Source organism: Dermacentor variabilis, chromosome 7 (assembly GCF_050947875.1).
Source record: "Dermacentor variabilis isolate Ectoservices chromosome 7, ASM5094787v1, whole genome shotgun sequence".
NCBI lineage: Eukaryota > Metazoa > Arthropoda > Arachnida > Ixodida > Ixodidae > Dermacentor > Dermacentor variabilis.
The window spans coordinates 7,207,981-7,280,069 of record NC_134574.1 but is presented as its reverse complement, the minus strand read 5'-3'; positions in this window follow the sequence as shown (position 1 = coordinate 7,280,069).

Below are 72,089 nucleotides of genomic sequence, written 5' to 3'. Positions count from 1 at the left end.
CACCTGCGAGGGAGCCGTCAGGTGTCACCTGATGGTGGCGAAACCATGATGGTGTGCCTAGCCAGGTGACGTTGAGTTTACTCGCGTTTATCGGGGGCAGAATAAAACTGTTACACTCTCTCACTCACTCACTCCCTCACTCACTCCCTGATTGGCTACTTAGCGCACAAAAATCACGTCGCTGAAGGAATAAACGTGGTTGCCTTCCTGGCGCTGCGTGGGTAGTTTTTTCCTTTTGCCGGTCGTCCTGTCGCCCTCGGCGTCCAGGCGCCGAATATGTAACAGTTGGTGGCAGCGGATGGAGCTGGAGCGCACGTGGGCGGGGGCCAATTGGCGTCCGGTTTGGTGGGAGCAGGGCTTACGTGACTTCAGTGAGAGCGTTAGCAACATTTACATGGTAGTAGAGGTATTTTGACTTTGCTAAGTAGTACGTGTAAGAGAGGCACTTGTTATCAGCAGTCATGAACCTCACTTCGTTAACGAAGCCCAACCTAAAGTTTCTAGCTGGAGAGTTTGGTATCGCAGTACTGAAGTCGGTACGCAAGCCCGCAATTATTAAGGCAATATCCACATGCGGAGCAAACGACAAGGAAGTCGAGTAATGTTGGAAGGCAATTTCCCAACAGCTAAAAGAACGAGAGGTAGAACAGAAGTTAAAAGAGATGCAGCTGCATAGCCTTGAATGAACTGACAGTTTCGACATGCGCGGATACATGCTACTTTTTAAGGCAGGTAGTGACATCACTTTGTACCTCGTCAACTTTGAGAGGAACTGTATTAGAGCAGCATTCGCACAAGAGACCAGGTCGTAACGCCTACTGACATTGCTTCCAAACTAACCAGCGGACGTAATCGCGAGAATGTAAAATAAAGATGCGCGTCTCTACACTAAAGTAAAGCTTCAGCTGAGTGAAGGTACAGCTGAAGTCTTAATGAGGTACAGAAGCCTTAATGATGAAATTTCGTACCGCGAGGCGTAGTCAGTGGAAGTCGTTCTCGGAATTTGCCTATAAATCCATGAGCTTCTTGGAATAATGGCTTAAAGCTGCCAAAGCCCACGAGAAAAAGCAACGTCTGATTGAAGTATTTGCGCTAGAGCAATTCTATGGGCTTATTATGGAGCAAATGCGCCTGTGGATTCAGGACAAGTCAAACGTGGGTACCTTGTGAACGGCAGCTAGTTTGGCTGACAAGTACTATTCCCGCAGAATGGAAAGTTCGGAAGAACTGCGAAAGAAACCATCGGCAGCATTCAAAAAGTTTCAGAAAGAACAAGAGAAACGAACCAAGGGAAACCCGACAACGTTCCCGCCCAAGTGCATGTGGTCAACTCGAGTGAAGCAAAAAGTTGCAAGTTTGAAGAAAAACGGCCGTTAGTCTGTTACACATGCCAACAAGGAAAACTCTTGCTTGGCCTACTTGGTTCATGTTTCAATGAAAAGAGCAAGCAAGGCACGATAGACCGAAGAAGAACAGGACGGGCGCCCGTTCTGCCGTTCGTGTGGTTCTTCTGTCCTGGTCTATTGCGTCTTGCTCTTTTCATTAAAACACGACAACAACCAGGACATATCGCACCAGGGTGCCGACAAGCGAATGCGTTGGTTAATTTGCTAATTGGAGAGAGCGATTTACTCTTTACTTACACCTTTGACATAACGGTGAACGGCATCACTTGCGAGGTTCTATGTGAAAAAGGGGCGACATTTCAGATCGTCCACCCGTCGATTGTTAAGCACGAGCACTTTACGAGATCGTGTGTACGCGTGCGGGGCACTAGAGGCCGACACGAAGTGCTTGCCGGCAGCCAAAGTTGAAATGACGGGCGCCTTCGGCTAATCCCAAACTGAAGCTGCTGTTTGAGACAACCTCCCTTGAAAAATCCCTTATATATTTTTCTAACACATCAATGTCGGATTTGCGAAATGCAGGAATGTAACTTCATGCGAACCCGGCAATGGCCGTCACGAAGTCCCTCACAAAAGCTGAAACTACTAAAGCTACTGGTGCCGTGGAAATGGCAGAGCAAAGTGATCAGGCACAAGTTGCCACAACGAGCGAAACCGTTCCAACCACACAAGCCACTGATAGCGCCCCGGTCGCTTCCGCACCCGCAGACAAAGCGATAAGTCCCGTGAGTAAAAATTTTCATTCGCTTGCAAAGGTAGAGAACGGCGTTCTCAAAACGGATGAGATAAGTTGTAAACGCGCTACTCGGCGTCCTTGCCAGAATCGGATTTCGCAGTGAAATCCAGTGCGACCAAGGTTCTGTGTTTACAAGCGCGCTTACCACGACATTTTCGCAGAAATCTGGCATATCCATTCACCACAGTTCTGTCCACCACCCGCAAAGCAATTCAGTCGAAAAACTTTACTCAGTAATGAAGCGAATCCTGCGCGCGCTCTGCTTCGAGAAGGGCACCGACTGAGAGGCGGTTGTTCCCGCAATGCTCGGTGCTCTGTGCTCCGTCACTCACGAAGCAACTGTATTGACCCCGGCGGGACTTGTTTACGATGTGCGCTTCGCTTCCCGCTCACTTTGCTAAAAGAAAAACGGGAAGACAAATTTGTAGACAAATCCGTTGTCGATTACGTGCTGGCATTATGGAAACGCCTACGTGAATCGCAAGAATAGGTGTAGATCAGCATGGCGGAAACGCAGCAACGCGCAAAAGTGTACCACGACAGATCTGCACGCACACGAACCTTCAATGGAGGCGAGAAACTGATGAGTCTGAAGATGTCGAAGGCCACTGAACTGTAAGTAGCGTGGGATGGCCCAGCCACGGTTAAGCAAAAGCTTTTCGACTGCAATTACTTGGTAACGACGCCCGGTAATTCCATTACGTGACAATCTACCACTGCAATCTAATGAAGTCGTTTATCGAACGCACGGAGACGTTGAGCATCGCCCTAAACAAACCAAAGGAAATAAATGTTCCAGCCCCTCTAGTACCGACCCCTTGCTCCTCCCCGTCCACAGAAGAAATACTCGAATCTGCCGCTAAACAAGCTTATTTACCAATCAAGCAAAGAAATTAGTTAAAAGTGCTTGTACGCAACATCAGTGGTTTGTTCAATCCCGATCCCGGTAGGACAAACCTTGTCAAACATGACATTGAGTTGACATCTGATCAAGCCTTCCGTATAAGGATGCACAGATTTTCGCCGCGTCATGAGAAGCTGTTGAATGATTCCGTTCAGAACATGTTGACACTGGGTCTAATTCTGTCAGGAGAAAGCGAATACGTGTCGCCAATGTTTATCGTAGAAAGTCCTGGCAAGGAACGCCGACCCTGCATTGACTATCGTAAGCTGAACGCGATAACGAAAACGAAGTCGTTTCCCATTCTTAATGTTGAGGCCTTGATCGAGAAAGTGTCCGTGGCAGAGTACATTTCTACCTTAGATATGGTACGCGGCGTCTGGCAAGTGTCACTCAGGGAGAACGCCAGTAAGCTCGCCACTTTCATGATTCGGACAGGCACTAATCGCCCACTGGTGCTAAATTTTGGCCTCACGAATTCACCATTCGTATTTTCAAAACTAATGAATCAAGTGCTCAAGGTCATCGAGTCTATCGCTGTGCTCTACTTCGACGACATCTAGTAAAGCTATGAAGGGGGCTAGTTGGTGAACGTTCATGGTTATGCTGCGCTCAGTTTTGCACAGATGATATAAATTGAAGGACAGGACGTAGACGGACGTAGCGGAAACTACCAACTGTTTAATAGTGTTAAAGAACGCGCTTATATACAAGGAGATATGGCGCAGGGGGAAATATAAAAAGATATGACAAGGTGACGACATGCGATCAGAATTCGGCTCAGGCATACATCGTTCACTTGCACCCGTTCGCCCTGGCAAACTCGACCTCAGCTTCGACAAGCGCGATGGACGGAGTGCTTACGCACATCTCTTTTTGTTTCGCTATCGCAAGCGCCTCCCATATTTCTCGCTCCGTTTTTGTTTTTGATGTTCCAATGACTGTGGTGCTTTCTAGTAGCGGAGAGCATTTGCATTGTTTGCAATGTGGAGCCAAGTTGCTAGGTGCTGTCAGAAGCTGGCAAGTGTATTTGTGCTCCCGTAACCTATCATTTAGACAACGTCCAGTTTGCCCAATGTATACTTTCCCGCAATCTAGTGGGATTTGGCAAACAGCTGAAGTAGCACATTCCACATACTTCTTCACGTGCTTAGTCTAACAGACCGTAGCACTAGGATTGCCCTCTTTGGATCCTGCGTTCACCCTCTTGCACATGCCTTTTTGTTTTTGCGGGGTGGAGAACAGTACTTGAACATCTTGGCGTTGGGCTGTCTTTTTTATCCTATGTGACAAGCCATGAATGTAAGGCAACACCACGCGTTTTTTCAATTTTTCTTTTTTCTGTGTTTTCTGCCTTTTCCTGTTGGTTCTGTTTCGGGCAACAAGTTTTCACAGATTTGCACCCCCATGCTGTTCGGGTACTGTTTGTACATGTTTCTTTAAGCGGCTTACTTGCAAATCGATGCTCTCCCTCACAGCATGGCGGCATGATTTTTCACTTGCTTGACTGATGCAAACCTTATCGATGCCTCTTTTTATGATTTTAGAATGGCAAGAGTCATACCTCCGGATTTCTTTTTCTTTTTCTATCGATGAGATCGTTTTTTTTTCGAGCACTTGTCAACAGCATTTGACTCTCAACTGAGCAAATGTTGTCTGTTAACTGAAGTCCACTATTCGGGGCATGTTATTCGTCAAGGGAAGCGAGGTCCTTCCGAACTAAGAGTTGTGGCAATCACTAGCTTTCTTTTGCCAAAATGAAATACCATCTTGCGCTCCTTTTTGGGTTAAGATGACTACTACAGAAGTTACATTGCAAACTTCGCACATATCGCTAGTCCTCTTACAGACATACTGCGCAAGACCGAGCCTACTATTCTGCGTTGGAATACGGCACGTAAGGAGGGATTTGCTGCGAATATAAAGATTCTTCTCAGCGCACCGGTTCTGCGCTGCTTGGTGTAGGCTCTCGAAAAGCTCTAGCTGTATCTAAAACGCTATTCCTTTGTTTTTGAAACCGATCACAACCCCTTAATGCGGTTGAACCGAATGACGAACATGATTGGTCGCATGGTGAGGTGGAGTCTAGCACTTCAACAGTTTGATTTCCTAGTGCGGCTTAAGAACGGCAAACGCCATGAAAATGCTGACTGCCTTCGCCGCATTCCATAGTCATGTTTTATTTTCGCTCTTGTGCATGCAAGCCGACGCAAGCCTTTCCATTCTCGTCTAAGGTTTTCATGCGTTCTGCTCCCAGTGAATTTAACTGCCTGGCTTTTCTAAGCTTGGGCGCGAGGTTGCATCTTATGTAGTTACTCTGTTTCTGCCGCTCGTTCAGTAAGGAATCCAGATCCTGTACTGCCAGCTGACAGAATGAACCCTGCGCCAGAGGTGCACGGCCGGCTCCCTTTCGCTACGTGCTCGGCACAAATTCGGTACTCGGCGAGCAGTGCTAATTCTGAGCGTCGCCTCCTCCTGGGCGTACCAGCCCCTCTCCACGGGCTTGTTGCTCGATCCTGAAGACACACAGTTCCTTCTTCACCCTTTCTGCGATGTCTAGCTCAACTTGGCCGCCTGTGCCGCCGTGCACCTCGGCGTCTTCACCCATTCCAAGCGCAAGGACGATCATCATCATCATCATCATCATCATCATCATCATCATCATCATCATCATCATCATCATCATCATCATCATCATCATCATCATCATCATCATCATCATCATCAGCCATGTTACGTCTACTGCAAGACGAACGCAATCTCCAATTAACCCTGTCCTGTGCCAACCATTTTGATCTAGCACCCGCAAATTTCCAAATTTCGTCGCATCACCTAGTCTTCTGCCATCCTCTACTGCGATTCCCTTCTCTTGGTACTCAGTCTGACACCCAAATGATCTAACGGTTATCTTATCTGCGCATTACATGACCTGCCCAGCGTCATTATTTCTCTTAATGTCTATTAGAATATTGTCTATACTCATTTGCTCTCTGATCCAAACCGCTCTCTTTCTTTCTCCTAAACTTAGGCCTAGTATTCTTCGTTCCATCGCTATTTGCGCGGTCCGTAACTTGTTCTCAAGCTTCTTTGTCAGTCTCCGAGTCTCTACCCCATATGTCAGCACGATAAAGTGCATTGATTGTATACTTTCTTTTCAATGATAAATGTAAACGCCCAGCAAGGAGCTCACGATGTCTGCCGTATGCGATCCAACCCATTTTTATTCTTCTGTGAATTTCCTTCTAATGGTCAGGGTTCCCTGTGATAAGTTAACGTTGGTAAACGTACTCCTTCACAGACTCTAGAGGCTGACTTGCGATCTTGAACTCTTGTTCTCTTGCCTAGTTATTTATAAATATCTTTGCCTTCTGCATATTAATCTTCAACCCCACTCTTACACTCTCCCTGGTAAGGTCCTCAATCGATTGTTGTAACTTGTCCTCAGTGTTGCTGAATAGAAAATGTCATCGGCAAACAGAAGGTTGCTGAGCTATTTGCCGTCGATCGTCACTTCTAAACCTTCCCAGTTTAATAACTTGCTTACTTCTTCCAAGCACGCAGTGAATATCATGGGAGAGATTGTGTCTCCTTGTCTGACCCCTTCCTTTATACTTTATAAGTATTTTACTGCTTTTGTTTTTAAGAATTAGGGTGCCTGTGGAATCTCTGTAGATATTTTCCAATATATTTATGTAAGCGGTTTGTGCTCCTTGATCTCACATTGCCTCTATGTCTGCTGGTATCTCTACTGAATCAAGTGCTTTTTCGTAATCTATGAAAGCCAATAGAGGCTTATTGTACAATGCGGATTTCTCGATAACCTAAATGATGAAATGGATGTGATCCTTTGTAGAGTGTCCCTTCTTGAAGCTAGCTTTTGTTCCTTGGTTGTTCCTTTGGTTGCCTTAAGTCAAGAGTTGCCCTTATTCTATTGGAGGTTCTTTTGGTAAACATTTTATGTAATATTAGGAATAAGCCAATGGGCATATAATTTTTGAGTTCTGTAACGTGTACCTTATATGGATTAGAATATTGTTTGCATTCTTCCAGTTTTCTGAGGGCCTTGCAGTCGATAGACACTTCATATAGTGAGCCGCCAGTTTTCGTAGTATTACGTATCCTCCATCTTTGATTAAATCTACTGTTATTCCATCCTCTCCTGCTACTTTTCCCCGTTTCATACATTTCAAGGCACTTATTATAACTCATCCCTAGTTATAGGGGGCGCTTCTGCATACTGTTCATATTATACTGTTCTTGTTCCGAATAGTGTTCTCCTGAATCCTCTGGGTACTGTACAGGTCAGTATAGAATTCTTAGAATTATAGAATAGAATTATACTTTCGAGATTGCTGAATATATTACCCTGCTTATCTTTCAGTGGATACATCTTCGTTTGCCCTATGCCAAGTTTCCTTCTCATTGATTTCAGGCTGCGTTCATTTTGCAAAAGGATATAAAGTTGGGCGAGTTGGTACGGTAACATGATCTTGGATTGGGCACAGGGCACAGACTAGAAACAGACGACTAGAAGTACCGCTCGTGCTGTCTGCTTCTAGTCTGTGTTCGTGTCACTTTCCGCTACAATCCAAGATCATGCGTCCATTTTTACGGCTTCTCAGTGTTTTTTACGTTATAATTTTGACTGTCACGTATTTTTGCTTTAATGATCAGTTTTGAGAGTTCCGCGAATTCTATATTATCTTTTGAGTTTGACACTTTCAGTCTTTCTCGTATTTTTGTTAGGTCTAGTGTTACTTGGGAGGGCTTGCCTACTGGTTGCCTTGGTGCTTGCCTCCCACTTCAATTGCTGTGCCTCAAGCCAGCCTCGTTACGCTTTCATTCATTACCTCTATGTCATCATCACCATCTCTCTGCTCTTAAGCTGCATATTTGTTTGGAAGTACCAGGCTAAATTTCTCTGCTTTTACCCTTACGGCCTCTAAGTTGACCTGTTCTTTCTTTTCCAATTTTACTCTTTCTCTGTTGATATTGAGGTGAATCCTAGCCCTCACTAACCTATAATCACTGCACGTTACCCTACTTATCTCTTCTACATCCTGCACTATGCTGGGATCGGCAGAAAGAATGAAATCAATTACATTCCTTGTTTCACCTTTAGATATTTTCAAGGTCCACTTTCTGTTGCTACGTTTCCTGAAATAAGTGTTCATTATTCTATGCTTATTGCTTTCTGCGAATTCTACCAGCATCTCTCCTCTAGCGTTTCTAGAATCGACGCCATAGTTGCCAATTGCCTGTTCACGCGCCTGCTTTCTCCCCACTTTTGCATTGAAGTCACGCATTACTACTGAATTCCGAGTTTGCACTTTTCTCATCGCTAATCAACAACTTCACAAAACTGATCTTCTTCCTCATCGCCGTGACTGGATGTTGGAGCGTAGGCTTGTACTACCTTTAGTCTATACCTCTTATTAAGTTTGATTACGACAACTTCTACACTCTCGTTAATGCTGTAGAATTTGTCAATGTTGCATGCTATGTCCTTATGGATTAGGAGTCCAACCTCGTATCGCTTCTTATCTATAGGAGACGACACAGCCGTTACTTAGCAATGTGTAGGCCTCACCAGTTGTTTTAATCTAACTAAGGCCGATAATATCCTATACAAAGTCTCATCGTTCCTCGAATAGTCCTGCTAACTAGCCTCGTTCGAGAGGGTTCGGGTGTTAAACGTTGCGAGGGTCAGTTTTCATTGGCGGCCTGTACAGACCCAGAGATTCTCAGCGCCCTCTGCTGCGTTACAGATGTGACGACCGCCTTGGTCAGGTGCTCCGCAGCGGGTGGGTTCTGAGGGCCATTGATTAATTGTAGATATCATCAGGGAGGTTGTTGCCAAATACTGCGCCAGGGAGGCCAATTCATGTTCTGTTGAGGGAGTGTCTTTGTTCCTTCCTAATTTGGTTGTACCTGGATTAGTGTAGCCCCAATCGCTCTCGGCACCTTTCGCCGGTGTAAGGCGTCACTCTAACCCTGCAGATGTATTCCAATGGAAAATGTCAAAAAAAAGGTAGGGGGATTTTAACTTCCGACGACCGCAACTGAGTATTCCCATAGCTCAGTACTATAATCCCGCAGGTGCCTAGGCTACGTTGCCACCGAAAAGTACGGCCAGAGGGCACTACATGTCTAAGATATCTGCTGATTTGTCCGCCCTTTGCGAGCTTTGGTGATCGTCATAGGTTGCACAATATAGTGTCAATTCTCGGTGGCCCTAACCTCTATTTCATGGAGTTTCATGCACGAACGCGCTCTTGAGCGCGCCTAGGTACACGATATCTTTTCGCTCAATTTAAACTGCACTTCACACTTGTGTGTAAAAATAAAAAAAAAATGGGATTAGGTTTTAAGCCCTTACCGAGTGACCCCGAGTCGCGTATCGTCTGCTCGTCGCGTCTGCCTGCCTGTCGTCCGAAAACTAGCGCCCCCGGGTAGCTATTCAGAATGGTCAGCACAGCCGCCGTATGAGTACCGCTTTTAGCCTCACACGAACAGTCGACCTCGACAGCTCCCAATCGTGTCTTCAGCTTTTTTACAGCTTTGGACAGCGGTTATACTGTAGCTAATCAGAAGTAGGAAATGGGGCGGCGGGAACTGACCGCGTAGTTATTCTGCGAACGCGGTGGGCCTAAACGCTGAACTGTATGCCTCATTTAACCTACAGGGGTGCCTTATTCGATCAGTCAGACATCATTTGAAAATTTCGCGCTTTTAAGAAATTGACGGCTCTGCTACCACCGCGGTCGCAATTCCATTCTTGGGAATATCAACGAAAACAATCAAGAAAGAATAACTGGAAATATAGACGAAAGCAATGGACGCAGAAACGATCGTTCTGACATGCCTAAAATATGCGTGTTAACTTTACAGTTAAGTGTTGTTTTGGCACCGCGCCTCGTAAGTTTCTGCGATAACTGCTTGGACATTTGTAGTGTTATGCAATGTGTAGTGCCAACACCTATTCCCGTATTAGCATCCCTGAACATGTTTTCAAGATTTGTATAGGCTAGCGTCTATGTATTGTGGACTTATAAAGCGGGAATCACGGCAGGTGCAGTTCGGAATTTGTCTGCGTTATATTTCCTAGTCTTGTTCCTAGAAAGCATGTTCAAGGTATGTCGGTAGTGTATTTCCAAAGCCGTTTTCGTAAATATTTCGTGTTCCACGATATAGTGACAATTCTCGGTGGCCCTTATCTCTTGTTTCCCTAATATCACACATGCACGTGGTCTGGAACGCCCCTATGTACACGATATATTTTCGCTCAAATTTAACAGCACTTAACTCTTGCGTGCAAAAATAAAAAGGGAAAAGTTTTCAGCGCTTACCGAGCGGCCCCGAGTCGCGTATCATCCGCTCGTCGCGGCTGCGTCTCCCTTGGCGTCCGAAAACTTTCGCTCTGGGGTCGAAATGGTCAGTCGCACCGCCGTTTCAATGTCGTTCGGAGCACTGCACAAAGTAGGCGGCCTTGAAAGCTCCCTGTTGTGTCTTCAACGTTTCTGCAGCTTTAGACAACGGTTATACTAGAGGTAATGAGAATGAGGAAATAGGGGGTGGGATAATTGACCGCGTAGTTTCTCTGAGAACACTGCGGCCCTAAACATTGAACTGAATGCCTCATTTACCCTAAAGTGATACCTTCTTTGATCAGTCAGACATAGTTGTAACATTTCGTGCTTGTAATAAATTGACGGCTCTTCTACCACCGCATTCGCAATAACAATGTCGGGAATACAAACGAAAATAAGGAAGAAATAACAACTTCAGATGCAGACGCAAGGAATGGATGCATGTACGATCATTCTGACGTGCTGAAAGTATGTGTGTTAACATTAAATTATAGGGCTTTACGTGGCAAAACCACTTTCTGATTATGAGGCACGCCGTAGTGGAGGGCTCCGGAAATTTCGACCACTTGGGGTTCTTTAACGTGCACCTAAATCTAAGTACACGGGTGTTTTCCCATTTCGCCCCCATCGAAATGCGGCCGCCGTAGCCGGGATACGATCCCGCGACCTCGTGCTCAGCAGCCCAACACCATAGCCACTGAGCAGCCACGGTGGGTATGTGTGTTAACATTACAGCTAGGTGTTGTTGCTCCTTGCTTTCCTCTATTGCTTGCGTGAACACATTAGAGAAAAGCCTTCCCCTCATTTATCTCTGTACCTTTGTTGTGGAAATTTCGCATCTTCAAATAAAGCCCGTTTTGGCAGCGTGCCTCGAAAGTTGCTGCGGATAAGTTCTGGAACATTTCCATTGTTATGGAATGTGCAGTGCTAGCATCTATTCGTGTGTTAGGTTCCCCGAATGGGTTTTTAAGATCTCAATAAGTTAGCTTCTATGTATTGGGGGCCTGTAATGAGGGAATCGTGGCAGGTGCAGATGTTCGGAATTTGTCTGCGTTATATTTTCAAATGTTGTCCCTAGAAAGCATATGCAAGGTGTCAGTAGTGTATTTGCAAAACCTTTTTCGTAAACATTTCCGGCTGCACGATGTAGTGTCAGTTCTCGGAGGCCCTAACCTCTTGTTTCCGGAATCTCACGGGGACGCTAGGGTGTGCGACGTAGAGAAGTCGCCTTCACACCGAGTCCCTACGTAAATGTCCATATCTTCGGAAGTTTAAGCCCTAAAGTGAAAATTAAAGAACGAGAAGAACCGCGAACACCAGGGGCGTACGGAACTATCGCCACCACCACGGTAGGACAACTTCTCTACTCTCTGCAAGAGTTTGAATTTTCGAGGCGGCGACGCCACCAGCTAAACCTAGCGCCTAAGGAACGCAACGGCGCAGCAACTCGCATAGCTGCTGCGCCGGCCCAAGCACGATGCAACCACGGACAGCGGCTGCAGCGTCAGTGGAGACACCGGCAGAAGAGAGATACGCTGAGGGAACGCAACGGCGTAGCAGCTCGCACAGCTGCTGCTCCAGCCCAAGCATGACGCAGCCACGTGTAGCGGTTGCAGCGTCGGCGGAGACGCCGGCAGAAGAGCGAAGAAGTGGAATCGCAACAGCTGCGGAAACTGCCGGAAAGGGCATCCAGCGAACGTCCTTGGATGAAAATCGTGCAGAAAGAAGACCTCTCCACGCAGGAGAGGAGAAAGTCTAAAAGATAGACGTCGGCGCTTTCGCCGATAAAGGAGAAACCCAAGAGTGCTGGTGCCGCTCTATAGGCTGCAGATACGTCTCGCAGGAGAAGGTGGAAGAGGTATTAGCAGGAAGAAAGGAACGGAAGCCCCTAAACCTGAAGAAAAACAAGGCCATGGCAGAGAGGACGGTAGACAAGCTTCAAGTTCGCCTGCCATCGGGCACAGAGAATATTATCCTCCGACCAGCAGGAGGAATCGACAGCCTAAAGAAGCTGGTGGTTCTAGCCGGAAACGCCATCCTGGACGCGGCTGGGCTACTCCCCATGGCGGAAGAGGACATTGTCTTCAACAAAAACAACCAAACAATCCTAATATCAACCCCGAACAATGAAAGGGCAGAGGCTTTCGCCAAAATCAAGAACATCGAGCCGGAAAAGAAGATATCGAAATGACTGCCCATCCGGCGATGCCCGAGGGGGGCAAAGACGTCATCTACGGTATTAACCTAGTGCTGACTGAAGAAAAAATACACAGGGCATTGGACAGCCCACGGAATCCGATGTATACGGCAGTTAGAAGACTAGGAAGAACGTCCGAATCGGTCATCATTTACTTCAAAGATCTGGAAGCAGCAAGGGCCGTAAAATTTTTCAGTGAATGGATTCGATGTCACCTGTATAAAGAAAGTACGACGTGTGCTACGCATGCGGCAAGATTGGACACAGGCAAGACGTCTGCCCAGATCCAACAAGCACCCGCTGCAGAGGCAGCGGGCTAAGAAATAATCTGGAGGATTACGTCTGCTGGCCGTAGTGCCTCCTCTGCGGGAAGAAGCATCAGTTAGGGGACCCACATGCAGGGAACTCTACAGGAAGCCCTACTGGGTTAACCAACGCGACGTGGCCCGGGCCGAGGCCAGGGCTGAACAAGAAAAGGGAGGACAGACCGCGGGCAGAAGCAGGCCGACAACGAGGGTCACGCTACCGCGTGCGGCGAAAAAGCAACGATCCGAGTCCAGGGACACAAGTGCATCCAGGCTGCCACCCAGGGACGACCGGACCCACTGGCCAGGCCTCCAGAAACCAGGGGACAAGAGGACCCACTCTCGTATGCTCGTCAGCGGGGTCTCCCAAGGTAGGACACCAAAACTAGAGGCGCAGGCCAATTTACTTAAGAAAGAAATAGAAAAGAGAGATGAGGAAAATCGCCAACTAAGATAAATATTCAACACCCTAACAGAAACGGGTAAACCAACTCAAACAGAAAGGTGGGCAGCTAACGAACCGAACAGTGCGAGCTGCGCAGGCGGCCCCAACAAGGCCGCTTATCCCAGTCCAGGGAGTAGCCGCCCCCGAGACGCAGGACGAGGGCAGCATGGTGGTAGATACAGTAGGCACAACAAAAAGTGAGGCAGAGGGGCACGACACGCCTCCACCCGAGAGAAGAAAAAAGATGAACAGAAAGATTAACGAAGTTGAACTAGAGGCGCGCCTCAAGGAACACGAGGAAAGCATGCTGACCAAACTAAGCGTTATCATAGATAAGAAAATCCGGGCTTTATCAACTCATATGAGCACACTTCTGACCGCGCTAGGAGGCGAAGAACGAGCTCATCCCGATCCCGAGCCTCCCTCAAGCATCATGGCCAGGACCGCAAGTATAATTTGGCAGTGGAACTGCAGGGGTTTCAAAAAGAAAAAGGCGTTGCTGCAACAGCACATTCTAAATCAAGGAGAGCCTCTGCTTGCCGTGGCGTTGCAAGAAACAGGCAAACCCCCAGACAAAATTTCAGGGTACCACACATTCGACAACGGAAGAGGGGAAAGATCTAGAGTAGCCACCCTAGCTAAGAATAATGTAGCGGTAATTGAACACGATGCGAGTACGGACGAAGTGGAGGCCGTACTCGTAGAAATCCTTACCGGCAAAAAGAAAAGGGGAAGCATATTTGTCCTCAACGCATACAGCCCCCCTCGTCTCAAGAAGGCGCAGTTCGACGCCACATTTAAGAAAGTGCTGAGGGCAGCAAAATTGGGCCCCCTACTGGTGTTAGGGGACTTTAATGCAAAGCATCACGAATGGGGCTACACCAAAATTGACAGGAAATGTATAATGCTGTGGGAAGCAATTAAGAACACTGGACTCTCGCTACTAACGGACCCGAACGAGCCAACGAGAACGGGTAACAGCATCTGCTGTGACACACCACCAGACCTAACACTAGGGCACAGGACGGGCAAAACATCGTGGAGGAACACGGGAGAAAACCTCGGCAGCGATCACTTTATAATCGAAATACAAATTGATAGGAAACTAGGGGTGCCCGTACATAAGCCAAGGGATGCCACCTCAAGTGATTGGGATAAATTCAGGGATATCAGATCAACAGCAGACTTAGGCGAAATCGGACACATAACAGAGTGGACCTCAACCATCGTCTCACACGTGAAACAGGCCACCGAAACAACAGAGGGAGATGAGCTCCCATTCAGATTAGACAACAAGCCTAGAAATATGTGGAATCAAAAAACAACCCTTGAGAATAAGCTAAAGTGCGAGAAACGAAACCGGAATCTAAGGAAGAAAATCGTCCAACGCAATAAAGAAATAGAAAGCTACGCCTTCAATCTAAAAGAAAAAAGGTGGGATCAAAAATGCGATGAGCTAGAGATGAATATGAGCCGTCCCAACACATGGCAGATGCTGCGCCACCTCATAGACCCCACCAACACCAAAACCCACGCCAACATAGACCAAATCAAAGCGAGATACAAATTTGACGGAACCGATGAAGAGCTCATCGACCGGCCTAAATAAATTTATATAGGCCCCGCATAAAGAATATCAGGGAGCGGAGAATCCGCTATTGGACGAACCGATTCTAGTTGCAGAGGTCAGAGCCGCGCTCTTTGACTTCAAAAGAACACAGCCCCTGGCCCAGGCAAGATCACCTACGGTATGCTAAGGAACTTAGACGACCATTCTATAGCTCAACTTACAGCTAATCTGAACAAAGTGTGGGGATCAAGGGAAGTCCCTAAAGACTGGAAACACGCCAACATCATTTTAATCCACAAGAGGGGCAAGATCCCGTGTATAGAAAGTCTCAGGCCAATTTCACTGGCCTTGTGTCTAGGCAAATTAATGGAGAAGGTAATTCAGACGCGACTAACTCAATTCGCGGAAGAAAGCAGCATCTGGCCTCACGAGATGGTGGGTTTGAGACCGCACCATAGCACTCAAGATACCATGCTAACACTCCAACACAATATTATAAACAAACGAAAGACCAAAGATAGGAGAGCAATATTGGGCATAGACTTAACCAAAGGGTTTGATAATGTCAGCCACTCGGCCATCCTCAACGGCCTGTCAGACCTTAACGTGGGGAAGAGTACCTTTGCCTACGTAAAATTTTTTCTCAAGGACAGAACAGCAACCCCGCACATACAGAAGAGTATAAATTATCAAACAGGGGCACCCGCAAGGAGCCATCCTATCCCCCTTTCTAATAATTTAGTTATGAAAAACCTCCCGGGCAAGTTAGGAATGATCGAAGGACTAAAGACGAGCGTCTGCGTAGACGACGTCAACGTTTGGCTCAATGAGGGCAGCGACGTCCTGGGCATCAGGCCCAGGACGAGGACAGACAACGCATCTCCTCCCAAAATCTCGATAGACTTAGACGGGAAGGAAATTCCGCAAATAGATGAGATCCGAATTCTGGGCATGCTCATAAGCAAAACAGGAAACAACCACACGACTATAGCTAAGCTAGACACGCACGCAAACCAAGTGGTAAGCATCATTAGAAGAATCTCGGCCCGAGGCAGAGGGCTAAAGGAGAAGAACAAGTTAAGGCTGGTCCAGGCCTTCATGTTGAGTCGGACCTGCTACTCAACCCCATTCCTTAACATCAAAAAAGTAGAAAGAAACAAGTTAGACGTCATAATAAGGAAATGCACAAAACGTGCACTGGGACTACCAATTTCGACATCAACTGAAGCACTATAAGGAATGGGGGTGCATAACACATGGTAGGAGTTAGCGGAAGCGACGAGAACGGCACAACTCGCACGCCTGAGTCTAACCAAGACAGGACAGCAGATTCTTAGCAAGGTAGGACTACAAGGGAACAGCGAAACCGAATGCCAGACGTTCCGCATTTAGTAGAAATTAGGAAAGCCCTCACGGTCGCACCTATACCTAAGAACATGCACCCAAAAAGCGATGAGGAAAGACGCCAGCACAGAGCCAAACACTTGGCAACAAAGCTAAGCAGAATGCCACCCGAAACGGTTGCCTTCACAGACGCCGCCCTTGGCGGAGACGGAAGCTCCGTCTCAGTGGTAGTCGATGGGTCCGGAGCAGAACAGGGCGCGATATATACAAGCGGAGTAGAGGCCACGGCAGCGGAGGAAGCGGCCATCGCCCCATCGTGGGTTAGTACGGACGCGAGGGTGATCGTTAGCGACAGCAAATCGGCGGTAAGGAACTTCTGCAAAGGCAAAATATCAGACTACGCGTATAGCATAATATCGAAAGGTAACATAGACAGAGAGATCACCATAACCTGGGCCCCCGCTCACTCCAACATACCCGGAAACGAAGCCGCCAACGCCCCCACCCGAGCACTCATTATCCGTGGGGGACGGCAGCCTCAACCTAACTTTAAAGTCGAGACACTCGCAACCTACCACGAGGTCACAGAGCATTAAAGATTAGGACGTCGGAAATATCCACTCCCAGATAGGTCGCTTACGTCTGCAGTGGCAGTCACCTGGGGCCACCTGCAAGTCAAGAAGCACATGTCTCCCAGATGGAGATACCTCACGCAAACGGGAAATCCGTAGGGTCGATTCTGCAGATTCTGCGATAAAATAGGAACTCTAAGACATATCCCATGGGAGTGCAGCTACTCCCCGGGATATAATTTATTCAAGGACCGAGAAGCATGGGAGACCGCGCTTCATAGCGAAGACCCGGCGGCACAGGCCAATATTGTCCGCCTGGCAGCCGAAGCGGCAAACCGCTTCGTCAACTAACACCTGCCTCTCAGGGTGACATCGGGCTCCCTGGACGCCTACGAGCGGTACCGGAGCTCCAGTGTCATCCATTACGGACAATAAAAGTTTTCTCACTCACTCACTAACGGAATCTCACGCATGGACGCGGTCTTGAACGCGCCTAGGTACACGATAGCTTTTCGCTCAATTTGAATAGCACTTCACACTTTCGTGCAAAAATAAAAAAAATGGGATTAGGTTTTAAGGCTTTACCGAGTGACCCCAGGTCGTGTATCATCTGCTCGTCATGTCTGCCTGTCACTTGGCGTCCGAAAACTAGCGGTGCCGGGTAGCTATTCAGAAGGGTCAGTCGCTACGCCGTATGAATGCAGCTCTGAGCCTCGAACAAAGCAGGCGACGTTGACAGCTCCCAGTGATTGTGCAAAACGTGTCAGTGCTTTGCTGGGACAATCTGGTTCCATCATTGGCTACCCGTTCTCTCCTCCAGTTATTCAAGGAGCGTCATCCTCTTAAACGCCTTCCGAAAAGGGTAGCTTCGGCCGAGCTGTAACATTCGCGGTGCTACTCATTCTACGTCGGGGCCTGTAGATAAGAATGGCCCGCTTGCGGCGATATCCTTCCTTTTTTACCTCACCCTGATTGGCTACATAGCGCACAAAAAGGGCGTTGCTGAAGGAATAAACGAGATTGTCTTCCTGGCGCTGCGTAGGTCGTGTATTCCTGGCGCCGGTCGTCCAGCCGGCCTCGGCGTCTACACGCCGAATACGCTAACGATCTTCCTCGTCGTCTCAGACGAATGTCCGTGCTCTTGGGGCACTCCTTGCAGCCTGCGGCTAGCTCGCTGGTCCTTGGCGACGGTGGTGTTGTCTTCATGGCTCGGGCTTGGATCATGCCTTTGCGGAGGCGTTCGGTACATGAACGCGCGAGCACCTCCACGAAATGTCATGTTGTAGTGACGGTGAAGAAAGCAAAACGGCGAATGACTAAACTAGCGTTTTATAGGGCGAACTTGTGACCACAAAGGCAAGTTACACTTAAAACGCAACGATAACGGCGAACAGAGCCGGTGATCGTCGGAAATTTGATTTGCGGGTCAAACGCGTTGGATTTTTATACATCAGTCGTCGGATGTTCCAGAGTAATCACTGGAATCTGGGTGGTTTCACAAAGTTCTGAGCCGTTGGCGTCGCGCATACATATCAGATTATGCATTGTTCGGCGACAGACAGAGGATGGAACCATCGATAACATTCCACAAAGTTCCGATACATGCAGGCGCGTTCTGCGCTGTGCGATCGCCTTTTTAGGCGGTGAAACGGGCTCACCCGATAAAGATGAACAACTACACGTGTCAATGAATCAAAAGTTGGTATAAACGGTTCTTTGATATAGGTGACAGGAGAGGCATGTTCAAAGATTTAGCATGTGCTCTAATATTCTGAGAAGATAGCAACTATGTAGACACTGTACGCAGTTTAAAAATGCAAATGAACGAAAACCTGATAACAGTGCACGCAGCGTAGGTTAATTTGTCATCTTGACTTTTACGGAAGCGCTTCAGTCGTTGCGTTCAAAAGTGAAGTTGTGGGCTATCTGGCAGCATTCCTTGCCATGTTGCTCTCATTGGCAAGTTGCGCACACATTTCTTTAATGCCACAATAGACATGATTTGATTGGACGGGCATATCAAATATCTTGGTTTAGAACAGAACCTTTATTTCAGTCTATTATGGTTCTAGTTAATGCTTCAAGATTTGTTTGTCGAAGCTAGAGTGCAATATCCTAATCGGTCAAGTCTGTGAAGCGGTTTCTGAACCACTACATGTAGCTAGATTCAAGATACAACCGTTGGCCACAAATTTCAGAACAAAATGTGCAGAGCTCTATGAGAAACATTGTAGTTTCACGTGGCATTCTGTAGTAGTGACGACAGTTTCTTTTTCAGAAAAGTTAGTATGGCTAGCCGATTCGTCCGTCCGTCCATCTATCGCCTCTACGCCGAAAGCTCTTCAGCGCATGCGCATGTGCGAAAGAAAAAAAAAACAGAAAGCGAGGCGCGCACTTGTCTGCGCTAGTAGTGACGTCGTTGCTCTCCGTCGCAATTGAGCGCGCGCGCAGCATTTTTTATCCGGCTCATAAATCGGTCGGCTATGCGTTATATATTCACGTGGTAGTGACTTTAAACAACACAGTAGCAATACTGTGAAAGACAAAACTAGGTTTTATTGGGCGAACCTATGTCCACAAAGACAGGCTACACTTAAAGCACAACGATAGCGGCGAACACAGTCGGCAATCGTCGAAATTCTGATCAGGGGGTCAAGCACATCGGCTTTGGTAGATCAGTCGTCGAATGTTCCAGAGTAACCGCTGGGACCCGCGGGTCTTCCACAAACTTCTACACTATTCGCGTCGCTCATACATCCAATCAGATTACAAAGTTGCGGGAAAAGACAGCGGATGGAACCATCGATAACATTACACAAACTTCTTTTACAGGCAGGCGCGCCCAGCGCTGTGCAGTAAGATTTGTTAGGTGGTGAGAAGTGGTCGCCCGATAAAGATAAAGAAGTGCGCATGTCATTACCCCCTCTTAAAAAGCATCGTCCCGATGCTACTAATATAAGGGAGCGAAACACAAAAGGACACTTATTAAACAAAAGTGATAAAACATCGAAAAGAAACAAAGTCCAAAGATCAGTTACGCGAAGTCCGAAAGTTCATTAACGCTGGTATTACGGCATCAGTCGCACAACGTGGACTATTTCAGGTTGTCAGCTGCGCCGCTGTGATAGCGAAATGCCGTCTGGCACGACCTCATAGTCCAGTGCGCCAATACGTCGGATGATCTTGTACGGTCCGAAACAGTGACCCAAAAGCTTTTCGCGCAGTCCTCGCCGGCGTACAGGGGTCCAAACCAAAACACGGTCACCGGGCTGGTTCTTGACGAAGCGTTGTCGGACGTTATAGTGTTGGCTGTCGGTACGCTGCTGGTTCTGGATCCGTAGGCGGGCGAGCTGTCGGGCCTCTTCTGCGCGCTGGAGATAGGTAGCGACGTCAAGATTCTCCTTGTCAGTGACGGGGGCAGCACGGCAGAGAGCGTCGTCGTCGCGTTCCTGCCGTAAAGCAACTTGAACGGCGTGATCTGTGTTGTTTCTTGCACCGTCGTGTTGTAAGCGAAGGTTGCATACGGCAGGACCGCGTCCCACGTCTTGTGCTCGACGTCGACGTACATTGCTAGCATGTCGGCGAGGGTCTTATTCAGGCGCTCTGTGAGGCCATTCGTCTACTGATGGTAGGCAGCTGTCCTCCTGTGGCTTGTCTGGCTGTATTTCATAATTGCTTGGCTGAGCTCTGCTGTAAAAGCTGTTCCTCTGTCAGTGATGAGGACTTCTGGGGCACCATGTCACAGCAGAATGTTCTCGACTAAAAATTTCGCCACTTCGGCTGCGCTGCCTTTCGGTAGAGCTTTAGTTTCAGCAAAGCGGGTGAGATAGTCCGTCGCCCCGACGATCAACTTATTTACGGATGTTGACGCCGGAAATGGTCCTAACAAGTCCATCCCGATCTGCCGAAAAGGTCGGTAAGGAGGCTTGATCGGCTGTAGTAATCCCGCTGGCCTTGTCGGTGGTGTCTTGCGTCGCTGACAGTCTCGGCATGTCTTGACGTAAAGGGCGAGATCGGTGGTTAGGTGCGGCCAGTAATACCTTTCTTGTATCCTCGATAGCGTCCGGGACAAACCGAGGTGCCCAGCGGTTGGATCGTCATGCAGGGCGTACAGTACTTCTGGACGCAGCGCTGACTGAACAACAAAGTATCTGGCGCGGACTGTTGAGAAGTTCTTCTTTATGAGCAGCTTGTTTTGTAATGTGAACGAAGACAATCCGAGCTTAAATGCCCTAGGGACAACGTCGGTGTTCCCTTCCAAATACTCGACGAGGCCTTTCAGCTCCGGGTCTGCTCGTTGCTGTTTAGTGAAGTCTTCTGCGCTTATTATTCCGAGGAAGGCGTCGTCATCCTCGTCGTCTTGCGGCGGGGGATTGATGGGGGCGCGTGATAGGCAATCGGCATCTGAGTGTTTTCGTCCGGACTTGTAGGTTACCGTGACGTCATATTCTTGCAGTCTGAGGCTCCACCTCGACGGCCATCCTGAAGGGAGCTTGAAGTTAGCTAGCGAACGCAATGCGTGATGGTCACTGACGACTTTGTATGACCTGGCATATAGGTAAGGGCGGAATTTTGCTGTAGCCCAAATGATGACGAGGCATTCCTTTTCAGTCGTAGAGTAATTCCATTCCGCTTTTGACAGTGACTGGCTAGCATAAGATATTACCCGTTCATGTCTGTCTTTCTTCTGGACTAGGACGGCACCGAGGCCTAGGCTGCTGGCGTCAGTGTGGATTTCGCTATCGGCGTCTTCGTCGAAATGTGCAATTACCGGCGGTGACTACAAGCGTCGTTTTAGTTCTTGAAATGCGTCGGCCTGCGGCGTTTGTCCCTGACCTCGACATCAGATTTGGTTAGATGCGTTAGCGGCTCAGCAATGCGTGAAAAGTCCTTGACAATGTGCCTGTAGTAGGCACACATGCCAAGGAATCTACGCACTGACTTGTTGTCGATGGGCTGCGCGAACTTTGCGATGGCAGCTGTATTCTGCGGGTTGAGGCGTACTCCGGATTTGCTGATGACGTGACCTAGGAACCGAAGCTCATCATAAGCGAAGCGGCACTTTTCTGCCTTGAGAGTGAGCCCTGATGATTTGATGGCCTCTAATACAGTCGCAAACCCCCTAAGGTGATCGTTGAAATCTCCGGCGAAGACGACGACGTCATCCAAGTAAACGAGACCGGTCTGCTACTTCAATCCTGCTAAAACCGTGTCCATCACGAGCTGGAACGTTGCAGGCGCCGAGCACAGTCCAAATGGCATAACCTTGAACTCGTAGAGGCCGTCTGGGGTGATGAAGGCGGTCTTTTCGCGATCTCTTTCGTCGACTCATATTAGCCAATAGCCACACTTGAGGTCCATCGACGAGAAATATTCAGCGTTGCAGAGCTGATCCAATGCGTCTATTCGTGGAAGCGGGTATACGTCTTTCTTTGTGATCTTGTTCAGTCGGCGATAATCGACGCAGAAACGTAGGATTCCGTCCTTTTTCTTCACCAGGACAACAGGAGATGCCCACGGGCTTTTCGACTGCCTGATGATCTCGTCGCGGAGCATTTCGCCAACTTGTTGCCTAATAGCTTCAGGTTCTCGCGTCGAAACTCGGCAAGGGCTCTGTTATGCGATGCTCTTTGCAACTGGTGTTTGTCGAATCATTGATGTCGTCGAAAAGCAGTCCTTGTATCGTCGGAGAAGACTTCTGAGCTGTTGCTGCTTGCTCATGGGGAGACTTGGATCTACGTCGATTATCTGGTTTGGGAACTATGGTCGCCAGGGTAGATGCGGCAGAGCCGGAGAGAACAAACGCATTTCTGGTTTCCAGAATTTCCTCGATGTACGCGATCGTAGTGTCCTTGTTGATGTGTTTGAACTCCTGACTGAAATTTGTCAGCAACACTTTAGTTTTTCCTTCGTGCAGTCGAGCGATCCATCTAGCAGCGCAAATTTCCAGGTCTAGGAGTAGGCGTTGGTCACCCTCGATTTTGCCTTCTACGTCGACAGGTGTTGTGGTGCCGACGTAAATGATAATGCTGGAGCGAGGCGGGATGCTGACATGACTTTCGAGCACGCTTAAGGCATGGTGACTACGAGAGCTATCCGGTGGTATCACTCGATCTTCCGACAGCGTTATCGACTTCGACTTCAGGTGGATGGTTGCGCCGTGTTGGTTCAGGAGGTCGATGCGGAGAATGACGTCTCGTGAACACTGTTTGAGGATAACGAAGGTGGCAGGGTAAGTCCGGTCATGAACGGTAGTTCTTGCCGTGCAGATTCCAGTCGGCGTAATAAGGTGTCCTCCAGCGGTCCGAATTTGAGGGCCCTTTCATGCATTCTTAACCTTCTTCAACTGGGCGGCGATGTGTCCACTCATGATGGAGTAATTGCCCCCTGTGTAGACTAAGGCGGTGACTGCGTGGCCATCGAGAAGCACGTCGATGTCGGTGGTTCTTTGTTTTGCGTTACAGTTAGGTCTTGGCGCCGGATCAGGGCTTTGTCGCATTGACCTGTGACTGGTATGAGACGTCGTGAGGTCATCTTTCGTCGTCGTATTCTTCGCTTCCACACTTCGTCGGGACGGCGGCGTGTCGTTATGTCGTTGAGGTTGTTTCTTCAGCGTCTTCCTCGGCGGCGGAGGAGGATCTTCGTCAGTTCGACGAAGAGCAACCGAACCTCTATCGGTTGCTGCTTTTAGTTTTCCGAATATGGGCTCGTTGACCGGCCCCGGGCTGGGCCAGTCTCTGGACGGCGCTGCGGCGACAGGTTGCGGCCTGGTGAGGGCTCCATTGAGTAGCGGCGAGGTAGTCGGCGATGTCACGAGGGCGTTCACCTTCCTTCGGGCGCTGTGCGTTGACGGCGAAGCCTCGCAATCTCAGGTCGCGGTATGGGCATCGGCGGGACACATGTCCGGCTTCGCCGTAAGTTGTGGTCGGGGGCGCGTCAAATATCCGTCTTCCTCGCGTAGGTGCGCTGGGTGACGGGTGGCCGTGCTTGCGTTGACGGCGGCGGACGACGGAATTGCGGCGTTACAGGGCCCTGGTGCGGTCGCGGAGGGGTCCATGCCGGCGTGCGACGGCGGCGTAGGTCATCGCTTCCGGCTAAGGATAGGGTAATTGAGGTTGCACCTCAAGAACTCCAAGCGATCGCTGAACCTCATCTTTCACGATGTCAGCGATCGAAGCTAATTGAGGCTGCGACGAAGGCAAGACCTTGCGGAGTTCTTCGCGCACAATGGCCCTGATGGTCCTTTGGAGACCAACGGAGCCCAGCGCTTGGATGGCGCACTGAGGCGTGAGCACTTGGCGGTTATATTGCCCAGTGCGCATTTCTAAAATTTTCTCAATTGTCGTAGCCTCTGTCAGGAACTCAGCTACGGTCTTCGGTGGGTTTCGGATTAATCCTGCGAAAAGGTCTTGCTTTACGCCTCGCATCAAGAAACGTATTTTTCTCTTCGGACATTTCGGGTCGGAGTGCCGGCAAAGACGGGTCATCTCTTCTGTGAAGATGACGATAGTCTCATTGGGTATGTCACGGATCTCTTCCGGAGAACACTCTGGCTGAAAGAATGGACTACACGACAGGCGTACCCACACAGACGCGCATTTAATACAACCCACGTGAAACGAACAGCAGCACACAAACCTAACAAAACTAACACACACGGTACAAAAACTATCAGTACACACGAACCGGTAACACTGCCACTAGCGTTCTATTGAGAGTGGTTGGCGTTCGTGCTCACGTCTGGTTCGGTGCGTATGTGGCGTGGTGTGGGTCCCGTAGCCGGCGTCGGAGTGGCGTTCGACGTTCGAGGACTGGCGTCGCTGGAGGCGTCGTTGGTTGCGTCGTACCCGCTCCCGGTCCGAGCGCCCGTGGAGGTGTGGCCGATGATGTTGGCGTTGGGGCACCACCCGGAAGAGTGGTGACAGCGGTAGAGACACCCCTGGTCGTAGCAGGTGGTGGCGTCCTCCGTGGACTCCCCGGAACGGGCTCAGGAACGGCAGGAAGTCTGCGGAGCAAAGCCGTAGAACGCGAGCTCACCGGAGCACTAGCCGGCGTCGCTCTCTTCCGGTCGAACCGTCCCTCACCCGCCGAGTCTCCGCTGCTTTCTTCTCCCCCTGTGTCTCGCCCTTCCTCGCCCTTTTATAGCCTTCTTGTTAGTCCACGTAATCCTTCTCTTCGTCTTCTTCTCTTCTCCACCAATCGTCGCTTTCCATCTCACCGGATACTTCTCCACCAATCATCTCTTGTCACCTCACTGGAAACTTCTTCTTTATCTTCTTTCGTCTTCGGTTAATCCACGTCATTCTTAACGCCATCCTCGTCGTCTTCTTGAAACCTTTCTTCGTCTGCCATTTTATTTCATCTTCCCTCTTATACGTGACAAGGGCCCCCTCTCTCAAGAGTTTTTCCCTGAAAAACTGCTCAAGTCGTCCTCCTCTTCAGGCCATCCAGCCAGCCGACTATCTTCTGTGGCAATTCTGGCCCCAGCACACCACACAGCACAACGCCGACGACCAGCACACACCAAAAGCACACCACTAACACATCACTACCGTTGTCCATACGGTGTTCTAAACATGTTAATGTCCACAGCTTAACTGCGATTTCAAAACAATGCAATTGTCCACACGGTGTCCTTAATAAACATGTTAATGTCCACAACACACTCCTTTGTATAATCACGTAACAACCACAAAAACACCAACAACACGATACATCCCTGAGATACATAGCACAGCAGCAACAACAAGATCCCTCCCAGAGATACCTATAGCTGTTCAGTTGGCTCTACTCATATAAAGTCCGCTTCATCTTTATCCCTGCCTTTAATATATTCCACCTGAAATGCGTAATCTTGTAAGGCCAAACTGGACTTACTGGACTCTTTACTCTGCTTGTCCTTGCTATGCTTTCTGTTGCTTTCATGCTTATTCTTGTTGTGGTGTTTCTCCTTGCTTTGTTGCTTTTCTTTACTTTGCATATCCTTGTCTTTCTCCTTGCTTCTCTCTTTCTTGCTGTGCCTCTTAGAGCCCCGCTTCTTGCTCGCCTTCTCCTTACTGCCTTGTTCCGCCTTCTCCTTGCTTCCTTTTCCCACCTTCTCCTTGCTGGACTTAGCCTTGCCAGCCTTCTCCTTGCTTCTGGATCTCGGGCTGCCTTCCTTAGAGGAGCCTTTCTTGGCCTTCTTGGACTTGCGCTTGCCTCCCCATTTCTCTTTGGTTCTCTTACTGCTCTTGCTACTTTTGCTGCTTAGCCAAGTATAGAAACCCTTCTTTTTCTTCTTCTCTTTACTATCCTTGCCTTTGCTTTTCTTGTCTTTGCTCTTACTCTTCTTGTCTTTGGACTTGTCTTTGCTCTTGTTCTTCTTGTCTTTTGACTTGTCTTTGCTAGGGCGCTTCTTGTATTTGGACTTCTTCTCCTTACCCTCTTTCTTTCTTTCCAAACGCTGCATTGCTCTGCCTGTCGCTTGAGCTCTTGTCTCCACTGCCGACGAGAAAGTGACTGCCCCATCACTCGCCTGAGTTGTCGTGGACTTTTCCTCTTTTCGTTTTTCTTCAACGTCGAGCATCCTCCACTCGGGATCGGGGTCCTCGACACTTCTTGCACCCGTAATGTTTCCAACGATGAGATCGTAGATGGGTTGCTCTGCGCATTTTGTCACTACCTTCCCAGTATAATATGGCGTGGACACTAGAATTCTGGCTTCAGGAAGGTACCCTAATGTGCTATCTGCTACAGTGAGGGTCGACGTTTGCCCTGTAAGCTCCTCGTCCTTCACCAGGCTTCTCCTAACCAAAGGTGTGTTGGCTCCGCTGTCTCTAAGCCCCAATACAAGATGATCCCCTATTTGCCCAACCACCACCGGCATTGCTGGTTTTGACTTGGGTGTTCCGTTCAACACCTCATTTCTCAGCGGCGTTTGCTCTTCTTTCAGCTGTGGAACTTGAGGTGGTGTGACAGGTTCTGCAAGAGAGTTGACAACACATGTAGCTTGGTCTAGCCCCAGAGCTATCAGCTCGACTGGTTGCAGATACGCGTCCAAATCATCCCTTTTGTCATCAAAAGGAGCCATCAACTTTCTTGTACAAACACTGGCCAGTCTAGGAGATTTGGTACCCGCCAAGGGACGCTGATAATCGTCCGTGATCCCCTGATTGCCTTCTGCGATATGCGCCTGTTTCCACAAAAGAAACTCCTTCTCACGTTCTATCCTTCTTTTCTCCTGCTCTTCTGCCTCGCGAGCTCTTCTAGCCTCTCGCTCATCTGCCTCGCGAGCACTTCTAGCTTCTCGCTCTTCTGCCTCGCGAGCATCTGCGCGTGCTTGCGCCCTTTGCTCTCTCTGCCTTTTTGCCTCTTCTTTCTTCTCGTCCCAGAGACGCATCACCTCTTCCTTGCTTAGCCCTAGCTTGAGCGCAAGTTCTAGCGTTTTTACCAACTCCATACTTTCTGCCGTCGAGAGTTCGGAAAGATCTGAGACAAAGAAAAAAGACACAAGGAAATGAATCCTGGCAGGCTCGCCACTTGTCTTTGTCACGGATCTCTTCCGGAGAACACTCTGGCTGAAAGAATGGACTACACGACAGGCGTACCCACACAGACGTGCATTTAATACAACCCACGTGAAACGAACAGCAGCACACAAACCTAACAAAACTAACACACACGGTACAAAAACTATCAGTACACACGAACCGGTAACACTGCCACTAGCGTTCTATTGAGAGTGGTTGGCGTTCGTGCTCACGTCTGGTTCGGTGCGTATGTGGCGTGGTGTGGGTCCCGTAGCCGGCGTCGGAGTGGCGTTCGACGTTCGAGGACTGGCGTCGCTGGAGGCGTCGTTGGTTGCGTCGTACCCGCTCCCGGTCCGAGCGCCCGTGGAGGTGTGGCCGATGATGTTGGCGTTGGGGCACCACCCGGAAGAGTGGTGACAGCGGTAGAGACACCCCTGGCCGTAGCAGGTGGTGGCGTCCTCCGTGGACTCCCCGGAACGGGCTCAGGAACGGCAGGAAGTCTGCGGAGCAAAGCCGTAGAACGCGAGCTCACCGGAGCACTAGCCGGCGTCGCTCTCTTCCGGTCGAACCGTCCCTCACCCGCCGAGTCTCCGCTGCTTTCTTCTCCCCCTGTGTCTCGCCCTTCCTCGCCCTTTTATAGCCTTCTTGTTAGTCCACGTAATCCTTCTCTTCGTCTTCTTCTCTTCTCCACCAATCGTCGCTTTCCATCTCACCGGATACTTCTCCACCAATCATCTCTTGTCACCTCACTGGAAACTTCTTCTTTATCTTCTTTCGTCTTCGGTTAATCCACGTCATTCTTAACGCCATCCTCGTCGTCTTCTTGAAACCTTTCTTCGTCTGCCATTTTATTTCATCTTCCCTCTTATACGTGACAGGGTAGTTGGCCTCGGGTTTCCAGCAGAACTTCGGCCCTTCATAACTGACAACGCTCGTGAACGTCCCCAGGAAGTTACTGTGGAATAGGTCCCATGTTGTAGGGGTGGACTCCCGGTTCTCGAACCAAATCCTCGCGGCATCTTCCAAGGAGAAGTACACATGTCGTAGCTTATCCTCAGAGGTCCAGTTGTTGAAGGTCGCGATCCTTTCGAAGGTTTTGTGCAAGGTTTCCGGATCCTGCGACGTAGCTCCACGGGAGGTAGGGGCTCTGTGGGTTGTTTAACTACGACGGGTGACACTGGGCCTGCCATTGTGGTTGTCTTGGCCACAATCTTTTTGGTCTTCTCAGGTAGAGGTCCGTGCTCCGGGGGCAGCTGTTGTAGACGACGGCTTGCTCGATGGTCCGGGACTACGTTTGTGCTCTCTTTGTGGTCCGGGCTTGGATCACGGCTTTTCAGGGGCGTCCGGTACATGGGCAAAGAGCACCTGCACCAGATGTCACGTGGTAATGACTTTAAGGAACACATTAGCAATACTGTGAAAGACAAAACTAGCTTTTATTGGGCGAACCTGTGCCACAAAGACAGGCTACAGTTAAAGCACAATGATAGCGGCGAACGCAGTCGGCGATCGTCGAAAATCTGATCAGCGGGTGAAGCGCATCGGCTTTTATAGATCAGTCGTCACGTGTTCCAGAGTAACCGCTGGGACCGGCGTGTCTTCCACAAAGTTCTACACTATTCGTGTCGCGCATACATGCAATCAGATAACACAAGTTGCGGGAAAAAACAGCGGACGGAACCACCGATAAGATTCCAGAAACTTGTTTTACATGCAAGCGCGTCCTGCGCTGTGCGATGACATTGGTTAGGGGGTGAGAAGTGGTCGCCCGATAACGATAAAGAAGTACTCAAGTCAATACGTACTCCTGAAGAGCACGCAAGCTGCCTACTTTCGATGCCACACCTCGAGGAGAACCGGGAACGAATTTGTATACGCCGTTCTGATGCTGCAGCCTGGGCACAAGAACAGGCTCGGGCAGCCAAAGGGAAGCAGCAACGGCGTGCCGCGGATCCGGCAGCTTACAAGCAGTAGTTTCACAACCGTCTGGATCACCCGAATAGACACCGGGGACGCACCTTTCAGCTGCGCTGGTTAACCATCTGTACGGAGGGCTTGGGAGGTGATTTCCTCTGTTATTTATCAATGAATGATAGAGGCATTGCAGATCACATTCCGCCGTAATCGTCAGCATCACCGGGAGGTACCACACAAATTCCAAGTACAATAACATCGCGGCCGCTCGCCGTATGCTGTAGGTGTGAGGGAAAGCTTGCGAAGGTGACCCAAAAAACATGTTGATCTGATGCGGCGGCGGCGTCTAAGCCGGGCAAATGAAAATGGCGGGGCGTGCGCGTGGTCTTCTCAAGCGTGCAAGGGAGTGGGTGGGAGGAAATGTGCACGTTGTAGGAGGTCGTTCAGGGGGCAGGTTAGTGAGCATAAAGCCCGCTACAGTGCGCATCTCCTCTTCTACTCCGGCTGAGCGCCGCCACCGGCGCCCCGTCTTGGCGGCAAGCAGTGGTGGGTTTGAAGGCACCACGACAGGAGATATCCGCAGGCTTCGTGTGCGCTGTGTTCTCGCGCGTCTAGTTCTCATGTGAGAACACAGCGCCAGCGCTCTAAGAGCGAGTGTAGGCAGTCAGCATTTACGATGTTTTCGTATTTGCCTGTGTGCTCATGACAGCGTGCTTCTATAATATTTGGGTACAACCTATAATATAGCTAGTAAGCAAATGTTTACTGCAGTGTATGCCCCTTATAAAACTACTAACCTTACTTCGTGTATCGACATGTGCACGCAGAACAAGGGACGATGACTGAAGGAAGAAAACACCAGAGGCGCTTACATCAACTCATCTTTATTTGCGAAATCACCAGGACTATATACGTGAGCAACAGTAATGAAACAAAACTTTTGTATTTTGTCACACGTGAATCCCTATTGCATCACAGCCAGATACTTGATTTCGCTTGTTGTGTGGGCAATGGATGGCACGATGATGCTGAAGTCACGCAGCCAGTGTATCTTGTCAACCTCCATGATTTCACGTTTAAGCTGTTCACTGTGATTGGAGATTACGACGCCGTTTTCAAATTCATATCACAGGTCTTTCCAGTGAATGCCAAGATGACCTTGCACGTTTACTTAGTGTAGCTGTATGAATTATACCCGGCGTGGTTGCTCAGTGGCTATGGTGTTAGGCTGCTGAGCACGAGGTCGCGAGATTGAATCCTGGCCACGGCGGCTGCATTTCGATGGGGGCGAAATGCCAAAACACTCGTGTACTTAGATTTAGGTGCACGTTAGAGTACCCTAAGTGGTAAAATTTCCGGAGTCCTCCACACGGCGTGCCTCATAATCAGAAAGTGCTTTTCGCTCGTAGAACCCCATAATTAATTATTGTTTAAATAATTTGCCACAGCAATCAATGCTTACCTTTTGGGAAGAACTGCGATTTTTCTGTGACATAATTTTCAAAATATCACGAAGATTAGGCAGCGCACTCACTGTTGCATTTAAGAAAACATCAATTAATGATGGTCTTTCCTGGAGCCCTTTGCAACCCTACAATGTGTTACCCTGTTTCACCTTCCTCGAATGCTCAGCTCCGTTGGATTGTTGCAGGAAAGCTTTAACTCTGATTTCTTATTCAAATACACGTAAAATGTAGAAATGCTTTTGCGAAACATCAGCTGACCAATTTGGGTGAATTATTCGTATTTCAGTAGGAAATTGAAATTCTGCGCGTTCTGATTTATTATACATTTTTATTGTGGCACTGAACTCGATAGAACAATTCCAGAAAATCAGCAAATTTAGGAACAATCGCTGCATAGTACATACAGGTCCGCTACTCTTCACCAACATCCAAATATAGTTCTGTTAACTGCTTCTGTTAAAGCAATAAAGATCCTAAATTTTGTACGAGAATGTAGGCCTTGCGTTGGATTGTTACAATGTTTACAATTGTCTTGGAAAAATTGTACTTACAAATTCATAGTACGTTTGAGGGGGATGTATAACGCAACAGTTGTGTCCGCTATATTTGTATTACAAGGAGGAGTTTACAGATGTGTGATAACGTTTTTCACTGCGGAGTAACAGCTTTGGCAAGTTGATACTTGTTTTATCCAGTCTCCGCATTTTTAGCAATCTAAGTAAAAAATGACCCGTTAAATAAAAATCCGCTTGCCCCAGTCGGTAGACTGACCTTGGTTGCTTCAGGGGAACAAACCGTCTCAATATCAGTGCAGAAGTTTCTGAAAAATATATGTCTTCTTTCCCATGCATTTGATAGGAGGAGTCCCAAGCTAAACCTTCTCCCTAAATTTGCTCGCTGGTTGTCCAAGCTGTGGTGTGATAGAAGAAAAGCGAAAGCGAAATGTAGAGAGAATAAGCACGTTGCACCTGCTCAGCTATGTCATCGTGAGATAGGGAGAACCAGGAAATCAATGAAAAAACTGGCAGATACAACACATATGTTTGAATTGCTGCAAAGCTTAGCTTTTATAGTAATGCGTTTAAGTGAACGCTATACAAATAACTGCGACGCGTGCAATATAGTGTATGTTCATAATATGCATGTGTATTGCAATATAATTTTCTTGCAATATTTTCACAGTGCAATCTAATGCACAATCCTTTAGTTTATTAAAAAATCCTGATGTGTTTTCCAACAGCAGGTTCAGTCAAAAGCGAGGTCATCATAAAGACACGCCGCATTATTGTAACGCAGTGCTTCTTTTATAATTTATAATTGAAAATTAAGCCTTACAATTTTCTCTAATGATACATTTCGTTGTGACACTCACCTTCGCGAAGGAATTGGTAATCGTTGGGAATTCAATAGCACCACGCCAGAGTGACAACCTATATTAGCTGCAATTTAAGAAGTATGGGTATGCAGACCAATGAAAAGTTGTTGAATTAACCAGAAAAGTCGGGCATAATGAGAGAAGTAATAGAAGCAGCCCATGAAACTTTTACTGCAGATTTATGCTAGAAGCTTAATGACACATGTATGTTGGACAGCAGAGTTACTTCGAGGTGGTATGCAAGTACACTAACGTGTCTTGATGAGTACACTGTTATCCGCGCAATAGCCCCTCCTTAGCAGTCTTTATAGCATTTGGTACACCTAAATACAGACATATTAGGTGTCTTTTTCTGCTGAATGTCTTACTTCGATACAAGAAAAAAATGTTTACAGGAATAAAATCTTGCATTCAGAAGTTCTGGCCATTGCGCCTCGACTATACATTATCAAATGCGAGCAAAGGAAAATTCCTATTGTTTCAATAATTCGCTCGCAATGTTTGTCGCAATCACCACTGAGCGTCTGTTTTATAGGAAATTCAGTTCAAGGTATAGGATTTAGTCCAATGGCAATTTTCCGTAAAACATTAAGTTAAGAGAGGTAATAAATTAGACTGTATCTTCATACAGTTTCAGTCATTGTGCTTCTTTAAACACTTTATCTTGCTCTCTCAATGAATAGGAGGCTTATAAAAAGGTCAACATACCGCAAGGGTAATATACACAAGTCTTGAGTCGATCTCGTGTCTAGCATGCTTACACTAAAGTACCGGATTCATCCGCCCCTCTGTTGCGAAGTTGTTTACCGACATATTAATGAAGGCATTAAAGGAGCCTTAGCACGTATATTGATGGTGTATAACGCAGTTTGGTTTCGCACGCTTTTACGTTCTAATAAGCTGCAGCGAATTCAATTTCGCTCGGGTTCTGCGCAGACGAAAACCGAGTGCGATACACCTTCCCGCCCGGATGCCTCACAGCAGCTGGCATCGAGTGCCTTCCTGAAGGTAACCGGGTTGAAATTTTTGGTGTGTGGCTTGAGGCAAATGACGCTAACTTTTTACAGCGGTCAGTGCTTTCACTCGTCTCTAGGTTGACAACTGGCGAGGTGCGACCACTTATGCGAGAACGCCAAAAAACTAGTAGTGGATTGGGCTTATCGGTTTGTCATGTTTAGTGTGAGGAATGTAGCGCGATGAAAAGGAACGCTTGAGTACGAGAAAATTAAACATGACTGCTAAGTTCCCACTGCAGTTTGTTGTTGAGAAAACAAGAAAAAATGAATTAACAAGGAACCAGTGACACCAAGAGAACTGTTTATCGAATGTATGGTATTGAAAAGTCAAACAGTGGCACCGATCGAACATACATCGTGTAATGAATGTCTCAGAGCGGTTGATCAAGTGCTTTAAGTTCGACCATTTCATTACAGTGACTCTAGCGTAACTCGCACGGGCGCATATGTGTTTGCACACGCATAGTACTTAGAATGTTACACACACGGAAATAACCTTTAAGAGATCGCTGGCACTGGCCCGATAGGTGTTTCTACGCATGACTGTGCCCTGATGTCCAATAAAGAAAAAAGGAAATCGTGGACTAATACTTGCAGCATCTTGCTACTGTGCTGGGTGACAGCAGGCTTGATCCCCCAAGTAGATACATAATGTAGGCACAGTATATTCGGCAACAACACAGATGCACGTAGCAGCCACGATCAGGTGGGAAGTTGCGCAACACAAGCTTCGATTTAAAGGCTGAATGACATTTATCGCCTTTTGGTCGTGCCGCCATATTCATGGAAGCCCAGTTCTTTGTCCGATAGAGATGCTGACATCCCGCTCACGCATGAGTGATGTATATGTATTATCTCTACAGCTTCAAAATATTGTTACATTGTCCTCGAAAACAGCTGAACAACTTCACGAGTGGCGGTAATCTGCTGGAAAGCCGTCTTTTTTGTTGAGAATGTTGATCGAGTGTTGCTATATGTGATTGCTGGAAGGGTATATGGGGCAAATTTATTTCTTTTTAACAATTATTTAGCGGCTGACTGTAAGACTACGCCTGGACCCTATATTTCGGTGTGTCAGAAAATCAAGACGTTTCTCCAACCGCAGGATGCGAAAAATTCCTGCAATGGGGACGTGGTTGCTGTAGGGGCTTCATTTATTTGTTCTGGTAAGGCTCACAGCCACTGGTTTTGCCCGAATGGGGAGCTTTCCTTGTGATAAAACAAGCCCTAAATGCGACTATTTCTCTCAACAGCAAGACAGACGATTCATCGGTCCCTGTTTTGAATATAAAATTCAGTAATTATACTGTGCATAAACAAAGGACACAAAGCCTTTGGTGAGGTTCTAGGCAGTTTGGGTGTCCCTTCAATTCGAGAGTTCATCATTCTAAACAAGCAAAAGAAAAAATATATATACTGAGAACCCAGACAGCTGGAGCTAAGTTTTCTCAATCCAATGTAGCAAAGAAACAAAATATATTATGGCATAATTCATTTGTCGATGACTGTCGGCAGCAATGCCAATAGCAATCGAGCAATGTAGCGACCGCGCAAGGTATTGCATTTACGTTTTTGTAATCCGTGTAGTGTAAATAAAGAGACATTCGTTTCTTCGGCTACATGCCCCCTTCTCCGCTGATGACCCGTGTGCATAATCCTCTCCTCAGTGACTAAATCTCACCCGCCAACAACTTAATGTTATCGCTCAGTGCAAGTCGCACCTGCATTATTTGGAACTTGCTCGAACGTTATCGCAAACTTTATCTGTTCTATATGCTGTTGCCGAACATCGTGTAATCGGATTGTATGCGCGACACGCATTGTGTAGTGCCTTCTGGAAGGCATGTGGGCATCAGTAATGATAATGAAACTTGTTAGAACGTTCGACGAGTCATCTATAAAAGCCGACGTGCTTGACTGGCAGATGATGTCTTTGACAATGGCCGTCTGGTGCTCGCCGCTATCGTTGTACCTGACTGTTGGTTGCTTTTCTTGGGCACACATTCGCCGAATAAAGAGTTACTTTCATGATCCACAGGTTTCGCTACTCTGTTGTTCACCGCCGCTACAACGTGACTCCAGGTGAAAGTGCTTTGCACTCATCTACCGGACAACCCCGCAAAGCCGGCATCCAAACCCGAACCGCGAAGACCACACCAACGCCGCCACGGACCAGCGAGCTAGCCGTAGGTTGCAAGTATTGCTACCGGTGTACGGAGCAAGTCCTGAGAAGACGAACAACCACTGTGGCAGCCACGCCATCCCTCATCGTGCTGGAACAACCCTGGGAGCAACTGAACTCCCGTGGATCATTGTTTGAAGGGCAGGAAAGCTGGTTCAAAACATACCAAAAGATCGCTATCGTTATATTCAACAAATGGAACTATGACGACAAGCTGCGTCAGCTATACTTCTGCTTTGAAGGCACCGCAAGGACGTGTTTCGAGAATCATGAGTCCACCCTCGGAACGCGTGACCTCTTCTGCAGCACATTTTTCAACATCTTCACGAGCTTCGTCCGCAATATGAGGGGGCAAGCAATACTGAAGTCTCATGCGCTGTTCACAAACGGGAAGATTGAGATCTACACGAGACAGATGATCTGCCTGTTCCGCTACGTCTACCCGGACAACTCTGAGGACAAGAAAGTTTGCTTCATCATGCGTGGTGTGAAGCAAAAGCTTTTCGCTCGATTGATTCGCAGACCCTGGCCGCTTATTCAGAGGAAGCCAAGGGCATTGAGAAGGCGCTGCAAATGCGCACTCGACAATATAAGAAGTCAAGCACATATATAAAAATACCAAAAAAAGAAACAAAGTCGGAGTGTTCGTTAGCACTGGCAGAAGGGGTTAGGGCGCGCATCGACTACTTCAGCTCGCGAGCGGCGCTTCTGTGATTACTTAGTGCCATCTGGCGCAACCTCTTAGGCCAGTGCGCATATACTTAAGATGAAGCTGTAGCCGCCTAAATAGCGACGGAAAAGTTTTTCACTAAACCCTAGTCGGCGTATTGGTGTGAAAACGTAGGCATGGTCCACGGGCTGGTATTCCACACAGCCTCGTCAAAGATTGTAGTGTCCTAGGTCCTTTCTTTACTGGTTCTTGATTCTCAGGCAGGCGAGTTTTCGGGTTTCTTCGGTGCGCTGCAGATAGGCAGGGACATCGAGGTTTCCTTCGTCGGTGACATGCGAAAGCATGGTATCCAGCGTTGTCGCCGGGTTTCCCGGGTAAACTAGGTTGAACGTTTCCATGTGGGTCTTGTCTTGCAGTATCGTGTTGTAAGCAAACAGCGCTTGCAGAAGGAACTAGTCCCATGTTTTGGGCTCAACGTCTAGGAATGCACCAACAGGGGCGAAAGTCACTGGACCGTCCCGCACGGTCGCGGAACCGCTGGCAGAGCGCTTATTCGCGCACTATCGCGGTGACGCGCCTGGTTGGGGCCTCGGCGCAAGGGGCGTGCGCGTCCCTCCTCACCTGGGAGCATGTCGATTTCTCATCGCTCCGAGCCGCCGCTAATTGATCGCCGCTAGTCGTCGTTGCAGCACTGCCTCTCTGCTTATTTATCGCCACATCGCCGCTGACAGGCGCGTCACGCTCTCCTTTGCTGGGTCTTGCTCAAGACCATGACAACGCTCGCAGCTCGCCTTCGCTACTCTCTTCAGCACAGCATATGAAATAGCCATGGTAAAGAAATAGAGGAAAGAATGTCGCAAGGAACACATTTCCGAGCGCCAGTCTCGTGCTCATCCATCTTTACATTTGAATGGTCACACACGACGCTATAAGCCTGGAACAGCACGGAGGAGCCCCTGCATGCAATGCTTTTTTCCAGAGCGCCAATCTTGTGCTCATCCATCTTTACATTTGAATGGTCACACAAGACGCTGTAAACTTGAGAGGGTCCTGAGGAGCCCCTGCAAGCATTTCTTTTTCCAGAGCACCAATCTCGCGCTTGTCCATGGTTACATTTGTATGGTGACACAAGAAGCTGTAAACTTTAAAGGACAACGAGGAGCGCCTGAAAGCAATGGTTAATGAGAGCGCCAATCATGCACTCATCCAATCTCGCCCTCATTCATTTTAGATTAGGGATGGTCACAGAAGACGTTGCAAACTTGAAAGAGCACTGAGGAGCCCCTGCATACAACGGTTTTTTCTAGAGTGCCAATCTCGCACTCACCATCTCTGCATTCGAATGGTGACACAAGCCTGCGTAATGTTGAACGAGCCCTGGCGTCTGCCTATGTGGTCTGTGGACATGCCAATCTTCATTTTTCGGTTCAAATGCATGCAAATCTTCATTTTAACTTTGTAAAACCTGGCTTCGTTTCACTTAGTTCTATGGGGTTTAACGTCGCAAAGGCACTCAGGCTAAGATAGACGCAGTAGTGGAAGGCTCAGAATAATTTTGACGACTTGGGCTTCTCTAACATGCACTGACAACACACAGTATATGGGTGCCTTTTGTTCCTTCAAAAATCAGAATCACATCGAATGTCTGCTTCATATCCAGCACAGGTATGCCTTGTGGCGCGCAGATAGCCCATATTTTTGTGCGCTTACGATCATCAGACTATATTCTTTTACGCATTGTATGCAGGGGCTCCTGAGTGTGCTTTCAAGTTTACAGCGTCTTGTGCGACCATTCAAATGTAAAGATGAATGAGGGCGAGATTCGCCCTCTAAAAATGTGTTCTTTGCTTCATTCTTTCCTTTATTTCTTCACCATGGCTTCTTGATACGCTGCGCTGAAGAGAGGGGCGAAGGCGAACCACGAGTGCTTTCATGGCCACGTCATGGTTGTCAAGTCTCAAGGCAAGCGCGCGTGACGCGCCCGTCAGCGGCAATGAGCAAGCAGAGTGGCAGTGCTGCAATGACGACTAGCGGAGCGCCCCGGCGACCGAGTAGTGGCGGCTCGCAGCGATGCAAAATTGGCATGCTCGCAGGTAAGGAGGGACGCGCCCTGGGCCGGTCTCATAACCAGGCGCGTCACAATGAGTGCGCTCGACGAAGCGCTCTGCCAGCTGATCTGCGTCCATGCGGGATAGTGCAGTGACTTTTGTCCCCGATAGTATGTTGCTAACGCGTTCAGTTGGGTTAATCATCTGCCGGTTGTAGGCGGCTGTCCTCCAGTGTCTAGTCTGCATGTAGGTTGCAGGATGACCTTAGTAAGCTCTGCTGCAAAGTGTGTTTCTCTGACGGCGATGATGACTTGTGGCGCACAACGCCGCAGCAGTAATATTCTCAATGAAGAATTTCTCTACGTCAACCGCACTACTTTTGGGCAGGGCTTTCATTTCGGCCACAACGATGCATTTGTTGCCGGATGTTGACGTCAGAAAGTGCCGAACAAATCCATACTAATCTGCTCAAGCGCTTGGCCAGGCAGCGAAATCGGTGGTAGCCATCCCGCTGGCCTTGTCAGTGGTGTCTTGCATTGCTGGCAGTCTCCGCACGTCTTGGCGTAACGGTTCAAGTCTGCGTTCACGTGAGGCCAGTTGTGACCAGGTGTGGCCAGAATCTTAGCGAGGTCACTGAAGTACCCGAGGTTGCCCGCCATTGGGTCATCATTAAGGGCTTGTAGAACCTCTTACCGCAATGCTGAAGGTACATCCAGAAAGTAGTTGGCACAGACTGGCAAGATTTTCTTGTCGAGGACGTCATGAGTCAACGAGAACGAAGACAAGTCGCGCTCAAATGTGCTTTGGATAAAGACAGTCTACCATTTTAAAAATATACAAGGCTTGTTAGCTCAGGCTCTACTCGCTGCTTTTCGGCGGAGCTGTAGGCACCAATTGTCCCTAGGTAAGAGTCGTCGCCCTGGTCGCCTTGCGGCGGCTTGTCAATAGGAGCGCGGGACAGGCAGTCGGCATCAGTGTTTTCGCCAGGACATGTATATCAGAATGATGCCAAATTATTGTAGTATGAGGCTCCACCATGCTAGGCACGCTGAGCGCTCCTTTAAATCGCCTAGCCAAAACCTTGCGTGATGGTCGCTTACGACCTTGAACGGTGTGCCATGTAGGTAAAGGTGAAATTCCGTCGTAATGAAAATTATGGCAAGGGGTTCCCTCTTCGTCGTTGAATAGTTTCCTTCGTCTTCCAACACTGACTGGCCAGCGTAAAGTATTGCCCTTTCAAGTGCACGTTTCGTCCGGATTTGGACCACGCGTGTCAGTGTGTATTTCAGTATCACCGTCTTCGTCGAATTTGGCGAGTACTCGCGGCGACTGCAGGCATTGCTTTAGTTTTTTTTAATGCCTCGTCTTGCCGTGTTTCCCACATTAACTAGACGTCGGATTTCCTGAGAAGAGGCAAAATTGAGGCAATGCGAGTGATTTTCTTTAGAAAGCGTATAAAGTCGGCGCACAAACCAAGAAACTTGCGAAGTTCTTTCTTGTCTGCGAGATTCAGAAAATTTATAATGGCAGCTAAATAGCTGCCATCAGGAAGCTTCGACTCAAGACTTGCTGACGACGAGGCCCTCATTTTCGTAACGAATGCGGCATTTCTCTGGCTTCAGGGTCAGGCAATATGAGTTGGCCTCTCGTACTGTTGCAAGGCGCTTCAAGTGATCACCGATTTTGGGGGCAAAAAATGACGACGTCATCAAAGTCGACTAAACATGTGTGCCACTTAAAGCCTGCCAATACCGAATGCATTAGGAGCAAAAGATTTGCGGGTGCCGAGAAATGGCAGGTGGGATGACTTTGAATTCCTAGTGCTCCTATGGCTTGAACAAAAGCGGTCTTTTCTCCTTCTGTCTCGTAGGCTGCGATTTGCCAATAGCTTATTTTGAGGTCAATTGACAAAGCTACTTTGCGTTGCAGAGTCGGTCTAGTGAGTGGGGATGGGTGTACGTTCTTTGTGATTTTGTTCAGTGGACAATATACGCCGCAAAACCGCAGTTCTGCCCTCCTTTAGTAAGACCACAGGATTCGCCCATGGGCAATTCGAAGATTACGCGATTTCCTTGCGCAGGATTTCGTCGACTTCTTTCTCTACGGCCTCGCGCTCTTTTGTGGAAATTCAGTACTTCTTTGGAGGAGTTGTGGAGTGAAATTTTCAGTTGTTGCACGATGCTGAGCAACTGGTGTTTGTCGACTTCTTGATTATGACGGAAAGGTGTTCCTTTATTTCTTGAGGACGCCCTTGAACAGTCCTTGCTTATTACTGGGAAGGCGGAATAATATCGAAAAGTGGTTCACGAATATGCACCGTCGCTTTAGCTTCGGCGAAGTCCGAGAGTAAGGGGCATCGCTGACAGCTGTGTCTTGCATGTATGCGGTCACTGTGCCTTTGTTCAGTTGTTTATTGTAGTGGGCCGTGATGACAAAGGACAGATCCAGAAAGATAAGAGTGAAGCATTCCAAATTCCGGGGGTGCCGATGGTGCAGCGGGCAGCAAGAATTGCAACGAGCAAGACCGACTCTTCCATGGACTTGTGCCTGCTAGAAATGCTTCGCCTGATGCAGAAACACGCCGAGTGACAGCAGTAACTCATGCAAAATCATTGACTGTTATTCAGGCCCAACAACGACAAAACAAGCAGATGGTAAAGCCCGACTTCTTCGATGAAGAGAGCTCAAGCCCACAGAGATGGACCCAGTTCTACGAACAAGCGTGTGAGCAGAACTCCTGGGAGGAACCCTGCGATGGCATCAGGAACATGCGTCAGTTTCTCAGCGGACTTGCCAAAAAGTGGTATGACATCCATTACGCTGGCGATATTAGGAATACATGAAAGAAGTAAAGAGCGAGCCTTTTGGCAGCTTTCGACGAAAAGCCGTTTGAAGGGTGTGACCGAGCTATTCTTTATGAATATCGATCAGAAAAGGCGCTAGATTATTCTTTTACGAGAAAAGATGTCTTCTTCAGATGGCAAACGCGGAACTACCGGAGTCCGCAGTGTTGCTTCTGATTGTTCATGACTTACCCAAGGAATTCCAGAGGCAGGTGGAAGTCGCCTAAAACTGTTTAAGAACTGCTGGGATGTTTCAGAAACATCTTCACCGAGTTTATAGCAAAAAATGTGCGTCGGACAGATCAAACTTTCGGAAGAGCTCCATCGAGGTCTCACGATTTCGAAAATCTTCATGGCCGAAATCGAGTCGTCAACTTAATGTCCAATAACAGCAATTACGTTGAACCAGTAGCCTCTCGTTTAGAAGAAGCGCAACAAAAAAAAACTAATAAAAGAGGGTGCCCAGTCCTACCTGACGACAAAAATTGAGACTGTTTTTCTAACTACCATTAGCCTTGTCTATATATATTGTCAACATAGTGGAGACGATGTTGATGCATTGGTTGATAGTGGTGCATCTATTTCTGAAATAAATGAGGCTCTTGTTAAAAGTGATGAAATGGCTAGAAGACCGGTGCAGGTACAGAGCTTTGATGGGACGAGACAAATATATGATGAATAGGCGAAAGCAAATATTCTGATCAAGGCCGGAGGGCTAATATCGACGCCCTTGTCGTGAAGGGATGTGATATTCTTGCTTTCGAGACCAGATATGAAGACACTGAAATTAAACCTTTGATTCTAATAATGAAGTATCTGTGGCGCAAGAGACCTGCGCGTCCTTGAACGTCGCTGAGCGCCTTGTTAAGTGTGAAAGCGACGTTCATGAAAATTTCCCTGAACTTATCTGTCTAGGCAACCGGCTACAACGAACTTTCCTGTTCCCTTTCAGCTGAGAGATGTTACGCCGATCAGAAAAAAGCCTCACAGTATGCCATGCGAAAAGAAACTTTCGTTGAGAAATGAGATCCAGAGTATGTTAGATGGTGGAATAATACTGCCATTGGTGTCGACAGTCCCCTAACGAATCACTCTCACTCCGAAAGACGGATCTCTGCCACTGTGTACTGATTACCGGATCATGTTGCCAAGTTGTTACTGAATCTTGCCAAGGATCGACGAGATAATTGAAGAAATCCGAGGCTGCAAAACATTCTCCCGTATATACCTTTGCAAAGGATTTTGGCAGATTCCGCTCGAAGAGGAATATAAAATGTATATAGCCTTTGTCACTCCATTTGATGTGGATGAATGTAACCGTTTGCCTTTTGGAGGAAAGAACAGTGCAGTGTGGTTCCAAAAGATGACGAATAGTGTTATCAAGCCCTTCCTCGGAGTATTCTGTAACTTGTACGTAGACGACATCATAGTCTACTCCAAGGATGAAACATCACAGGCCGAACACTTGACATCTCTTTTGATGGTATTAAGTTACGCCAAACTTGAGTTTTTTGAAAAGTGAACGGTTAAAAACAAAATGACATTTTTCGGGCGCATTTTGGGCGGTTTCACAAAGAGCAAGGAAAAGGAGTCCGTGCAACGTGTACGACAGATGAAGAAGCCAGACAATGTACACGCATTCAGAGTTTTCATGGCCTCGCAGGATGTTTTGGAAATTACGTAAAGGTTTTTGCAGCACAAGTTAACCGTTGAACAACCTGCTCCATAAAAACACAGATTTCATTTAGACTGAAGAATGTGAGAAGGCGTCGAGAGATTTGGTATTAGCCATACCATAAGACCCGGTCCTCACAATACCGGACTTCACTGTTATACATTGAACTTACAAGGGACTCCTCGAACTATGGAGGAGGTGGTGCACTGTACCAACGAACAAGCACAAGTGGCAGCGAAAGAGAAAGACAAGTGGTGGGATATCACTCCTATAGTTTCACAAAATCGGAACAAAACTACAGCACAACTGAAAAGGAGGCATTGGCTGTTGTGCTAGCGATTAGGTACTTTCGATCGTACTTAGAAGGCACGTCATTCAAACTGTTCGCTGATCATCAGGCATTTACACATTTGCTCATTGGTAGTTAACCAAAAGGGCGGATTGCTCGCTGGATCAGTTAAATTCAACAGCTTGATATTGAGGTGGCACACAGCAGCGGACAAGATTTGTCAAATGCTGATGCACTTTCTCGAGAGAGGGAGAAAGAGAAACAACTTTACTGGCCCGTAATGAAGTGGAGTGCGTCAAGCGTCTGATGGGGCGGCTCCCTATTCACGGGCTCCATATGCTTCCAAGGCCGCTTGACCCTTGTGGATTAGTGGGAGCTGGCCTTGCAGGTCGGGACTGGATAGCATGATCTCCCGTCACTCGTAAAGGGTGGGGATAGTAGGGGGCTAGTTTGGGTATGGGAGGTGGTGGTCTTTGGGAAAATTACACTCTCCTATGACGTGCCGAAGGGTGCCTAGTGCATTACAATGTCGACATGTGTTCTGGTGTCTTTCTGGCTATATTTTGTTCTGGAGGCAGGGGCTAATGAAAGCATCCTCCCTGAATTTACCTGTATATTGTTTGTTCCGCTCTGGTCAACGAGTGGTGGGGGTGCGGGAATGTGTTCTACCGACCCTGTAATACTTGACTATGTTTATGTAACTGGTGATGGGTTGTCGTCCCCTTGCCTCCTCCTCGGTGGCCTGGGAGTTGAGCGCTCGGGCCTGTTGATGAGGATATTCGTCGGCCTCAACTGTGGAGTGGGCCGAGCCCCAAACTAGTTCGATTGTTTGTTTAGGAGGCGTAGCTTTTCCGAGGATTTTTAGTGCCGCAAAGGACACCCTGCCAGATCTGTAGTTCTTGTACGCAGCTTGTGATTCCATGACAATCTTGGTGACGTTAGCTTGCACGAGTGCGAGGGCTATCGCCGCCTCTTCTGCTCCCTCCGAAAATTTAGTGTTGATTGATGCGCAAGTGACCAGCTTTTCTAGCCCGGTGACTACGACTGTTGCCCTCGTGGAGCGTTTTGGTAGAGAGGCGTCTGTATATTGACACGTGTACTTATCTTTATCGGGCAACCACGTTTCGCCGCCTAACAAATGTAATCGCACAGCGGGGGACACGCCTGCATGTATCCGAAGTTTCTGGAAAGTTATGGAGGCTTCTATCCGCTGTCTGTTTTCGCCAAACCTCATGTTATCTGATTTCATCACCTTACGCGAATGGGGTAGAACTTTGTGAAGGGCACGCGGGTCCGAATGATTAGTCTGGAACATTCGACGACTGCTCTATAAAAGCCGACGCGCTTGACCCGCTGATCAGATTTCCGACGATCGCCGACCGTGTTCGCCGCTATCGTTGTGCTATAATTTTAGCCTGTTTTTGTGGGCACAGGTTCGCCCAATAAAAGCTAGTTTTGTATTCAACCGTATTGCTGCTTTCTTCACCGTCACTACCACGTGACATCTGGTGGAGGTGCTTGTGCGTTCATGTACCGAACGCCCGCGCAAAGCCGCGATCCAAGCTATGTTACCTGATATTGGCAAATAGAAGTCGACGAAAGAGATCGCGAAAAGACGGCCTTCATCACCCCAGACGGCCTCTACGAGTTCAAGGTTATGCCATTTGGACTGTGCTCGGCGCCTGCAACGTTCCAATGCGAGATGGACACGGTTTTAGCAGGATTGAAGTGGCAGACCTGTCTCGTTTACTTGGATCACGTTGTTGTCTTCTCCAGAAATTCCGACAATCACCTTAGGCGGCTTGCAACAGTACTAGAAGCCATCAAGTCATCAGGGCTTACTCTGAAGCCAGAAAAATGCCGCATCGCTTAGATGAGCTTCTGTTCCTAGGCCACGTCATCAGCAAATCTGGAGTCCGCCCCGACCCGCAGAAGACAGCTGCCATTGCAAAGTTCCCGCAGCCCATCGACAATAAGGCAGTGCGTAGATCTCTTGGCATGTGTGCCTACTACAGGCGATTTGTGAAGGATTTTTCACGCGTCGCTGAGCCGCTGACAAAGCTAACTAAATGTGACTTAGAGTTCAAGTGGGAAACGCCGCAGGCCGACGCATTTCAAGAACTCAAACGACGCATGCAGTCGCCGCCCGTACTTGCGCACTTCGACGAGCACGCCGATACCGAAATACACACTGACGCCAGTAGCCTAGGCCTCGGTGCCGTCCTAGTCCAGAGAAAAGATGGACATGAACACGTGATAGCTTACGCTAGCCGGTCGTTGTCAAAAGCGGAAGGCAATTATTCTACAACCGAAAAAAAATGCATCGCCATCGTTTGGGCTACAGCGAAATTTCGCCCTTACCTCTACGGCAGGCCATGTGGGATCCGACTAATATGCTTGCGAACGTTCTTTTCTACCTCGACGGAGCTCCACTTGCATGGTTCCAGACTCACGAAGAGGAGATCTTGAGTTGGGATCTCTTCAAAAGAAGCTACGCGACCTTTTTGGCAATCCGTTCGGTCGCCATGTCAATGCCAAGAAAGCCCTTGCCACACGTGTACAGACGTCGACCGAGTCCTACGTGTGATACATTCTCGACGTCTTGCCCCTTTGCGCCAAGGTTGACCCGACCATGTCTGAGGAGGATAAGGTTAATCGCGTCCTCAAAGGCATTGCTGACGACCCCTTCAAATTACTGGTGTTTACGAACGTTACCAGCATCGATACGATCCTCAAGGAGTGCCGCCGTCTTGAGCATGCTAAAAGCCACCGGGTATCCCATCACATCACGCGACTTCTCAACACAGCTGCTACGTCATCATCTGACGACGTCTTCCACCAGCCGTCACGATGTGACAACTTGACCCGCATCATTCGTTGTGAGGTCGAAGCGGCACAACCGGCGGCCCCTTCATCCCCGTCACCTGATCATTCTCCGGTGACAATGTCCTTGATCCAGGCCGTCATTCATCAAGAGTTCTCCAATGTCGGCCTGCAATCCATTCGTTCCTTATGTTCGGAACCTCTTTCTCCGCGCACGTCCACACCGCGCCCTTCTTACTCCTCTTATGAACAGCGTAACCCCTCCGAATGGCGCACCGTGGACGACAAGCCGATCTGTTTTAACTGCCGACGCATAGGACATGTCGCTCGCCACTGCCGCAGCCGCTGGGCTTTTCGGTTGCGCTATTCTCCTTATTACCACCTTCGCCCCTCTAGAGCGTCCTTTTCCTTCGCCCCTTCTATGCCCGCTCCATCATCTGGCCCTGCGATAACTTTGACACGACCCCGCTACTCCCGCTCGCCTTCTCCCTTCCGTCGTCAATCTCGTTCGCTTCCGTTACACCATGCTACTTCTCCGACGTACTCGCCGCACCCCCGACCGGAAAACTAGACAGTGCAGCTTCTGGAGGTGAAGCTGCAATGACGAAATCGGCACAAAATCCTCGCTTCACTTTACCCACGAACGCGTCGTGGGTTCGCGTCGACAATGTTCGTGTGTGCGCGTTGATTGACACCGGGGCGCATGTGTCCATTATGAGTGCTGCTCTTCGCCGTCGGCTCAAGAAAGTTCTGACGCCCGCCCTGGACCGAGCTGTACAAGTCACCGACAGAGGGACTGTCGCTATTGTTGGCATGTGCTCTGCCCGCCTCACCATTGCTGAGAGACACACCGTCGTTCTCTTCACCGTCATCGATGATTGCACTCACGAACTCATTCTCGGTCTGGATTGCCTTGCCAATCATTCTGCCCTCTTTGACTGTTCGGCCGGCTACTTCGCCTTGACTTGCCTCTTCTTGCCGACCATGTGGACCCGCCTCCAAGTCATTTGAACTGCATGGATTTTATTCGTCTACCGCCTAAATCTGTGACACACGTCGACTTGTTGTCCTCACCAGCTGTACCTGACGGTAATTACGTGGTCGCACCAATTCCGGCAGTTATAATAACACATGGTGTTACCGTGCCACACACTGTGCTGACAATTACTGGTAACCGCACCTGCCTTCCCCTTGTCAATTTCGCGCTAACCGCGCAAGTTCTGCCTCAGGGGATTTCATTGGCTATAATTAGTGCTTTGCAGCATGGTGAGATCGAGCCATTCGCATTGGAAGATCGTCACAGCTCAGCCCATACCGTGACGTCATCGCACGGTACTGACGTCGACATAGAGAAGAAGGTGTCCTCTGACCTTACACCTGTTCAAGCTGAAGCTCTTTGCCGCGTTCTTGAAGGCTATCGCGACATTTTTGACTTTGACAATCGACCCTAGGTCAAACGTCTGTCATGACCCATCGCATAATCACTGGCGATTCGGACCTTATTCACCAACGTCCATATCGTGTTTCTGCGTCCGAACGAGCTGTTATCCAACAGGAAGTCAAAAAGATGCTTGCAAAAGACATTAACGAGCCTTCTTGTTGTCCCTGGGCTTCTCCCGTCGTACTTGTCAAACAGAAGGATGACACGTGGCGTTCTTGTGTAGATTATCGCCACCTGAACAAAATCACAAAAAAGGACGTGTACCCTCTGCCACGTATCGATGACGCTCTAGACTGCCTGTACGGTGCCACCTATTTTTCTTCTGTCGACTTACGGTCCGGCTACTGGCAGATATCCGTCTACGACATAGACCGAGAGAAGACTGCATTTATTACCCCTGACGGCCTTTATCAGTTCAAGGTGATGCCTCTCGGTCTCTGTAACGCTCCCGCCACCTTCAAACGAATGATGGACTCTTTGCTTCAGGGGTTCAAGTGTTCCACCTGTTTGTGCTATCTGGACGACTTCGTCGTTTATTCGCCCACATTTGACATGCATCTAGACCGTCTTTCAGCGATTCTTGACGTGTTCCGCCGCACCGGTCTCCAGTTGAAGTCGTCAAAATGTCACTTCGCTCGCCGCCAAATCACCGTTTTTGGATACCTCGTGGACGCCAGAGGCGTGCGATCTCATCCGGACAAAATTCGCGCCGTTATGAACTTTCCTGTTCCGAAGTCTACCAAAGACGTTCGTAGTTTCGTAGGGCTGTGCTCTTATTTCCGACGCTTTGTGAAGAATTTTGCGACCATCGCACGTCCCCTTACCAACCTCTAGAAGAAAGACGCCCTATTTTCTTGGAGATCTAACCATGCCCCATCTTTGTCGCAGCTCACTACTCTCCTTACCACGCCTCCAATTCTGGCCCATTTTAACCCGTCTGCCTCAACGGAAATTCGAACTGATGCCAGTGGTCACGGCATAGGAGCAGTGTTAGCACAACGCCAGCGTGGACATGATCGCGTTATAGCCTATGCCAGCCGATTTCTATCACCCGCGGAGCGCAAATATTCAATCAGAGAGCGCGAGTGCCTCGCTTTTGTGTGGGCTGTTGCCAAGTTTCGTCCATACTTGTATGGATGCGCCTTCTGAGTCATCACTCATCACGACGCGCTCTGCTGGCTATCCTCGCTCAAGGACCCCACGAGACGACTCGCTCGCTGGGCGTTACGCCTGAAGGATATACCTTCTCCGTAGTAGATAAGACGGGACGCTTGCACTAGGATGCCGATTGTTTGTCCCGCTACCCCGTCGACGACCCGGCTGATGCGGACACCATCGCTTGCGTTTTCTGTGTCCCAGTTGCTTGAAATCGGCAACGAGCAATGCCGCGATCCTTCATTACGAGCCCTCATCGACCATCTGGAGTCAACGCCTGGCGACGCCTCTCTCCGGATGTTTCTTCTTAAGGAGGGGACACTATACCGCCGAAATCTCTATCCACACGCCTTGACCTTCTGCTCGTAATTCCATCACACCTACGTTCGACTGTCCTCCAACAATTTCACGACGCTCCCCTGGCTGGACGTGTACGCCGTCGATTCTTTTGGCCGGGTCTCGCCCGCTCCATGCGGCGCTAGGTTGGCGCTTGTGGGCCATGTCAGCGCCGGAAGACGCCCTCCACACCTCCAGCTGAATGTGTCTAGCCGATCGACATCCCACCGGAACCCTTTTTCCGTCTTGGTCTAGACCTTCTTGGACCGTTTCCTCTCTCGGGATCCGGAAATAAATGGGTCGCCGTCGCTACTGATTATGCTACGCGGTACGCTATCACCAGAGCCCTCCCGACAAGTTGTGCTACTGACGTTGCTGACTTTCTGCTCTATGACATCATTTTAGTGCATGGTGCTCCGTGCCAATTACTCACTCACCGTGGCCGCAGCTTTCTGTCGGCAGTCGTCGAGGACATCCTCCGTTCCTGCTCGACTAAGCACAAGTTCAGCACGTCCAACCACCCACAGACCAATGGCCTCACGGAGCGCCACAACCGGACCATCACCGACATGTTATCCAAGTACGTTGGGACCGACTACCACGACTGGGATCTTCACTTACCATATGTGGCATCCGCGTATAATTCACCGCGTCACGACACCGCCGGCTATTCCCCATTCTATCTCCTATATGGCCGAAAACCCGCGTTGCCCTTAGACACCTTGCTGCCCTCGGACACACGTTCAGCCACTGAATACGCCTGCGACGCGATCGCACACGCCGACCACGCGCGCCAGCTCACCGCACCCGTCTCGAGTCCGCACCCGTCTCGAGGAGCATCAGAGACTCCTCTATGATTGCCACCATAGCGACGTACACTTTACTCCGGGTTCTCTGGTGCTTCTCTGGTCACCCATTCGACGTGTGAGCCTTTCCGAAAAGCTGCTGTTGCGCTACACTGGCCCATACCGTGTGATGCGACAAATGACCGATGTCACGTATGAAGTCATCCCCGCCAACCTCTCAGTGTCATCGTCGGCTGCAAATGGCATCGTTCACGTGGCGAGACTAAAGCCATACCACACACCTTTCACTGCGGATGTGTAGATTAAGCACCGGCACGGTGCTTCTACGGTTGGGGGTGATGCTACGGAAGAGCCGCCACAGTGTGGCTGCACTGAGGAGAAAGGAGACGACGTGGCCCCGCTTGATAGAGCGTCGCCACCTTTGCCACCGTTGGTCTACGTGTATATATATTGTAAATAGACTTGTACATCAGCTACACGTAACAATATAGATGGCTGGCAACATGTAATCTATTGAAGGAAAGCTCCACCACCCTTGTGGATTTCTGTATAAAACCCAAACCTTACACCGTAAGCTAATACTAAAGCTTCACTAAGCTCTCAAGTTGATGTGTGCGTGGCGTAATTACAGCATCGAAGCTATCTATCGTGGCATGTCTAATAGCAATCCGAGGCTCCTGCATATTTAGATATCTCGCATAGTTTCTCACGAACTTCACTAGCACTTTACAAATTTTCCTAAAATACCTTCCTCATGAGCCTTAGCAAAATACTAAGCTTTGTGACAGTGTATGCGACATCGTATGGTGGTTGCAGTAGAATGAGAAGAAATAAATAAATAAATTGCTGTCTTTGCTTGTGGTCCCTCAGAAAAGGAGAGCCAACGTTTCGACAGAGGAGCCAGTTTTTGTGGCATCGCTTTCTATTCTACATATAACTTTTATATGGTCAGTGCAATCCTACATGTCATGCAGTCATGCACTGTCAGAAACCTGAAAGAAAACATTAAGTGGCAGCAAATAGGTTAGGTAATCATCCACGGAATGTGTTCTGGAGTGACTGAGTAAGACAGGAACAGAACTAATAAGAAGTGCAGGAAAAGAATGCATTTGGAGTAGCTACATGTCGAGATGCAATAATGTTTAGGAAGTGTTTCCAACATTCAATTCATTCTCATGCGTGTGCCTTGTCGACATTCTCATATAACAGCTTTTGTTCCTGCCCTTGCTCAAATACTCCAGAAGACCTTACCATCTCAACAATGCAATCCACTTGCGGCCACTTTCCTTTGAAGTTGTCACGCTGATATGACATGACATCAGCACACTAACACAGATGAAAGCTCTTTAAGAACACAGGTGCCGACAGAAATAGCTTCAGTTTAATTGTTACAAATGTACAAATTTGACATAAACCTGAATTTAGAAGACCCGCCGTGGTTGCTTAGTGGTTATGGAGTTGCGCTGCTAAGCACGAGGTCGCGGGATCAAATCCCGCCCACAGCAGTTGCATGCACAGCAGGTGCAGCGGTGGCGTAGAGGTAGAACATCCGCCTCGCGTGCAAGAGGACTGTGATTCGAATCCCAGTGCCATGCAATTTTCCATCGGATAAAATTGCATAAACAGGCCTGGAGTGCGGCCTGATCCCGGTGACCAGAACCGGTAACGTACTCCCGCACCAGAGCAGGATTGGCCACCCTGCTGCAGTACTTGGGCACAACCTCCTATATGAATACAACATCCAATGCTATACACAGCATGTTTACAGGAGCTATTCAGAGACTTGGAGTGGGAAGAATTGGGGATAAGAGTTAATGGAGAACAACTTAGTAACTTACGATTGGCAGATGATATTGCCTTGCTTAGTAACTCAGGGGACCAATTGCAATGCATGCTCACTGACATGGAGAGGCAAAGCAGAAGGGTGGGTCTAAATATTATTCTGCAGAAAACTAAAGAAATGTTTAACAGCCTCGGAAGAGAACAGCAATTTACGATAGGTAGCGAAGCATTGGAAATCCTAAGGAAATACACCTACTATGGGCAGGTAGTGACCGCGGATCCGGATCATGAGACTGAAATAATCAGAAGAATAAGAATGGGCTGGGGTGCGTTTGGCAGACATTCTCAGATCATGAACAGCAGGTTGCCATTATGCTTCAACAGAAAAGTGTATAACAGCTGTGTCTTAACAGTACTCAAGTACGGGGCAGAACCCTGGATGCTTACGAATAGGGTTCTACTTAAACTGAGGACGACGCAACGAGCTATGGAAAGAAGAATGATGGGTGTAACGTTAAAGGATAAGAAAAGAGCAGATTGGGTGAGGGAACAATCGCGAGTTAATGACATCTTAGTTGAAATCAACAAAAAGAAATTAGGGGAGGGCATTGGCAGGGCATGTAATGAGGAGGGAAGATAACCGATGGTCATTAAGGGTTACGGACTGGATTCCAAGGGAAGGGAAGCGTAGCAGGGGTCGGCAGAAAGTTAAGTGGGTGGATGAGAGTAAGAAGTTTGCAGGGATGACATTACCACAATTAGTGCTTGACCGGAGTAGTTGGAAAATTGTGGCAGAGGCGTTTGCCGTGCAGTGGGCGTAACCAGGCTGATGATAATGACGCGCTAAGTATGAACAGCTGGGCTAGTTGGTTATGATTAGCATTATGAAACATCGTTCCAACACACAATTGAACAAGGACGAGAAGAGATAGACAACACGAACGCCGGACTTCATCTGTAGTTTATTCATGGAAAACAGGGCTTTATGTAAACAGGGGGAGGGAGTGGGGGGCAGCTAGTGCGCAGGACCACTCAAAAATATTTCCTTGGTCTAGGCAACAGTCATCAGAGGTGTCAAACCAAAATAAGAAAAAAAGAAAAAACTTTTCCCTCTCTTTTTTACATCACTCAGTGCAATCTTGCTCATCTCCCGCCCTACCTAGCTGATTCGACACACCCGTCTGCCTTGAGATAATCAAGTTTTTTTCCCCGAGTACAACAGAAGGAGCACTGACAGTAATTGTTTTCATTGGAGATACAAAACGCTTCAAAAATTTCCCCGTTTTCCTGATTGCTATGTTTGCGCAACACACGTGTTCTTCCGAAAAACGCCTTGCATGCTGGCTTGTGCGAGTAACGGCGAATGTGGTCGGCTAAATGACCAGCGCCACTTAGTGAAGTAGCATTCCTGCAATGCTCTAGCAAGCGTTCATTCAGACAGCGCCCGGTTTGGCCAAAATAGCATTACCCAAAGGCGAGGGGAATACTATACACAAGACCGACGTCACATTCAACGAGGGCTTTGGTGTGGGGTAAAGAAGAGAGGGAAAATTTTTTTCTTTTTTTCTTATTTTCGTTTGACACCTCTGATGATTGTTGCCTAGACGAAGAAAATATTTTTTGAGTGGTCCTGCGCACTAGCAGCCCCCCACTCCCTCCCCCTGTGTACATAAAGCCCTGTTTTCCATGAATAAAATTCAGTTGAAGTCCGGCATTCGTGTTGTCTTTCTCTTCTCGCCCTTGTTCAATTGTGCGCTGGAACGATGTTTCATAATAATGACACGTGTCTCTGGTTCCCTTTCTTCCGTTAGCCCTCTCAGGAGCATGACGAAGCCATGACTTAGCGGTTGACTCAGCATCATCCTTTGAATATTGTGGGATGCGCCTCCTAACAGCTGCTGGAACAAAGCAACAAATTTACATCAATGAATAGAACACTGTCCATCTAAAGTGCAGTTTGAAAACAACCAAAATGAAGCTTTTTCCTGTGGTACTGGTTTGAGAAGTGGTGTGCTAATGTAATAGTGCTAAGACCCCAGATAGGCACACCAACAAGAGAACAGACAGGTAGAACAAGCACAGGTGCGGCATGCTCCTTGTCACTATCGTTCTGTGATATAAGATGGTATGCATTATGCTGCCTTATCTGATGTGACTGGTAATCAATTCTGTTACTCTTCTCATTGCTCAAGTTCCTTGCTAGTACTGAAACACCGTGTAAAGCAACCATTACACATATGACTTAACGATCATTTAAGTGCATAAAAGATGACGCATACTGAACAAATGCTGACACAGCAGAAGATCAGAAAACTTCCGCTTTCCTTTCTTTCCATGCCACTAGCATTCAGCAGCCTGCTTGTCGGCAAAGAAGTAAATAAGCATACGCTTCACTGCCGCATTTGGGTTCCTGCTCCCAAGCTGCATAAGTTCGTTGACCTGGAAAAACAAAAGGAAGCCAACCAGATTGAATATTCCTACATTGAATCGTTTTCACAGACCTAAGAGTTCTGTACTTTCAATGCACAAAACAGTCGTGACCAGTTCTCATCGGAGGCAGGTCCATGGGCAGCGCTGCAATCTCCGTTAGGACGGTTATCCAAAGGCACCACTCCAGCCGAATTTCCATTGTTGGGTAAGAACATATGTCCGCCTAAGAGGTCTATGATTTGTTTAGACTGCCGACCAGCTCGCTGAGCAATGTGGATCCGCTTCTTTTCGAGCTCCATGATGGCTACAAATACCAACTTTTATTTGCGCTAGTTCCTCTCCGTAGACCACGCGCGAACGGGCCCGGCGGCGAGCACTCAACTGAACATTAGGGGCTGCCTACCGACGCACTTATCACTACACACGGTGACTTGACACGAAGAAAAGCTCAAAAAAGCAACATTCGCAAAAATACTACCTGTACAACAGGAGGATGCCGAAACAGTGTCAAAGGTGCCCATGAAAAGTCGTCACGTCAAATAAGGCATCGAACGACGAGTGCGGGAACAATGTTGGCGAAACTTGTGTGGCGAATTGCGGAGCTTGACAGCTGGATTATCCCGGCTTGTTGGAACATTACGCGTAGTACACATGAGCTATCTAATCTCGAAGGCAAACTTCTTGCGCTCTAGGATTTCAGAGGCGATTGCAAGAGTCAAAGTGACACCACGGTAGTCTTTCATAGTTCATGCTTTTAACACTAATATAAGACTACGTTTACATGGACGCCATAAGAGTCCATCGTTGAAATATATTCAACCATGACCTTCTCGACGTGTATTCTGGCTTCGCATTCGCTTTTGTTGCATGCATTCTGCAACGGCGTGGCCTTCGAGATTTAAGATACATACCGGGCTTTAGCCGTCGTTGCACCCTGGATTTGGACAATACGTTTGGCCCACGATGAATTTAACGATTTGGCCTTCGCAACATATGAAGCACTACGCATAAAAATCGTTTTTACGAAATATTTTTGAGGAAATACGCCGGTAAAACCTCAGCTGTAAGGATATGTAGCAGACGCCCAGTGCGTCCTGCACTCGAAACACCTTACTGAAGGGTTTATTCGCATCGTTTGTAATAAACTCAATAACCTGCGGATTGCAGCATCAATTGTGTGCTCCATTGCGCCAAACTTAAAAAATTAACTATACGGCCGACGTCCACACACGTACTAGCGTATATAGCACGAATCACTTAAGCGGTGAGAATTTAATTGGGCTCGGCGAGGTGCGCGTAAATTAATTCCTGGTTCAATTTATAACTTACTCTATTATTGTAACTACGGCGAAAAACCCCTCAGGTGGCCCTGTCGCAATGGCCGCATCGGGGTACTTATTGTAAGTCCGGTGGATGTTCGGGCATGGCTTCCGATAGATTCAACACATATCCTATACAGTAAGCGCCGCAAACGTCCTGTGGACGTTGCGCTCACGACGTCCGTTCAAGGACGTTCGCTCTATGTCCGGCGGATCTATGCCCGGCGTCTCCGGACATGCGGACCGCAGGCTGGTACCTGTCGGACAATGCGTAACCTCTGGGTGGTTTTCATACCACCACGCTCATGGACGACACTGGCAAACGAGTGCCATATCAAGGTCGATACCGAAGTATGTCACACATAGCCCAAGCAACGGAAGTCTCAGAAGGACGGCTACAGATGTTAAGTAGGCGGGCTTCAGAAATACGGTATTCTACTACATTGCCCGAATGCTAATCGCATTACCATCGCAAATATGGTGAGATGAGTTGTGCCATATTTGGTTTTCGTTTTCTTGAAGCTAACGTTGATTTGTGTATTTTGCACAGCTCGTTTATCTAATAAGATTTATTCTGGGGCACGTTTTCTTGAATTGAATTAGATGGTTTTACGTGCCAGAACGATGATCTTATCATGGATGTCGTTGTGGTGAATTTGACCACCTGGGTTTCTTTAACGTGCACCTAAGTCAAACTACTCGAGCGTTTTTGTATTTCTCTGTCATTCAAATGCGGCCGCGTGGCCAGAATTTGATCCCGCTACCTGCCAAATTGTCTATGTACTAGCACAATGATGTAAAGAATGCAAGTATTTTGTCTTCTGCAATGCTGGTCATGACCTTTTAGAAAACCAAATTTAAAGCTTTGGGATGACTACGATAAAAAAATTTTATTGCGATCAATTATAGCGAGACTCCACACGCATTTCTGCTCTCGGCGTCACTGGTGGGGTCGCCATGATGTTCCGTGTGTAGTCCTGCGACGATAACATCATTGCCGCGAACCGTATGCTGTATGTGCGAGCAAAAACGTGCGATAGCGAGCCGTCGATGGCGGGTGAATCTCGCTGGCGCAAGGGAAGAAAGTGCGGAGGAAGCGCGCCGTCTTCCGTCGTTCGCAGGCAGGAGAAACAGTTTGGCGGCTGCTGCGTATGACACGGGCGCGTGCGGCCACATGGGCTCGATCTTGAAAGCGATCTGCAGTGAGTAAGACTATAACTATAAACTATAAGCCGGGGGCTTATAGTTTTGTGAGCGCTGAGTGCTCGCTATTAAGCTAACGCTGAAGCGAGAGGCAGCACGAAAGTATATTCGCTGGCTGCTGCTGCCGCTCTTCCTCACGCCATCATTTTGACAGTGAGTGTCCGAGCTCAGAATGAGATGTGTTTATGTTTACCAGTGTGGGCGTGGCACCATGCTTGCTAATTTAGTTAGCGAATGTTTACGACTTCATACGGCCGATAAATCTACTCTCCGTATTTCGGATGGCTATCTACTAATTTGCTATTGCAATCGACTTCCCGCATTCCTAGCAAAATTGCGATTTTTATCTCTTTAAGTAATCAAAGCTGTAGGAAAATAATTTTAGGTTCGCTTTCTACTAGGAGCAAGTCGGCTATCTTATAACACTCTTCTTGACCTATGCAGTCGATGCCTTGCACAAGTGACCCTATTTTCTGCCCTTCTGAGGGTGAAGCGATATAATCGAATAAGGTACTGCGAAACCAAAGCTGTGTTAGAAAACAGGAGACTGAACTCTATGTTCTGCTTAATATTCATACAGTTAGCTTTGTCTCTCTATGATGCATTATATAGAGAAAATAATTCAAACAATCTACGTTGGCTCCTTGCGCTTACTAGCGCAGTTGCAAACCATCGAACAAGAATGAATTTGTTATTCCTGAAATGAACGAGAAATGTCTACATTACCGTTCGCTAACATCGCGCCATAATAAAGTTCTCATCTATTCTCTTTAATGTAGCTAGGTATGCACTAAATCTGTACCGATGAGGATTTGTAGGGAACTCACACTTTAAACAAAGTGTTGAAAACCCGGTCCCCACCGCTATCGTAGAACGTGTCCAGCATGCATTCCGAGGTGCTTATTTGTGGCACTACCTACACTATGTGTTATGGGTGATGTTATAGGTTGTATAGGCCAAGTATGATGGTAGAAGTACTTATTAATTCTAGCGGCACGGGGTTTCTTCTTAATCCTTGAGAAAGCAGAGCTTGAAACAGTACTGGTTGTATCCCTCTTAAAGGTCTGTATTAGACGCTGTATTACGCGGCACTGTCATCGAGGCCGGCAAGCGAAAGCGGTGAAGTAGTCACGTGAAATCCGAGTGGGTCCCCAGATAATTCTAAACGTATTAAATGTTGACTCTGTTGGGTCAGAAGAGAATACGCCAAATTCGAGCATTTGGGGGAAAATCCCGAAAGCTGGAACCACTAACGCGCCATGCTACCAAGCGGTCACAATCACATGAGAGTGCCTCAGTTTTATTTGGTAAGGTACGCTCTAAACAAATTTCGTGCTTGTATTAGTGATTGGTGCCAGATTTACTGAGTGCCTGTAACTAAGAGACAAATGTGTAGAAGTACGTAGAAGTAGGAAACTTACCATCACTGAAAAAAGAAGGCCGTTTCTTACGCACCATCCTACCATGTAACCATGTAATCGCGAACGCGAATTCGGAGGTTTCAAGTGCATAATCAATGCAAGTAATGCTGAACCACTCATGTTTTATTGGTCGTTCTGTATATAATTTTAGTGTTCATTCAGCTAGAATAAGCACCAAATGAGTTAGCAAAACAAATCTTGAAAAGAATACCGACACTGTGTGGGAAGCATCATTGATACAAAATTCTTAGGCACTCCTCCCTGTAGCAGAAAGGCTGAACCAGCAAACAATAAACAATAGGCACGTTACCAAGAGGTCGCGACAATTTCTTTAATACCAGGTTCTCTTTACTTCTCGTTTGAGGAAATCATAAAGCTTTTCAGCTAGAGCAATAAATCACACAATTGTAACGGGCAAAACGTTATGGAACTATTCTGTGCAATTCTCGGTCTGCAGTCGTGTTTATAACGTCGTACACTGGAAATATGCTTAAAACACTGATGTATGAGCGCGGTGTCGTATCGTGTTGTAAGAAGTGGCAAGTTATAATAATTGTCCTAGTTGTGTTGTGCTCGCTCCGATTTTACGGCACCACTAGTTAACCAGAACTCCGAATGCTAATTCACAAGCTCCCACATGAACACAACCACCCGTCAAATGAAATCGGAGTTCATTTCCAATACATCGTGACAGACAATGTTTGCTGGTCAATCCAAGCACATCGTGCTCGTGAGAAGACGAGGCAGCATGTAATATTACCCTCAATAATCTATCGAACATCTTTATCTTAGTACTTCACAAGAAGGACCAATACACAGGACCAATACACGGGCGCCAAGGCGCCTTCGCAAGAACCCGGCAGGGTTCTTGCAAAGTACATTGATAAAGAGGTGCGAGAGAATATTGAGGCTCAAGAGATCGGTCGGAATAGTGATACGTGTTTTAGTGCCCCTCCGGTCGACTTGTTAGATCATCGTCATCATCATCATCAGCCTGGTTATGCCCACTGCAGGGCAAAGGCCTCTATCATACTTCTCCAACTACCCCGGTCATGTACTAATTGTGGCCATGTTCTCCCTGCAAGCTTCTTAACCTCGCCCGCCCACATAAATTTCTGCCGCCCTCTGCTACGCTTCCCTTCCCTTGGAATCCATTCCGTAACTCTTAATGACCATCGCTTATCTTCCCTCCTCATTACGTGTCCTGCCCATGCCCCCACTTCTTTTTCTTGATTTCAACTAAGATGTCATTAACTCGCGTTTGTTCCCTCCCCCAGTCTGCTCTTTTCTTATCCCTTAACGTTACGCCTATCATTCTTCTTACCATAGCTCGTTGCGTCGTTCTCCATTTAAGTAGAACCCTTTTCGTAAGCCTCCAGGTTTCAGCCCCGTACGTGAGTACTGGTAAGACACAGATCTTATAAACTTTTCGCTTCAGGGATAATGGCAACCTGCTGTTCATGATCTGAGAATGCCTGCCAAACGCACCCCAGCCCATTCTTATTCTTCCGATTATTTCATTCTCATGATCCGGATCCGCAGTCACTACCTATCCTAAGTAGATGTATTCCCTTACCACTTCCAGTGCCTCACTACCTATTGTAAACTGCTGTTCTCTTCCGAGACTGTTAAACATTACTTTAGTTTTCTGCAGATTAATTTTTAGGCACACCCTTCCGCTTTGCCTCTCCAGGTCAGTGAGCATGCATTGCAGTTGGTCCCCTGAGTTAATAAGCAATGCAATATCATCAGCGAATCGCAAGTTACTAAGGTATTCTTCATTAACTCTTATCCCCAGTTCTTCCCAATCCAGGTCTCTGAATACCTCCTGTAAACACGCTGTGAATAGCATTGGAGAGATCGTATCTCCCTGCCTGACGCCTTTCTTTATTGGGATTTTGTTGCTTTCTTTATGGAGGACTACGGTGGCTGTGGCGCTGCTATAGATATCTTTCAGTATTTTTACATTCGGCTCGTCTACACCCTGATTCCGCAATGCCTCCATGACTGCTGATGTTTCGCCTGAATCAAACGCTTTCTCGTAATCAATGAAAGCTATATATAAAGGCTGGTTATATTCCGCACATTTTTCATTCACCTGATTGATAGTGTTAATATGGTCTATTGTTGAGTAGCCTTTACGGAATCCTGCCTGGTCCTTTGGCTGATGGAAGTCTAAGTTGTTCCTGATTCAATTTGCAATTACCTTAGTAAATACGTTGTAGGCAACGGACAGTAAACTGATCGGTCTATAATTTTTCAAGTCTTTGGCGTCTCCTTTCTTATGGATTAGGATTATGTTAGCGTTTTTTCATGATTCGGGTACGCTCGAAGTAATGAGGCATTTCATATACAGGGTGGCCAGTTTCTCTAGAACAATCTGCCCGCCATCCTTCAACAAATCTGCTGTTACCTGATCCTCCCCAGCTGCCTTCCCCCTTTGCATAGCTCCCAAGGCTTTCTTTATTCTTCCGACGTTACCTGTGGGATTTTGAATTCTTCTAGATTATTATCTCTTCTACTATCGTCGTGGGTGCCACTGGTACTATGTAAATCTCTACAGTACTCCTCAGCCACTTGAACTATCTCATCCATATTAGTAATGATATATCCGGCTTTGTCTCTTAACGCACACATCTGATCCTTGCCAATTTCTAGTTTCTTCTTCACTGCTTTTAGGCTTCCTCCGTTCCTGAGAGCATGTTCAATTCTATCCATATTATACTTCCTTATGTGAGCTGTCTTACGCTTGTTGATTAACTTCGAAAGTTCTGCCAGTTCTATTCTAGCCGTAGGTTTAGAGGCTTTCATACATTGGCGTTTCTTGATCAGATCTTTTGTCTCCAGCGATAGCTTACTGGTATCCTGTCTAACGGAGTTACCACCGACTTCTATTGGACACTCCTTTATGATGCCCACAAGATTGTCGTTCATTGCTTCAACACTAAGGTCCTCTTCCTGAGTTAAAGCCGAATACCTGTTCTGTAGCTTGATCTGGAATTCCTCTATTTTCCCTCTTACCGCTAACTCATTGATCGACTACTTATGCACCAGCTGCTTCCGTTCCCTCCTCAAGTCTAGGCTAATTCGAGTTCTTACCATCCTATGGTCACTGCAGCGCACCTTGCTGGGCACGTCCACATCTTTTATGATGCCAGGGTTAGCGCTGAATATGAGGTCTATTTCATTTCTAGTCTCGTCGTTCGGGCTCCTCCACGTCCACTTTCGGCTATCTCGCTTGCGGAAGAAGGTATTCATTATCCGCATATAATTCTGTTCTGCAAACTCAACTAATAACTGTCCCCTGCTATTCCTAGTGTCTATGCCATATTCCCCCACTGCCTTGTCTCCAGCCTACCTTGGCATTGAAGTCGCCCATCAGTATAGTATATTTTGTTTTGGCTTTACCCATAGCCGGTTCCACGTCTTCATAGAAGCTTTCGACTTCCTGGTCATCATGAGTGGATCTAGGGTCGTAGACCTGCATAAACTTCATTTTGTACCTGTTATTAAGTTTCACGTCAAGAGCTGCCACCCTCTTGTTAATGCTATAGAATTCCTGTATGTTACCAGCTATGTTCTTATCAATCAGGAATCCGACTCCTAGTTCTCGTCTCTCCACTAAGCCCCGGTAGCACAGGACGTGCTAGCTTTTTAGCACTCTACATGCTTGTTTTGGCCTCCTAACTTCACTGAGCCCTATTATATCCCATTTACTGCCCTCTAATTCCTCCAATAGCACTGCAAGACTCGCCTCACTAGATAACGTTCTAGCTTTAAACGTTGCCAGGTTCCTATTCCAATGGCGGCCTTTCCGGAGCCAGGGATTCTTAGCACCCTCTGCAGCGTAGCAGGTCTGACCGCCGCCGTGGTCAGTTGCTTCGCAGCTGCTGGGGACTGAGGGTCGCGGTTTGATTGTTGTGTTCATATAGGAGGTTGTGGCCAAGTACTGCACCAGGGTGGCCAATACTGCTCTGGTGAGAGAGTGCGTTACCGGTTCTGGCCACCGGGATCAGGCTACGCTCCAGGCCTGTTTTATGAAATTTTATCAACACTCGGATTTTTTTTATAATCCGGTGGAAAATTGCGCGGCACCGGTATTCGAACCACGGACGTCTCGCACGCGAGGCGGGTGTTCTACCTTTGCGCCACCGCTGCACTGCATATGTATCACTTGACCTTGTTAGATAAGTGACGGCTTTTTTGGAGGGGTAAAATTTGGATGAGATAGCGCAACTCTTCATGGGCAAAATAGGTGGCTGTTTCCTAGAAATCAAGTTGTTGAATTTAGCGCATTGTGATGTTGTCTCCCTTCTGTCTTGTTCGCTGGCGCTAAATATGCTTTCCAAGTCAGTTTACCACCACGCCCAGCAAATGGCAATTCATTTGATGCATCATATAGCATTTTTTTGTTTTTAATTGTTTTATGGCAACATCGACGCTAGCTTGCTTAGATGTGCGCATAAATTAGTTTGCCGTAGCTCAAATTGTTTTCACCTCGTTTTTGCATTACGAAAATCGGCTGATCAAATCTTTTCCTTTTTCAGGCGTAACTTAGGTGCCACCGCGTTTCGCGAAGTTCTAAATCCCGCTCTGGGTTTTTTCGGTGTCTCGTTCTTTTCTACACTTTTGCCACGCTTTGTCTTTTAAAAGCACAACTCGATAATATCACTCGTAATCAATTATTTATGAGGGTTCCTTTGCTTAATTCGTATGATTTTAGAGGACATTAGGTATATTATCCAATACGTTCCAAACACTAGGCGTATAACTGGCTTGGTCTAAATGTCAATGTGAAGTCCACTCTGTGTTCTCTACGTACGTGTAAACTTTTGCGTTGTCTATAATTTGTTTCTTTGTTCTTGCATGACCATCCTCTGTGTCCTTAATGGTGATGACTACAAGTAACATAAAGTACTGATCTGCTAGTTTGATCTTAATTACGCCGCTTGCACAGCGCAGCTGTCTGAGCCGAATTACAATATGTTGAATGCAGCTTTCGTTACTTTCGAAAGCAAATATTGTTGTGGTGTATTCTGTATTTACATTAACAAGTCCATATTCGGCTACTAAATTAAGATAAGCTGTGACCGCTTTCCTAGATAGTTGCCTTATGTCAATATTGAAATTCAAATTCTCTGCATAAAGCAATCTGGAAGTACCCCTAAGCTGGTGTCTATTTTATTCGCTAGCAGTAGGAATAATTTCGGTGACCGCAATTACATTGATGTTAAATACTCAGGTGCGTATTATGCACGCAGTTGATCGCAATTGTTCTTTATGATGCACATATTCATGTGTACTAAGCCATGTTCCCGTTTTATGTTGCTATCACCAAAGGTATTTGCAACATTGGGGCCCCAATCATTAAACAACTCGAACGAGGCCATCTGCGAGATTCTTGCAAGATCATTCTCATTCTCAGTGGGGCTGCTTATCACATACGCGCCTTCTACCTTTCGAACTAGAATCTTGCCGCTACGCGTCAAGGCACACTTTGTCGAGCTTTTTGCCAAGTTATACGAATTTCCAAAGAAAATTTCGTTTTGGGGATTTCGTGAAGTCTTGAGGACCATTTTCTTTGACAGCCAGCCGCAAGTCTCGCATTGCATGGCATGTAAACTTAACGATTATAGAAGCTATTTTGTTCTTCTGCGCCTTCAACATGTATACCTCTTTCAATGAGTGCTTTTCAGGCACCGCGACATCAACTTTGCTCCTCAGATCCACCATGACCTGATACAGATCCCCACCTACTGCCTGCGGAACACAATGTATTTCTACATTTTTTCGTCTCGCGTACTGGTCAGCAATTTTAACATATTGTCTGAGCTTGAATATTTCATTCTTTTCCTCTTTCATGTTTTGGACCAGTTCTTCTGAGGGTTTCTTCACTTGAGCAATTTGAACTTTGCCTCGACCTTTGCCAGGAACTCTCCAAACTTACGTGCTAAAGCTTCTGTGGACCTCTCGGCAGTATCACTTCTTTTGCACTGCTTGTCTGCCTTTCTCCTGCGAAGCTGTCTTTTGCTAGGATCTGGAAGAATCCTATTGGAAATGTTGGCAAAAAGAAATCATAATGTCGGCCGATCAAGGTGATGTGCATAACGGGTGCAAGCTCAATGGTACATAATTCTGTGGGCTCGGAGACCTGCAACGCAGCCTTGAACTACGCTTGTCACACGTGGGGACGAAAGAGGTCCCAGACACAACAATAAGAACATATGTTCTTGACAAAAATGTTTTTTACAGCTTTTTTCGAACAGGCACTGTTAAAAAATTCTCGGCGCCAACCGCGTCAGCCCGCCAGTGCCACTGATCGCGCGGTCGTCTTCCACATTGGCTCCATTGCCGCTGATCCTTCCAGCGTAGAATTTCACTCCTCTGCCGTCCTCGCAAGTGCCACGTTTACGGGGATATGAGCCATTCATTCTCTTACTTGATGGACACTTTTCACAATAGACGTGATACGCAAATGTGTGTGCGCAACTATATCGCCACGCTGACCACAGATGAGCACAATGAATGTGTTACCTTTCTTCAATATGCTTCGCCCCCTCTGTGTCGCCCTTTAAACATATTCGCTGTTCATTGATGCTCACATAGTGAAATGGCTCTGAATTCTTTTTCAAGGTTTTCAAGCCTACACAAGATCTCCACTAGCTTCTTGTCTAAGTCGTCGATCAGCGTAGCCAATGTGCTCTACCCTCTTTACTCAGTAAATATCTTTCGCAGCGGCGTTCTTCTGCCACTGCTATAATAATCAGTGTCATCGTCTTTTCTTTCTCTCTTACATTTGCACGCGTCGCATACCAAGCCTTGATTTCGTCCTGATCCATTTTCTTCAAATTCTTGTTGTATACACCAGAAAATTTACCAATGTGGTACTTTTTACTGCATCATTCCAAGTCAAATGATGTTAGTCGTTTTCAAGGCTTTTAGAACACGTCAAACGCTTCTGCGGCTTAATTGTACCCAAAGAATACTGCAGTCCAGAGGACTAAAAAACACGGCACTTCTTCGACAAGAGGCCGCTTACCTAAAAGCATAGAAGACAGTCACTGTGTCCCTTGATTCTCCGCCGGACTGTGAGCTAGCATCACAAGTGTTGTCCCATTTATAGTCCAGGGCACTGATGTCCCCACCCTACTATATCGTAGAAAAGGTGTTATCGCGTTTCCTAGCCTCGTCTGGTGACGCTGCGTTGTTCTTGATCCATCGACAATCCAGCACTCAGCCAAGGTAGATTTAGAGTGTTTGCGAAGGCTGGGCCACAGGGCGGTTCAGCGCGACTGCAGCGTGGCCACAGGCTGGGGGGGCAGAACACTCGCATAAAAAAATACAAAACTACGAATTGGAATAGTATGCATCAAGAGAAAAGCAATAAATATTTTACTATATGGTTTCGAGAAAAGGTAAATAACTTTATCAAGGCAAAATGCCAAACTAATATTTTGAACGAAGTTTGAACAAACTAAATCTTGACAGTCAGTAAGAATGTTATTCTTCGCAAAGAAATCGTTAATGCGAGCAGAAATCAGATTTTTAAGCCCTTAGGAAACAATGATGAAATGTAAATAGGCCTATAATTCCCTAGGTCATTTCGGTTCCTGCGTTCGGTTCCGACCCTTGTTTTAGTCATACTTGTTGGAAAATGGCCAGATTTCATAACAAGGTTAAACACAAATGCGAGATGGACTGCGACGACATTGATTACACATTTTATAGGTCTGATTTGAATGCCGTCTTCATCAACAGCATTGCTGTTTTGTAAGCTCAAAATTTTATGACAAATTTCAACATCATCAGTCGGCTCGAGAAAAATGCTATACATACATCTCTTAACAGTATTACCACTGACCGCATTGTCTGATGACTGCATCATGTTCGCAAAGTGTTTATTGAAACACTCAGTTAAAAGGACGCCCGACACCATTTTGTCATTCACGATTATTTAACGCAAACTGCGATTCACATTTCCCTGTCTGATTGCATCATTGATAATTGTCGAAATCTTTTCTGCATTTATTTTTTCTCTACACGACTGCAAGAAGGCTCTCGTAATAAAGTACTTTAGGTTTTCGCAATTCTTTGTTTAGTATATTCCTTAACTTCCTGAATGCAAGAAGACCGCTTTGCTGACGCGTACGCAGAAATCTATTGAACATCCAATTTTTCAAAAATCATTAAAACATGCTGTGGCAGCACCCATGGCTTTTTAATGTGGTTTTTTTAGCTTTCCTGTTTTAAGCGGAAAAGACAAATTGTATGGCAACTGAATATGGACAGAAATCCGTCCTACTCATCACTAGCACCTTTATTGCTTTAAAAAGAAGACCAATATGTGCGCAAAAGAAGTGCGCGAAAGTGTTCCATATTTCCGCCTGACAAACATCCGTAGCTCAAGCTGGCAACCGGTAAAGTTCTTTCACGAACATAATATGATCATATTATGAATATGGAGCATTGATCTCTTATATCATAGCTGCTAGTCCCGGTTGTGGAAATCTCTGCACCAGCTTCAGCAATGAAATTGTCGAGACTTGATCGACAAGATGGTGTCACGTAAGTAGGTGTCATAAAAACGCTGCAGAAACAGGAAGAATTGATCAAATTAGTTATTGCATGAGTTGCAGCGCTGTCATCAAGCACGTTAATGTTGAAGTCACCACCAAGAATCACTTTGTAGTCATGAAAAGTGGCATACTGTCACAGCGTTTCAGGAAATTCTATGAAATTACATATATTACCAGTAGGTAGGCGGTACATCATAACAAACGGGTTAATGTCAGATTTAACGCTTAGCACTTCGTAATGTGGTGGGACGCAGGTGAATTCCACAAGCACATCACACTGTATGCCACGCTTGACATGCAATGCCACACCGCCCCCAAGTTTATCAGTGCGATTAATAAAAATGTGTGTGTAACCATCTATGATCAGTACTTCACTGTGTTCCTGATACCACGTTTCAGAGAACATGATAATGTGAAATGAAAAGTAAACTAAGACTGGAAACGTAGTATGTCGTGCTTATAGGCAAGTGAACGTGAATTCCCGTGAAGTGCGGAAATGTTTCTTGCGTGCGCAGGCAGAGCAACTTCCCTTGGTAAGCTATACACACGATACATCGTGTAGTCAAAAGAGAGCAAAGTTGAACTTCTTTAAACACGGCAACTTAGACAATCGTTTGAAGGTCAGTCTCTGAGGCAATGTGGACGACAATACTGGCCTATGTCTTGCGTGCAAGCATTTCCCCATTTCGCGTCTAGACAAAGCGCCATTGGCATTCCCGCTTTCTTACTAGTGCCAGTGAAATAAGACGCTTCAAGGTGGCACCAGAAGTGCTCAATAATAAATACTCTGGTGTCATCAGGAATTCCAACCTGATTGTTTCGCAACCTAGACTCCCGAGCTTTTTCAAGAACACTGCCCCCTCTTAAGTCTGCTCTTAAACTGGAAAACTACATTAGATTTACCAGTTTCTCGGATGGCCACACTGTGACAAACTTCAATGTCAGAAGGAGTTATGGGCTGAGCAAGCACATCACCAATTTTTCCAACGAGTTCAGTAACACGTTCATTGTCCTGTCGCACAAGTCCCTTAATTTCTATTTTGGACCTGCCAGAGTATTGCTCCGATTTAACAACTCTCGTCTGAAGTTGTTGAATAACCTTTTCATATTCCTCGCACATAGCGCATAACTCTTCATTAGCCTTTTTAAAGGCTTCGTCGGCTTCGTGTCGTTTTCTCTCACGTCCGTATCATAAAGTGGTTCTTGTAAACATAGCGTCGAGCGCAAGCACTTGTTCCCAGCCGTTTATACCTGTAAAAGTGAAGGACTATAGTCGGGCAGACGACACATCTATTCTGGATTTCTTAGAATTGTCATTTAATCAATTTGAACTTGCCTGCGATTGTGAATCGGTTGACGAACTATGGCAGCGTCTCATGAAAATCACTAGACATTGCGTTGATAGTTTCATCCCAACTAGAACAAAAAATATAAAACGACGGAACCCTTGGATTAATCGACATATCATTCATATTAAGCGCAAAATAAAGCGCTTACGCAAAAGGCAAGGTACTTTCGCCGAGGTGTCGAAATTGCGAAGGGCAATGAAAACGGCTCTGAAGGAATCGAAAGAGCAGGTCTTTAACCAAACATTACATACCTTTATGAAAACATCACCTTAAGAATGCTGGCTTTATCTGAATGACGAAAAAGAAGAAATAAACAAGATCCAAGTTAACAGCGTAATAGTAACGCAAAAAGCAAATATTGCGAGTTATTTTGATAAGTTCTTCCAATCAGTTTTTCCAGCGCCTAGCAGCAATTGCGCAGACGCCTGTCTGCCGTCTTCCTTATCATGTGGGATGGAAAATCTTGTCGTCACTCAAGCAGGCTTGCTTAACCAACCGCTACATTCATATTCTAAGAAGGCTAGCGGGACGGATGGAATAACAAGCCAATTTCTAAAGCGATACGCGGAGTGGGTGTCATTTTTCTTAAATAAAATATTTGTTAAATCATTGCAAACTCCCTGTTGCCACAAGACTGGCGTCGCGCAGTCATGCGCAGTCATAACTCGTGTTCTTAAAAGCGGTAACCGATTGCTAATAAATAACTACCGCCCAGTTTCCCTGTGTAGCGTCTGTTGTAAAGTCTTAGAGCCTATCATATAAGTAAGCATATTCTCGTTTTTCTTGAAAATAACGACTTTTTTTATCAGCACCAACATGGTTTCCGAAAGGGACTCTCTACAGTAACCAAGCTCATAGAAACTATTCATGATTTTGCTTGAGCTATAGACGCCCAAGAACAAATTGACGTCACCTGTGTAGACTTTGCGAAAGCTTTCGACAGAGCTTTACACACTATTTTATTCATTTATTTCATATACGTCACAGGCTCCAGAAGGAGTATGGCGGGAGGGGGGTGGTACAGATAACACTTGCGGAGCAAAAGCATAGTTTTTGTTACATAAATATGAACAAAACGAGAATCAAATAATAAACAAAGAACGCGAAGTAAACAAAGATAGAAAGCAAGGAAGGTAAACGAACAGGTGTTAGCTTTTCAGTATACAGTAAAGCAAACAACCTTAGAACAAATGCTTACATAAATAAATAACAATGAAGGTAAAGGTAACAAAACTAAACAGATACACTAGCCAAATATGCAGTGATTTTTTGCCTGAAGGATAATGTCTCGTTAATGTCAGCGATGTTATCAGGAAGACCATTACACAGTGCAATCGCACGTGGCAAAGCTGAGCAGTTGAATGCATTGGTGCGACCGAAGATGCGTTGGAAACAGAAATGATTATGCAGGCGTCTAGATGTGCGGGAGGGACGAACTAGTGGTAAAGTAGATGGGCGTACATTATGCACGATTTTGTGCAGAAGACAAAGTAATGCTATATTCCTGCGCGATTCCAAAGATGAAAGCGTCAACGACAGCTTGATGTTAGTTACGCTCGAAAATGCGCTATAATCTCTGGCAATGAAACGTGCAGCACGGTTTTGGATCGACTCGAGAAGATGGATTAGATATGCCTGATGAGGTGACCATATAGAAGCTGCGAATTCGAGCTGCGGTTGCACTATTGTTTGGTAGGCTTGTGAGGGAAGGAGCGCTGCGAAGGTTACGTTTTAAATATTTGAGAGTGCGCGATGCTTTAGCCGTCATTTTCTCAATGTGGGATGACCATGAAAGGCTAGGTGTTAGAATATTTCCAACGTACTTTTATGAAGATGTGCGAGCGACGATACTATAGCCAAGTGAGTAACTGAAAATGGAGTAAGACTTTTTGCGAGTAAATGTCATCAGATTGCATTTCTTAGTGTTTAGGGTCATTTGCCAATCCAAACACCAGTTAGTGACACATTGAAGGTCACGTTGGAGAGCAATATCATCAGCGGGGGAGCGGGTTTGACGGTAGATAACGCAGTCATCTGCCAATAGTCGAACACTGGATGTAATGCTAAATGGCAAGTCATTGATGAAAATCAGGAAGAGTAAGGGTCCAAGGACACTTCCCTGAGGTACGCCTGATGTTACGTTACTGAAAGGGGAAGAGTACTGGTCAATGACGGTGGACTGCTTTCGAAAAGACAAAAAGTTTCTTATCCAAGAAATTGTTAGTTCGTCAAGGTTTAAGCATGGGAGTTTAGAAATGAGGCGATAGTGAGCCACGTGATCAAATGCTTTAGAGAAGTCGATGAATATTGAGTCAGTCTGAGCATAGTCGTCCATCTTTTGAAAAAAATCCGTAGTGCATTCAATTAGTTGTGTCTCACATGAAAGGCCTTTTCTGAATTCATGCTGATGTTTAAAAAAAAGAATTTATTACATTCTAAATCATGAACGACAGTAAAAATGATGTGTTCGAGTAACTTGCAGGAAACGCTAGTTAGTGATATGGGACGGTAATTACTCACATCGCTCTTGTCACCTGACTTGAAAATGCGCATGATTTTGCCGACTTTCCAATCATTCAGCAGCTCCCTTGTTGACAGTGACTGCTGAAATATATTACTAAGAATTGTACTAGAAGGGACTACTGTATACTTTATGATTTTCGTGTTGGTGTCATCAAATCTGGAACTACTCGATAATTTGAGATTGTTAATCAAAGTAGCGATTCCAGCGGCTGTTACGGTAATAGGAGTTATATATTGGTAATCAGAGTCTGCCATCTTTGGCATATTGGAATGGTCTTCCTTTGCGAACGTGGAAAGAAAGTAGTTGTTAAATACAGATGCGCAGCGCTCTCGCGGTATGGGAAGACCAGTGCTATCCACCAGTGCGGGAGTGTCAGTGCTGTTTGAAGGAGATATCGTTTTCCAGAATTTCTTAGGATTATTTTTTATCAGTGACTGAAGGTCATCCGAAAAGAATTTAACGTTTGCACGACGAAGGAAACTGCAGTGGGCTTTTTCTCAGGCTGTATGTTTATTCCACGAACCTAACGTGTTGACACTTTTGGCTGCCCTGTATAAACGTTTCTTTTCGTTTTTTAACGCATTCAAAGTTTTATTAAACCATGGTTTGGAGCAGTTGGTGCAAAATGAGATCTGAGGTATGTATTTATTTGCTAGACCTATTAGTTCTTCAAAAAGGCACCAATTTTTGTTAACTGATCGTTGAGAAAATGTTGCGATAAATCTAGATGAAAAGCTTTGTAAATCTCGGTTAATGGCATTATAGTCTGCTCTTTTATAGTCAAATATTCGTTTTGTTGTTAGATTACGTGTACATGAATGTGTGCGAACGGTAAACTCCAATAACGAGTGGTCACTGAACCCATCAGTGATTGAAATGGTGCTAACTCTATTAGGTGCTGTTGTTCGAGCAAGGTCTAAGACGTCAGTAATGCACGTTGGTTGGAGGACTAGTAGCGCAAAAGAAAAATCAAGGATGAGCTGGACAAAGTCATTAGATGCACGCGAATTGCCTCTTAAGTTAGGCCAATCTATGTTTGGGAAATTAAAATCGCCAAGAATAAATACAGCAGCTTTAGGGAGTTTAGAACGAACAGCAGTAAGGTTCTCACGCAAGTTGGAAACGAAGTTATCAGTGCTGTCAAGAGGCCTGTAACACACTCCGTAAAGTGTCTTTGATAGTGTCGATGTTATACAAACCCACACTATCTCAATAGCGGAGGGTATCGGTACTATAAACGAAGTGCTGTGTTTCTTTATTGCCAGCAAGACACCACCTACCCTTCGATTATGTCTGTCTCGGCGATAAATGACATAGTCTTCCGTATCACCAAAGACTTAGCTGTCATTCACGCCGCCACAGAGCCAAGTTTCCGTTAGTGCCAAAATATCACAGTTACTATTTTCCAAGTACGATACGATTTCGGTGCGTTTAGAAATTATACTACGAATGTTAGTAACTGATGAAGCTAGGTACGAAAGGTCGATGTGTGTATGTTGCGCAGCAGAGGGGTTGTCAGACACGCGTGTTAACGCGTTAAGTTCCAGCTATCGCGAAAGTGGTACCACGGTATCGGACAGCGAGTCATACCTGTAAGTAAATTAATAAATTACTTTTCAAGTTGCATAAAGCAGGAATAAATGACACTCTTCTAAAATGGATTGAAGCCTACCTACACAATCGCAGTCAGGTTGTGCGTGTGGACGAGTGCTTGTCCCCTGCGTTAGAAGTGCTTTCTGGTGTTCCCCAGGCGTCTCTGTTGGTCCCGTTGCTGTTCTTGGTTTACATCAACGACATTACAGAGATTGTCGAGTTCCCTGTGAAATTGAAGCTTTTTGCTGTCGAGTGTTTAATTTATTCTAGGTAACACACATTGACGACCAAATCAGAATTAACCGAGCTCTTCATTCCCTTCACATTTGGTGTTAAAATGGGACATGGAAATCAATTACAACAAATCGACTTTTACACATGTTACTAACAAAAAAAGTGTGGCACCATTTTATTATAATATTGCAAGCAACAAACTAAGAAATGTAGATACATTCAACTATTTAGGGGACACAATTTCACATAATTTAAGCTGGCGTAA